Source organism: Nannospalax galili, unplaced genomic scaffold, assembly GCF_000622305.1.
Source record: "Nannospalax galili isolate Female #2095 unplaced genomic scaffold, S.galili_v1.0 scaffold901, whole genome shotgun sequence".
NCBI lineage: Eukaryota > Metazoa > Chordata > Mammalia > Rodentia > Spalacidae > Nannospalax > Nannospalax galili.
In genome coordinates, this window is record NW_008344555.1 from 356,000 (window position 1) to 428,088 (window position 72,089).

The 72,089-nt window shown below is 41.2% G+C and overlaps 1 protein-coding gene and 1 non-coding gene across 2 annotated transcripts; one reads left to right on the forward strand and one right to left on the reverse strand.

Annotated features, from left to right (window-relative positions):
* Window positions 1-34,090: 34,090 nt before the first annotated feature.
* Window positions 34,091-36,894, reverse strand: LOC103740137 (ATP-dependent RNA helicase DDX24-like). Its single transcript, XM_008840688.3, is given in 4 exon segments — window positions 34,091-34,790; window positions 34,862-35,236; window positions 35,238-35,806; window positions 35,809-36,894. Coding segments are annotated over 4 exon segments (2,520 nt in total). The 5' UTR covers window positions 36,878-36,894; the 3' UTR covers window positions 34,091-34,283.
* Window positions 36,895-42,248: 5,354 nt separating this feature from the next.
* On the forward strand, window positions 42,249-42,353 carry LOC115071654. Its single transcript, XR_003850763.1, has one exon. It is a non-coding gene; the product is annotated as a U6 spliceosomal RNA (small nuclear RNA).
* Window positions 42,354-72,089: the final 29,736 nt, after the last annotated feature.

The window sequence follows — 72,089 nt, forward strand, 5'->3', positions numbered from 1 at the left end:
ATCTTACCCCATAAGCTTTGCATTCTTTTTTGCAATTTTGCGGTGGTTAACTTTTGTCCTTTTGTGGAATAAATATGTTGATACTTTCTAGGCAAAGATGACTGATTAAAAAAAAAATGAAGAGATTTTTTATCAGCCCTGAAAAGGAAGAGAACCCTACTAAAGAAGGCATGGGACCTACATCACCTAAAAAGAAGCACATTATGGCCATGATGTCAGTGAAACAGAGAAGAGAGGGAGAATCCCATCCTGAGGCCTCAATCATTTCCAGGGAAGAAGGTAATTAGGCCTTCAGTGGCTGGACAGATGCGAGCATGTTTGTAAGTGGAAGGGAATATACGTGAAAATTTAAAGGTGGTGGTGAATTCTACAGGAAGCGCTGCAGGTCTGAAGCAGCTTCCTGCAGGTGGGACAGGATGAGCTCTAACAGAGGACAGAGGTGTGTGCGGGCCTGTACTCACCACCAGTTTATGGACCTGGGCTTTGCTTAGGTTGTCTGCTTCCTCCCTTTGAAAATAAGACAGTACTTGTTTTAGATTTTACAGGAGCCCGCAGTTAAGATATTTTTTAAAAAGACTGTGGACTTTTTTTTTCATTACAACAGCACTGACATATTCAATAACAATTTTCTGAGCTAAGATGCATCTCTTTCAAAATTGGCAGTAAATTTTTAGGTTTACAGTTGAATTATTACAGCTATACAATATTGTACTTAGTGTAAACCCTATAAGACATAACATTAAATGAGGTTTTAACCTTTTAAGAAGATCTCCATTTCATTACTAAAATACACAGCTTCATACAGAAAAATTCATTTTAATGCAATTGACATTAAGATGTTTGCACATGCATTTCTAATCTCTATATATCTGATTATTACTAGTCATAGTCGGTTACTTTCTGAGCTCCTTGGCATCTGAGCTTGGATATAAAGTCATCAGGTAGATTTCAATGGTAATGTTTTTCAAGGCTGTGAACTTTTAAGTGCTTGGATTTTTTTAAGGACTGTGGGGTTTTTAAGGTTGTGCTATCTTATGTTGTGATATTAATGTTAACGTCGTGTCTTGGGGACAAGAAATGGAAAAGTTATGGTTTAATAGTGATGTATTTGTGTGTCATGTTGATAAGGGGTCAATTGTGCTGTATAGCTTTAGTGTCATCTTGACACACATAGGTTGTGGGGGCCTCAATTGGGGAATTGCCTCCATTGGACTGGCCTGTGGCCATGTCTGTGGGGCATCTTCTTGATTACTGAGTGACATGGGAGGGCCCAGCTCACTGTGGGTGGTGCCAGTCCTGGACAGGTGGGTCTATGCTGTGTAAGACTGCAGGCTGAGCATGGGCCAGAGGAACAAGCCAGTAAGTAACATTCCTCCATGGCCTGTGCTCCAGATCCTGCCTCCAAGGTCCTGCCCTGAGTTCCTACCTTGGGCTCCCTGATGAACTGTGACCTGGGAGATGTGAACCAATAAACCCTTTCCTCCCCAAGTTGGTATTGGCCAGAGTATTTTGTCACAGCAATGGAGAAATAAACTAGAACAGCTATGGAAAAAGCATTTATACGTACTGGCTACTAAGAGGAAATACTGCCACCTTTTAAGATTATTTCAATCCAGACCCCAAGGTACTACCAAAAAGGTAGAACTGTAACAAGCTTCAAAGGACAATTCCACTGTTTCAGTGATGTGTTTCAAGATGTTGGTAAGAAGACTAGTGACATCTGGTATCATGAGTCCTTTACTGTACTGCACTTTCTGTGAGTTCTATGTTAAGAAGTGATGTAATGTAGATCATCTTAATGATCAATATAACCTTTCTAAGACCACAAATGGTTTTCTTAAAATGCAGTGGGTGGGAATGAAAGTTCATGTACAGAGACAGGAGAGATGACTCAGTGGTTAAGAGAACTTGCTGCTCTTCTGGAGGACCTGAGTTTGGTTCTCAGCACCCATTTTGGGTGGTTCACAATTTCCTGTAATTCCAACTCCAGGGGATCCAATGCCTTCTTCTGGCTTCCTCAGGTACCCACACACATGTGGTACCCCCCCTACACACATACACAGAAATTTTTAAAAAGAGAAAGTTCAGCTGTGCATGGTGGCACACACTAATTCCAAATCACAGCCAGACTGGTCTACACAGCAAGTTCCAGTGGGTTCCACAGCTGCGGCTACAGGGAGACCCTGGCTCAAAATTAAATAAATAAATAAATAAAAATTCATATCCAGAATAAGTGTCTATTCTAGTATGAAGAAGCACTTTTCCCATGATGTTAGCAGATCAAAATAATCACCTGCCACTCAAAAGCTGACTAATCACCCTGGGATATTTAATACTTTAGGAAATGAGACTACTTTTACCCCAATGAACTTAAAAGCAGCTGTTTTGTATGTGTTAATCATTTTTCTTTAGAAACAGAACAAAAATGTTATACAGGGAGATATGTGAAAAAAAGTTTTACTAAGAGAATTGGCTCACTTGATCAGAGGCTGAAAAGTCCCACAATAGGCCATCTCCATGGTGGACAGCACAGAATCCTGAGAACAGGGCTCATCCCAAGTCTGGAGGCCTTAGAATTACAGAAGCTGGTTGGATAACTCTTAGTCTGGTATCAAGGGCCTAACTTGACATTCTGATTTCCAAGGGCAGGTAAAGAAGGTTGTCCTACCTCCAAAAGACAAATTATTCATCCTCTGCTTTTTCCTTTTCTTTCGTTCTTTCTTTCTTTCGTTCTTTCTTTCTTTCTTTCTTTCTTTCTTTCTTTCTATTTATGTGTGTGTGTGTGTGTGTGTGTGTGTGTATAGATCAAAGGAGCTGGTCTTCACCTTTCACCTTGTAGGACCCAGGGATCAAACTCAGGTCATCAGGCTTAGCAGAAAATGCCTTTACCTACTGAGCCATTTCATGGTCATCCTTTTCTTTTCTCTGTGATTTCAGCCATTTGGATGGAGCTTGACCACAATGAGGGCAGATCATCTCTTCTCAGTCTACTGACAGACATGAAAACCTCATCCAGAAACACCCTCATTGGCACACCTAGAGCTGCTTGATTATTCAAATAGCATGTCAAACCACCTGGGTTTCCCTTTTAGTAAGGAAGGAGCTGGTTCACAGCTTATTGAAGAGCTGAAAATAGTTAATGATTTACTATCTTGAGTGTCCTTTAATCCAGTCAAGTCAACACTCCAAATCACCATATTGAGTATCCAGTTAGTCACCACCCTGGTTAATAGTTTGATATTGATTTTATGAAACTCTAGACAGAAAAAATATTTCAACTTGTCATATTTGACTTGCAGAACTGCTCAACAACACATTTATGTTCTGGTAAGCTGTTGAATTTGGGAATATTTGTTGTGAAGCAGTATTAGAAATGTGGCCAGGCTAGGTGGCTCAGACCTATCATCCCAGATACTTGGAAGGGTGAGCAGGAGGATTGAAAGTTCAAGGACTGCCTGAGCAACTCAATGGGACCCTGTCCCAAAGTTAGAAAGCAAAAAGATTGCTAGGGATATAGCTCAGTGATACAATGTTTGCCTATAATGCTCATGGCCTTGGATTCAAATCCTAATACCACAAAAGAAGAATGTTTCTACTTTAATTAAAATCCTGAAAAGGAGACAGATAGTAAGTAGTACAGAAGATAATGTTTATGTTGCCAACAGTGTTTAGTAGGTCAATATATTGCTATGCCCCCTCCCACCTTTTGTTAGCAGTAAGATGATTGTGCTACAGTCGGGCTTTGTGGTGCAGGCCTTTATTCCCAGCTCTTGGGAGGCAGAGGCAGGTAGACCTCTGTGAGATTGAGGCTAGCCTGGTCTATGTAGTGACTTCCAGGCCAGCTGGGGCTACAGGGAGACCCTGTTTCAAAAAGACCAAAAAGAAGGAAGGAGGGAAGGAGGGAAGGAAGGAGGAAAGGAAGGAGGGAGGGAGGGAAGGAGGGAGGGAAGGAGAGATGGGAAAAGAAAGTTGTGCTCTACCAGTTTGCACTGTATGCTAGATTTTAAAGCACAGAGAACAGGAGCAAGAGACAATGAAAGAGACCAAGTCTGCTCTCAACAGACAAGACTGTATTTATTATCACGGCCAGGGGCAACAACCTTCCTGTGGGATGGAAGTTGTGCACAGCATGAAGGGAGGGTTAGGGTTTTATAGGGTCTCTGGGAAGGCAGTTGCAAATGGAAGTTGGGAAGCAGCTGCAGGGGGTGGTCTGGAGATGGCTACTGGAGGAAGTTTGTTCCTGCCAAGGGAAGTTTGCCCCCAATATAGAACCAGATGCTCTTATGGTAGGGGTTGGGGGACAAGATGCTCTGTTGTCAGGGATCACATGTCATGCCAGTTTCCTTCACTGCATGCCTCAGACAACTTGATCATGAAAAACTTCACTATTTTGTAAGGCTCTGATTTCATGTAGGATAGACGGCCCACATAATGACTTACAGATGTCACCAATGTGTTGGATTACTTTCTACCTCTTTCTCAATTAGAATCATGTTGTCAGTGCCACAGAATGGTGTCATGTGTGGTAAAAGGAAAAGGTGAACAAAGTCTATAAAGACTCATTCATGATAAAGTGTGAAGAGTTGATACAACCCTAAAATAGTGATGCTGTATTGCAACCTTTTCCAGGTGACACCAAAGCATTCCAAATTGTGATAAGTACTAAAGAGTAAAAAGCACTCATCCAGTCAGTGCTATAAATCAGACAATCAGGGTGGTATTGATCACCAAAGCAAAAGTCTACAAATAGACTAGCAGGTGCAATTGGAACAATCATCCGACAGAGGATATAGTTCCCTAGCATTCTCGAAAATTCAGTTTTTTATGCACAGGACAAATAGCTAAGGTAAGATGGATGGTACAATAATCACCTACATCTTTGAAGTACTTGATGGTGCCATAGATCATCACAGAGTAGATTTCAATGAAACCTGAGCCCACAGTGAAGTAGAACTGAGGAAACATTCTTGACTACCTGACTGTCATAAGGTGCTACTTTGACTAAAAGGACACAAGTGACATTTTTAGTACCCTTGTAGTTAATGTCATTTATAATGTAATATTATAACATCCCTGAGAATTCTGATTACTTAGCTTTCCACCATATAATGATACACAGTACTGTGTGACCCTATTCCTGGGGAGACATGAACAAAAATAAATCTACTCCTACCAGATAGGGAACTGACGACAGACTGAAGTAAGGATACTACCCAAATCCAACTTGGTGAATCAATGGGTTGTATTGTAGTTGCAATATTCTGAGTGAGGGATTTCTTACAGGAGCAGAAATGACTCAAAGGCAGCTGCTTCACCAAAAGCCCACCGCAGCATGGCTGATAGCTCACAAAAGCAGGAAACCTGGAGTGCACTGCACGACCTATAGGCAGCTCAATTGGTCTAAGCCTCTTTTAGATAGCTTGGCTGGTCTCTGCTTCTTCCAGGCAACTCAGCTGGTCTGACAGTGTCTAGCAGCAGTCCTCCTTATATATGCTAGGGAGAGAGAGAAGGGACTGACATATCTGGTCAGTTTTGTGGCCTTCCTGAAGCTTTTGAGTTGTTTATCTTCTGAGTTTAACAAGCTGACCTATGGGATGGAATGTTTACCTCCACTTAGAACATCCTGTGCTTTAAGGAGCTTCACTATAATATGGAGTGAAGATTTATCTCTGAAATTGTTACACCACAAGTGTATGGCCACAGATCCATCTGAGGAAAGTTGGGACAAGAAAAGCACAAATATTTGTCCATGTAGCATGGTGTATTAGTCAGGTTCACATTGCTATAAGGTAATTCCTGAGATATTTAACTCATAAAGAGAAAAAAGAACTTGGGAGAAGATGAATCAGTCAATAAAGCTCTTGACACACAAGTATGAGGATGTGAGTTCCAATCCCCAGCACCATGTAAAAGCCATGGGTAATACTATACACCTGTAACCCCAGAACTAGGCAGATTGAGACAGGAGAATCCCTAGAGCTTACTGGCCACCAAGTCCAGCCAAATCTATAAGCTATAGGTTCAGTGAGAGACCTTGCCTCAAAAACTAAGGTATAGATTCATTGATACTCACTCTCAACCTCTGGCAGCCACATGTACATCCACACATTCATGTGCACATATCCATATGAACATGTACGTATACACACACTTTCACACACAATAGAAAATATTATTTTGTTTCACAGTTCCTTAAGTTCCTGTCAAAGGTCAGGTTATTGATCCCTTTGCTTTGGCCTCTTATGAGGGTGACACGTGATATGTGTGCATGGTGGTATAAATCCACTGATATCATGAACCAGGAAACAGAGAAAAATAGAATGGCTTGGGGTTTCATCCCCCTCAGGGGTATATCCTTAACCACCTAAGTACCTTCCTCAGGTCCCACTTCCTGTAAGGTTCCATTACTTCCTGTGAGAATTACTTTGGGTACCAAGCTTTTCACATACAGACCTTTGGGGGAGGACTCTTCCAAACCGTATCACACGATCCTCCTTAAGAGCAAGGCAACTGGAATTTCTAACCAACAGAGCAGCTCCCACACCCCTCTTCAGGAATATCTGGGTTCTTCTTACAAGGCAATTCACTGCAGTTTTGCTTACAGTCATATTTTTATCATGGGGCTATGGGAGATGGCTTTTGTTGTTTTTATGGAAACCAGAGAATATTTTTTTTTAATTTTTGATTATTTATTTAATAGCCACATAATTAGAAGAAGCATTTCATTACAACAACATTGACATATTCAATAACAATTTCCAGAGCTAAGATGCATCTCTTTCAAAGTTGGCTGTAAAATTTTAGGTTTACAGTTGAATTAATACAGTTACACAACATTGTACTCAGTATAAACCCTATAAGACATAAAACTGAATGAGGTTTTAACCTTTAAAAAATATCTCCATTTCATTATTAAAATATACTGTTTCATACAGAAAAGCTCTTTTTATTTTTATTTATTTTTTTGTCTTTTTGAGACATGGTCTCCCTGTAGCCCCAGCTGTCCAGGAACTCACTATGTAGACCAGGCTGGCCTTGAACTCACAGAGATCCGCCTGCCTCTGCCTCCCAAGTGCTGGGATTAAAGGTGTGTGTCACCATGCCCAGCATAGAAAAACTCATTTTTATGCAACTAACATTTAGGTGTTTGCACATGCATCTCTAATCTCTATATATCTGATTATTACTAGTCACATTGGGTTACTTTCTGAGATTCTTGGCACCTTAGCATGGATATAAAGTCATCAGGTAGATTTCAATGGTAATGTTTTTCACATCTACTAATTAACATGAAGCAAATTTATATGCTTCTTCCTCAAATATAACTCATTTTTTTAGTTACTGATTTTGTGTGTGTATATTTCATATAGAACACCCCAAACAATCTTATTCATCTATATACCCATATCCCAAGTGACACCCTTCCATGCCCCCCCGCTGGAGCCTATATGCTCTGTCATCCCTGTTGCTGTCCACTGTGTTGTCAGCACCCCCAGCTGTTCCCCAGTGCTTGTCCATCCACTGAATCTAGTCAGCCTATCTAGAGGTCCTTGTTTTAGGAAGATCAGCTCTTCCTCATCTAGCAGCAAGCTATTGCCAATATTCTTTTAAATAAGATTGGGGTCTGTTGTTCATTTTCCCAGTTCTATGCTGGGTTACTGTCTGGGAATCTCTTGGGCCACCCTGGCCAACAACTCAAACGAAGGTATCTCCTGTCTGGTGTTTTCTTGTTATGTAGCCTTTAGATGGACTCTTCAAGAAATATACTGATCACTTTAATCTTTGGTTATACTTTCCTTTTGGGTGTTTAAGACCATACAGTTAGCTGAAATGAACCAATTTATTATCTGTTCCTCAGGGGTCACATGGGCTTGGGAGGAGCCCCTGGCTCCTTTCCTCTGCCAGTTCCATCTGTATAAAGATAAGTCAAAGGTCCTACTCAACTGTGGATGGCTTCACTTGGAAGCATGGAGGAAATGCTTCCTCTGTGGGAAACCAGAGAATATTTCAATTCAGGGCGTAAGTATTCATGTGTGTGTGCATAGATGCATGTGGGGGATGGGCACACATAGGTGTGTATAGAGGCCAGAGGACAAGCTCAGATCTTGTTCCTCAAGTGTTATCCATATTTATTTATTTATTTATTTATTTATGAATGAATGAATCTCTCACTGTACTGGAGCTTGCCAAGTAAGGGAGACTAACTGGCCAGTGAACCCAGGGATCCCCCTGTCTCTGACTCCCCAGCACTGGGGTTACAAGAGCACACACCAACCAAGCCCATCTTTTTTGTATATATTTTTGTTGATCTTTTATAATTTCAGACAACAGTTCTTAATCAAATTTAGACCCCCCTCCTCCATCCATGCCGCCCCCATTCCCCCGCCAGATCTCATATATTCCCCCATAGATGCTAAGTCCTATCCAGTCAAGAATTTGTACCCAGATCTCCATCAGTGCAATTTTGTCCACTGGAGTGTCTAGTCAGCCCATCTAGGGAATGTATGTAGCGCATACACTCCCTTACCCAGTAGCAGTCAGTCTCCAATAATTCTCAGTCTAGAGCTGGCCCACTACTCATTTCTCTCCTCCCCTCTGGGCCCTTGTTTAATTGAGTTGGCATGGGTCGTGTGCTTGATGCCACCATTGCCACAAGTTCATATGTGCAAGCTTCCAGTGGCCATGAAAGCCTCTGCTTCCCTGTGTTCATGAACCTGCCCCGGCTCTTACAATCTTTCCGCCTCCTCATCCACAGTGGTCCCTGAGCCCTGGGTGGGTGAAGTTCCACATAAGAGTCCTATCCAAGGATATACACGCTGTACTCACTTGTTCTTGGCCAGTTGTGGCCTTCTGTGTGGTTCACACTCTGTTGTACAAGGAAGCTTTACTGGTGAGGGTTGACGGATACATTAGTTTTCTCTCTACCACTTTTTCCGTTATGTTCCATGAGCATTAGTTGTAGAGGTTCAACTGCAGATGTGTCATCTAGGACTGGGCATCTCTCAAATGTATATTTTCTGTGTCTGACCAGTTGTGCAATTCTGGAGTAGCCTCCATCTCTTGCAAAAATAAGCTTCTTTGATGAATTGTGTATGGTATGCTTGTCTGTAAACATAAAAATAAGTATTTAGCATATAGTAGGAAATTTCACTTGTCTAGAAATATGAAAGAGGGTTTTGTCTAGGGTCTATGTCCTCTTCTACCATGTGTATTTGGCTGAGCTTACAGTGCTACCCATGAGTTCACTCCCATTGAGAGGGCATTAAGTCCAACCACATAGCTCTTGATTGACCCCTAGATAATAGTGCCACTACTGCACCAGTAGAGGTAGTTTGCCATGATACTCCAAGGTATACATATGCATTAATGTTCAGACACTGTATGTGCATTTCTCATGAATAGTAGAGGGCATCACATTTCCCCTTGGGTTTCCTAGCCCCCCAAGATTCATTCATCTCAACTCTTTTACCTCCCATCTGGTCTCCCTCCTCCATCCCCAGACCAAGTGACCCCATTATCCCCACCTTCTACCAATAACACCCAATCCCACCATCCCCCCTCTTCTGACTCCTCCCCCCACACCTTGGTCCCTTGCATGTCCCTCCCTCCTCTCTTCCTTGCTGAATACTCCCACTTTCCCCACTCCCCCCCATAACATCTGCTCCCTTCTATCCCCCCTTTCAGGTTCTTTCTTTTCCTTTACCTCTGTGTATCCTTTCCATTTTCCTGGCTCTTGGTGTTACATCAGAATTTATATGCTCACATATAAGGGATTAGTGTTACAATCTGCAAATGAAGGAGAACATACATCGCTTGCTTTTCTGCGTTTGTGTTAATTCACTTAGTATAACACTCTCTAGCTCCCTCCATTTACCTACAAATTTTATAACTTCATCTTTTCTTACTGCTGAGCAGAACTCCATTGTGTAGATGTACATTTTAATTAACCCTTTGTCAGTTGAGGGACATTTAGGTTGTTTCTATTTCTTAGCTATTGTGAAGAGAGCAGCAACAAACATGGTTGTACAGGTATCTCTACAGTATGATGAGTCCTTGGGAAATATGCCAAGGAGTAGTATAACTGGGTCATATGGTAGGTTCATTGTTAGTTTTTTGAGAGTTCTGCACACTGCTTTCCACAGTGGTTGCACAAGTTTGCGTTCCCACCAGCAGTGAATGAGAATTCCTCTTTCTCCACATCCTCTCCAGCATTTGGAGTCTTTCATGCTCTTGATCTTTGCCAATTTGACTAGGGTAAAATGGAATCTTAAGGTGGATTTTTATCTGCATTTCTCTAATTACTAAGGATGTTGAACAATTTTTAAGGTGTTTCTTTGCCAGTTTTATTTCTTAGTTTGCAAACTCTCTGTTCAGGTCTATCACCCATCTTTTTATTGGGTCATTTATTATATGTCTTTGTTTTTTGAGTTCTTTCTATATTCTGGATATTAATCCTCTGTTGGATGTGTAACTGGTAAAGATTTTCTCCCACTCAGTGGATTTCCTCTTCCCTTCCTTGGTTGTTTCTTTTGCTGTACAGAAGCTTTGTAATTTAATGAGGTCCCACTTATTGATTGTGGACCTTAGTGCCTGGGCAGCTGTTGTCCAATTTAGAAAGTCCTTTCCTATGCCTAAATCTTGGAGGGTACTGCCTATGTTTTCTTCTAGCAGTTTCTGTGTTTCAGGTTTCATATTGATGTCTTTGATCCATTTGGAGTTGACTTTTTTAAATTTTACTTCTTTTAAATTTGATGTGTATGCATGTATTGCCTGCATGTAGGTAAGTGCACCCATGTAGTGCAATGCCCACAGAGGTCAGAAGAGGCTTTTGGATCTCCTGGGACTAGAAGTATTGACAATTGTTAGCTGCCATGTGGGTACTGGGATTCAAACCCGGGTCTTCTGCAAGAACAACCAGTGTTCTTAACTGCTGAGCCATCTCTCCAGCCCCTGGAGTGGGTGGAAAGATAAGGGTCCAATTTGATTCTTCTGAAGGTAGAGATCCAGTTTTGTTAGCACTGTTTGTTGAAGATGCTGTCATTCCTCCATTGTGTGTTCTTGAATATCAAGTGGCTGAAATTGCATGTACTTGTGTTTGGGTCTTCTATTGTATTCCATTGATCTATATGCCTGTTTTTGTGCCAGTATCACGCAGTTTTTATGAGTATAGCTCTGTAATATAATCTGAGATCTAGTATGGTAATCTCCCCAGCATTGTTACTTGTGCCCAAGATTTCCCTGACTATCCGGTGTCTTTTTTGAATCCATATGAATTTTAAGATGATTTTTTAAAGCTCCATGAAGAATGTCCTCAGTATTTAGATTGGCATTGCATTGAATCTATAAATTGCTTTTGGTAAGATGATAATTTTCAAAATATTGATTCTACCAATCCATGAGCATGCTAGGTCTTTCCATTTCCTAGTGTCTTTCTCTATCTCTTTCTTTAGAGATTTGAAATTTTCATTATAAAGATCCTTAATGTCTTTGGTTAGGTTTATTCCTAAATATTTTTTGAAGCTATTGTGAATGGAAGGGTTTCCCTGAATTTTTTTTTCTGATTGCTTCTTATTGATATAGAGAAAGGCTATTGATTTTTTTGTAAGTTGATTTTGTATCCTGCCACTTCGCTAAAAGTATTAATCAATTCTAACAGTTTTCTAGTGGAATTTTTAGGCATATCTTATGTATAATAGCATATCATCTGCAAACAGGGATAATTTGACTAGTTGGTATACTTTTAATTTCCTTCTCTTGTCTTATTGCTCTTTCAAGAGTTTCAAGCACTTATACTGAAAAGGAGTGGAGAGAGCAGACAACCCTGTCTGGTTCCTGATTTTAGTGGGAATGCTTCCAGTTTTTCTCCATTTAAGATAAAGTTGGCTATGGGTTTGTTATATATAGCTTTAATTATGTTGAGGTATGTTCCCTCCAGTCCAATTCCCTCTAGCACTTTGAACATAAATGCATGTTGAGTTTTGTCAAAGGCCTTCTCTGCATCTACTGAGATGACGATGTAGTTCTTGTCTTTGAGTCCATTTATATGATTTACAGCATTTATTGGGTTACATCTGTTGTGATGTTTCCCCTTTCATCTCTAATTTTGTGGATTTGGATTTGCTCTTTCTTTCTTTTGGTTAACTGGGCTAAGGGCCTGTCTATCTTGTTTAACCTTTAAAGAACCAGATCTTAGATTCATTGATATTTTTGTATTATTTTCTTTCTATTTCATTAAATTCTAGGTTTGGGGTTGGTTTGTTCTTGCCTTTCGAGAGTCTTGAGTTGTGCTGTTAAGTCATTTACATGAGAGCTTTCTGATTTTTTTTATTGTAGGCACTAAGATCCATACACTTCCCTCTCAGGGCTGCTTTTATGGTGTCCCAGAGGTTTTGCTGAGTTGTATTTGCATTTTTGTTTAGTTCCAGGAATACTTTTATTTCTTTCTTAATTTCTTTTTTGACCCATTCATCATTCAGAAGTGTGTTGTTTTAATCTCCATGAGTTCCTGTAGTTACTAGAGCTTCTTTTGATGTGATTATAAGCTTTATTGCTCTGTGGTCTGATACAATGCATGGAATTATTTCTTTTTCTTTTTGTATTTGTTGAGATTTGTTTTGCGTTCCAGAATGCGGTCAATTTTAGAATAACTTGCATGAGCTGCTGAGTAGAAAGTGTATTTGTTGGTGCTTGGGTGGAATATTCTGTATGTGTCTGTTAGGTCCATTTCATGTACTATGTCATTTAATTCAGATGTCTCTTTTTATTCTTTGTCCAGTTGACCTATCTATTGAAGATAGTGGGGGTGTTAAAGTCACCTACTATTACTGAGTTGGGGGTCAATCTCTGTTTTATAGTCCTGGAGTACTGTTTTTATGAAATTGGGTGCTCCAGAGTTTAGTGCATATATGTTTATAATTGTAATATCATCTTGATCAATTTTTCCTTTGATTAGAATGAAGTAACCTTTCTTATCTCTTCTGATTAGTTTTAATTTGAAGTCTATTTTGTCAGGTATTAGAATGTCAACACTTGCTTGCTTCTTAGAGTCATTTGCTTGGCATATTTTTTTCCATCCTTTTACCCTAAGGTAGTGTCTATCCTTGAAGATAAGTTTCTTGAAGACAACAAAAAGTTGCATTTTCTTTCTTGATCCATTCTATTAGCCTGTGCCTTTTGAAAGGGGTGTTGAGGCCATTGATATTTGGTGTTATTATTGAAAGATATGCATTGGATATTGTCATTTTAATTTGTTTGTGGCCCTATTTTGTATTTCCATTATTTTTTTCTTTCTGTAGTCTCTTGGGTATACTCTTTTCTTTCTTCAGTCCTTTGTATTGTTTTGAGTGTTCTCTGTAGGGCTGGTTTGGTGGACATGAATTCTTTCAGCCTATTCATGTCATGAAAATTTTTCCATTCCCCTTTGTTGGCTAAAGTATTCTGGGTTGGCATCTCTTGTCATTTAGGACTGGAAATACTTTGTTCCAGGTTCTTCTAGCTTTCATAGTTTGTACTGAAAAGTCTACTGTTATTCTGATGGGTTTTCCTTTATATGTAACTTGTTGTTTTTCTCTAGCAGCTTTCAGTACCCTCTCTTTGTTCTGTAAATTCAATGTTTTTTACTATGATATGCTGTGGGGAGTTTCTGTTCTGGTCATGTGTAATCAGTGTTTTATGTGCTTCTTGAATCTCTATAGTTTTATCTTTCCTTAATTTAAAGATGTTTTCTTCTATAACCCTGTTGAAGATCTGTTCAATGCCATTGGCCTGAGTTTCTTCTCCTTCCTGCATGCCTATAATTCACAGATTTGGTTGTTTCATGTTGTCCCACATTTCCTAAGTATTCCATTCCTGTGGGTTTTTTTAATTTCACACAGTCTTTACTTAAGTCCAGATCTTCAATTTTATCATCCAATCTTGATACTGTTTTCCATTTCATTCATTTTGCTTGTGTGACTTTCTCCTATTGTTTCTAATTGGTTTATTGAGTTCTTCAATCCCATGTTCATGTCTGTTTGGGTTTTCTTCACTATTTCTATCTCTTTGTGAATTCACTTTTAAAGTCATGAATTGTTTTTGGATATTTCATTAAGCCACATATTTGTAGATTCTTGGGCTTCCATCATGAATTTATATCTTTCCTTTTTGAGTTCTTTGTGTCTTCTTGAAGTTCTTTGGTCATGTTTGTGATTGTTCTTTTAAACTCTGCATCCTGGGGGTTCCTCAGGGTGGTTCTCAATGTAGTGCACTTCTGTAGGACTAGTGGGTTTTGTTGGGGGACATATTTTCTTGGTTTTTCATATTTGTGCTTTTGTGTTGCTGTTTGGGCATATGGATATTCTTTTTTTGGTTATGTGTCCAATAGGAACTTCTATTCTGCTTTTTAAAAAAATCAATTTTGCTTCTATTAATTTTGTTTATGTAGCTTGGTTGCTTTTTGTTCAGGTATGGAAAATAAATTGGTGCATGTTTCAGGTTCTTGTAGGGTAGTAGACTGGTTTGAGTGGATGGTGGGACAGGGTAGTAGGTAGGCTGGTCAGGTTAATAGGAGGGTTGGTCTGTGTCAGACAGATCAGGGGCCAGTGGAGTCTATACTAGGGAGTTTAGCTAATTTGGATTAGGAAGATAGTACAGGGATCTGAGGTGAAGGAATTAGAGGCTCCAATCCCTAGAGCTTTTATTTTTGAGCCACAATTTCATTTGTTATAAAGTACTATGGTCACACTTTATGAAGAGCATATAGATTTTTTCCCACTACATTTCTATAAGATTTAAATTTACTTAATTTTATTCAAGATTTTGTTTCTATTTTTGTATGTGTGCCACATGTGTACAGGACAGAAAACAGTAGCTGGAGGGGCTGGAGAGATGGCTCAGGAGTTAAGAGCACTGACTGCTCTTGCAGAGGACCCAGGTTCAATTCCCATCACCCACATAGCAGCTAACAACCGTCTGTAATTCCAGTTCCAGGAGGATCCGATGCCTTCTTCTAACCCACAGGCATTGAACAACATGAGTGCACTTACATACATGTAGGCAATATACTCATACACATAAAATAAAAATAATAAAGAAAATTAAAAAGAAAATGGTAGCTGGAGAGACAAGTGTGGGTGCTGGGAACCAAATTCATCTTTATGGTTGTGAGCCTGAGCCTTTAATGGCTGAAATATCTCTCCAGCCCTTTTAATGTCATAATTGCTATTACATTTACTGCACCCTCTCATTCCCTTCCCACTCCTGCTCACTCCCTTATGCTCAGCTAGTCCCCCTCCTACCTTCATGTTCCTTTTTTCCTTTCTTCCATTCCTTTTTTTGTTTTCAGGCCCCAGGCAGGCAATCACAGCTGCTGTGTGTTCATGACTGCACTGGCCTTGTCATATGCAGAACAGTGTCCCACCATACTCTGTTTCTCACAGTCCTTCCACACCTCCAGGTCCTCTCTGCTTCCTGGGCCTCAGAGGAGGTGACAAAGCTGTCCCATTTGGGTCCAAGCACTCAGCAGTCACTTATTCTTACCAGTTATGAATTTCCATGGCCATCACTCACTGCTCAATGAGTCTTTTCTGACCAAGACTACACTAGTCAAAGTATATAAACATAAACATTTAGAATGCAGCTTGGGGCCATGTCCATTTAGCAAAATATCAGTAGTAGATTCCCCCACAGGGACTGTGACCTCTCTAGCCACAGGCTTTTGACCAATTCTACAGTGCCAGGCATGTATTGCTTCTCATGGAACAGGCCTCAGATCTAATCAGGAAGCAGTTGTTTACCCTAAGAACATTCTTGCCACTATTGCATCAGTAAGTGCCAGGCCGGGCGGGTCTCTCCAAGGTCGCAGGTCTCTGCTGCAGGGCGGGGTCTTTCTCTCTCCACGGCTGCGGCGAGTGCAGGTGGGCTCTGCGCCAAGCTGCGGGAGGCTCAGGCTAGCTGTGGGATGCTCCCCCTGTGCCCGCGGGGGGCAGGGAGAGCAAAGCGGGGAGCGCAGAAGCGGTGCGTGAGTGCTGACAGAAGGCAGCTTCTTCCGGGAAGACTGATCACAGGCTGGTCCCAGGCACAGTGAAACACAGCTCAGCTCCAGACAAATTCAGTGATACAGCTCCGGTTTATTAAGGGGAAACTAGAGAATTTATAGTGTGGAGGCAGTAGCAAAAGCCTCAGTTGATAGGTGCTCCATAGTATGCTTTATTTACATGTGGTGGTGGGCTTCTTTCAGGCTGTCAGACAGTGCCTGATTATCACATAGAAAAAACCTGGTAGTTTCTATGCCAGAGGTCATGTTTTAGATAAGGCATCTGTGGCGGGCTCTTCAAGGTGAGCCAGGAAGAGAGCAGGAGGCCCCCTGTTGAAAAGGGGAGTCTTTCCATCAGGCGCTGAGCCCCTTAGGCTATCTGGACATGGAGAAACTGCAACCCTATCAGCAGAGTTCCCCAACAAGTAAGCATATCTTGCCAGGGATTTCAGCACTGAAACACTCAGAGTCTGCAACTACATGTGATCACTGATGACCTTTTTCCATCAATAGCCTGAATAAATTTTTTAATTCAATTATTTCAATTTTCATACAATATAGTTTGATGGTACTTAGATCCCCTCCCCTCTCTGCACCTCCTCCCACTGCTCTTACTGAACACAATGTACTCTCTTACATAAGATATAGCCTATAGAGTCTAGTTTGTATCCTCAAATGTCCTTCAGTATGAATCAATCCACTGGGCCCGCCAAAACTTCCATCCATGTAAGACACTGTCTTTCTCCCTCCCAGGAGTTATAAATTGCTGAAAAGCTCCATAGATTGGTTTGAAATAGACTCCCATCCATGTAAGACATTGTCTTTCCCCCTCCCAGCAGCCATCAATTGCCAAAAGTTCCTTAGGTTGGGTTGGGATTTCTTACCCACTTTCCTATGCCTTTGCTGGAATTTTTTCTGTGTGGTTTGAGCTTGCACAGGACTTGTACATGTTGTCACCATTGCTGTGAGTTCATATGAGTACCTGACCAGCTGTCTGGAAGACTCTGCTTCCTTATGGTGATGTACCCCCTACGGCTCTTACAATCTTTCCTCCTTCTCTTCCAAAATGATCTCTGAGCCCTGGGAGATAGAGATTTGAAATAGTTCTGTTCAAGGATAAACACTCTGAAGGCCTCCTGTTCTCTGCACATTTATTCTGAATAAATTTTGGTTTAATCTTTATGTCTATGCTTGGAGAGTGAATGAAAACCATTCACACTTTATTTATTTATTTATTTATTTACTTACTTACTTAGGGGCTGGTGAGATGGCTCAACTGGTAAAAGCACTTGACACCAAGCTTGATGGCTTGAGTTTAATCCCTGGGACCCAAATGATGACAGAACAGACTCTTTTCTGACCTCTGCATATGTGTCCTAGCACATGCATGTCCACATGCATACACACACAATAAATAAACATAATAAGATGTTTTTAAAAACATTCATTTATTTGGGAGTCTGGGGTGTATACCACAGTGTATGTGAGGAAGTCAGAGGACAACTTGAGGGAGTCAGTTCTCTCTTTTCACCATGTAAGTTCCATGAATTAAACTTGGGCTTAGCAGTTAGCACTTGTACCCCTGAGCCATCTTGCTGACCCTTGATTCCCTTTCTAGCAGTAATTAACATGAGGCAAATGATCTCCGGTATCTGAGGCTTAAATAATGATTTGGTTGTTACGTGTGTTATGAGATAAAGATGAAGATTCTTTTTAAATATTTTATTTTTATTCTATGTATATGAGTGTATTGCCTGCATGTGTGTAAGTGCACTGGTGTTGTGCAGTGCAATGCCCTTAGAGGTCAGAAGAGGCTATCAGATCCCCTGGAACTGGAGTTACAGTTGTTAGCTGCCATGTGGGTACTGGGACTCGAACCGGGGTCCCCTGCAAGTGCAGTCAGTGCTCTTAACTGCTGAGCCATCGATCTCCAATCCTTAGATGAAGATTCTTACGTGGTGGTATAATGGTGAACACCTGCAATCTCAGCACTCAGCAGGTGAAGGTTGAAAGTTCAGGAGTTCAAGGTTATCCTGGTATACATGAGAATCTTACACACACACAATCTTGTTGTATTATGACTATAGATATCTTTCCCAGGAATACACATATGTACTATTGATAAATATGAGTGTTGTAGAATGCTATCTTCTGAGTATGGCAGCCAATATAGTTAATTCTTTTATTTATTTATTTATTTATTTATTTATTTATTATTTTTGGTCTTTTTTTTTTTTAGACACAGTCTCCCTGTAGCCCCAGACTGGCCTTGAACTCACATGTATCTGCCTGCCTCTGCCTTCCCAGTGCTGGGATTAAAGGTGTGTGCCACCACACCCAGCTAATTAATTCTTACAGAATGGTTCTGAAAACTTAAACTGGTGGTTTAAAACAACAGCTCTTGGTAGGTACTCCTAGTAAGGAAATGACAGCTGTTACTTTGTTCAAGTAATATGCACCTAAGTCAAAAGACCCCCACAATCCATCCATATAAGATCTGTGGTTTCATATTTCATGTTTTGTCTCTTAGGATGGATGGAGTTTGGTTATATCATCAGGATTTTGGAATGGGAGCAAGGTGTGGTGGTGCAGCACTTAGTAGGTAAAGGCAGAAGAACAACTGGGAATTTAAGGCCATCCTTCGCTACATATCGAGTCTGAGGCTATCCAGAGCTACATTATACCCTATCTTAAAAACTGAAAACAGCCAAAAAAAACAAAAACAAAAACAGAAGGATCATTATTTGGGAAATCCTAGACCCTCTCTCCCCCGACAGAGATGTGGAATTAACAACAATCTAAGGAACAATTACCATTCTGAAAAGTGCAGAAACCAATTAGGGTTCTACACCTGAGGTAAGCATGAAACCAACCACAATGAAGACTACTAGGTACGTTCCTGGCATTCTTTCTCATAAGAGACACCCAGTTCACCATCCCCTTCCAGGGAGAAGGGGGGCATTATGGCACAATTGGGAGAAAAGCTTCAATTCCCAACTTCCTGAGAAAGTAAAGGAATATATTCTAGATCCAAAATTCTGATTCTTAGGGACTGATGACCAAGGGACCAGTTTTCCCCTTGTCTGAATCTTAGCACGGACTGAGAATAGTGCTCTAGATTGGGGGTCTCCAAACAAAATCCTGACATGCATCAGCCACTGCAGTACCTCATTTGGCCAGTAGGTGGGGGACGAAGATCACGGGTCAGTGAGGCACCTTGAGCAGCTGCAGTACCCCAGGCAGACGCCGGGGGGCTCTACAGTAGAAATCAGCAAAAGAGATGTTCCTCACGTCCCAAAAAGAATGTAAAAGAAGGTTTGAGAGGTGTTGAGAAACTCTGTCCAGAATGAGTATGTAAAATCTTCCCAGACTGGTACAACACCAGACTGCAAAGTCTTGGAGAGGTGGCTAATATTTAAAATGATGAAATCTAACAGAAGCTAATTAGACATGTAAACAGGGAAATAAGGTGCACTTAAAACATTAACTTAACGTTTTCTCTCTCCCTCACTCCCTCTTCTTCTCTTTCCTCCCTCTCCCCAATTCTGTGAGTCAAACCCAAGACCTGGCTCATACTAAGCATGCACACTACACTGAACTATAGCCTCAGTCCTAAAGTAGTAACATTTTAAAAATATTTTATTTGTTATTTCTATTTTATCTGTACGAATGTCTTGCCTGCATGTATGTAAGTGCACCCATGTTGTACAATGCCCTCGGAGGTCAGAAGAAGGAGTCAGATCCCCTGGAACTGGAGTTACAAACAGTTGTTAGCTGCCATGTGGGTGCTGGAAACTAAACCTGGGTCTTCTGAGCTATCCCTCCAGCCCCCTAAAGCAGTAAATTCATTCTCTAAAAAGTAGATATTAAATGTGTATGTGTGTGTGTTCCTATATGTATTGCTTGACAGAGAAAAATAACCATCATAAGGATGCTCAACGAATTAAAAGAGAGAACAAAAAACAGACAAATGCAATCCAGGAAATGATGCACGAACAAGATTATCAAAGAAATGGAAACTAAGAAGATAAACCACATCGGAAGAAATTCATTCCTGGTGCTATGATCCTAGTCAGAAGCCCATGATTGGGAAGGTCATAGACCTTAGGGGGGAACATACTTTTGTTGTTTTGTTAAATGGTCATGTAGTTAGCCTGCCTTGTAGATGTTTATGTTTATACTCATAGATTTGTGCTTCTCCCAACATTAGTCAGAAAAGTGTCATTTTGCAGTGGGCAGTGTTTAACGCAGAGACCCATAACTGGTCAAAGTGCTGAGAGTAAGTGACTGTGAGTACTCAGCTCTAAATGGGAAATCTACACCCACTGCCCTCCCCCAAGGCTCCAGGGCCTTTGCAGAAAAGGAGACTGAATGAGTATAAGAGCTGGAGGGAGAGGGAGTGCTGTGAAACGCTGTCTTCAGGACATGACATGGCTGCTGCACCCATGAATTCACAACAGCTGTGCTGACCTGCACACGATCAAGCCAGTCAAGATTCCAGCATGAATAGGGAAGGGGCTCTGTGGCCCCACCCTTAGCTGAGGAGCTATGAGCTCTTGAAGGCTATTTGGGAAGGGAGAGTCATTTTTCTGGAGGAATGTGGCCACTGGTAGGTTGGCCATGCTTTGGTGGATGGCCCCAAACCATGCTCATACAGGCAGTACTAACTAGACTCTGGTTATTAATAACAATTAAAACAACAGAGGGCATGAACTTTGGAGCGGGTGTGTGAGGAAGGAATTTGGGGGCAGTTGAAAGGGAGGAGTGGGGGGGTTGGATATGATGAAAATATATTGTTTATATGAATGAAATTCTCAAAAACTAAACTTAAATGTATGCATACACAGGTTTATACACACACATATATATGTATATATATGTATATATGTATATATATGTATATATATATAGAGGGAGGGAGGAGGAGAGAGAGGAGAGAGAGAGAGAGAGAGAGAGAGAGAGAGAGACACTCTGGATATGAAGCAAATAATAGCTGAATTGACAATTTCACCACAACCAAGAGTCATCCCAGCCCTTTAGAGGTATAGCCAAGAGGATCAGGGGGTCAAGGTTCGTTACACAATCAGTTCTAAGACAAACGGAGCTGTAGGAGAGCTTGTCATAAAAACCATGAAAGAAAAAATGGGGAAAGAGAGAGAGGAGGAGAGGAGGGGGAAGGGAGGGAGGGAAGGGAAAAGAAGGAAGGAAGAAAAAGAAAAGAAAAAAGGGAGGGAGGGAAGAGGGAAGGAAGGAAGAAAAGAAAGAAAGAAAAGAAGAGGAAAAGAAAAGAAAAAGGGAGGGAGGGAATGAGGCAGGGAGGAAGGAAGGAAGGAGGGGGAGAAGGAAGGAAGGAAAGAAAGAAAGGCAAAAAGAAACTCAACAGACTTTTCTAGATGAAAGGATATGAACTTAAAGAAAAGAAAAAAGGGAGGGAGGGAAGAGGGAAGGAAGGAAGAAAAGAAAGAAAGAAAAGAAGAGGAAAAGAAAAGAAAAAGGGAGGGAGGGAATGAGGCAGGGAGGAAGGAAGGAAGGAGGGGGAGAAGGAAGGAAGGAAAGAAAGAAAGGCAAAAAGAAACTCAACAGACTTTTCTAGATGAAAGGATATGAACTTAAACACAAGATTTTTAAATCATCAATGTAGAATAGCAAAAAGATGAAAAGGGTACAAGAAAACGGGGAGAGCCCTAAGGGTTTTTGAGATACCAACAAGAACAAATTTGGAAGTCTCAGCTTGTGAGCAAAGTGAAGGAGCCAGAGACACCATCTAAAGGCAAAACAGCTAAAAATGTTCCCAAATATGAGAAGAGACAGGTTTATACAAATAAAGGCTTAAGTAATTACACCTGAAAAATAGGCATAGAGAGATCTACACCAAGACACATAATCAAATTGTCTACACAATACATTGAAAGCAAGGAAAAAATCAACTTTGTCATATACAGGAACAAATACTATGCTAGGAAAACCTAAATTGTAATGAATGAATGAGGGAAGGATTGGTCTATAGTCAAGTATAACACATAGAAAATTCAGGGAGACCCAGTAATCAAGGAGATTCCAAATATTTCTAAGTTTTACTTCCATGTGAAAAACTGTTTTCATAGTGAATATCAAAGAATTTTCTTGTGTTTCTATTAGGAGGGGGAGAGAAAGCTATTTATTTATTTATTTATTTATTTATTTATTTATTTATACAAGGTTTCCAGTGTCCTAGGCTGGCCTCTAACTTACTATGTAGCCTGTAATGACCTTGAACTTCTGGTCCTCCTACATACACCTTCTAAGTGGTAAGATTACAGGCGGGTGCCACGATGCCAGGTTTTATGTGGTGCTGAGGATTAAACCCAGGGATTTGTTCCTCCTATGCAAATTCTACCAACTGAGTCACATCACTAGCCTGGAAACAACCATTTTGAACTACATAGTGTATCCTGTTCTTCTCAGCTAGATCTACCCCCAGGAGAAACTATTTGTACCAAAATGCAACCTTCTGGAATCTGTTCAGGTTTTATTAAAGTCTAACTAACTGATATGGGAGAAGAGAAATTCCCAACTACAGATGACTCTAGCCTTTCTAGGAGACAATGCATAACTTCAGCTCACTTTAGCTTTCTTGACCCACCTATGGGAGGCTGGAAGAAGAGATGATGACAATCAGAAGCAAAGTTCACAGTCCATGGACATTGGCTAGAAGATCGTGACTTAGTCCAATGTGTGGCTCACACCAATAATTCCAGGATGTGGGGTGCAGAAACAGGAAAACAGAATTTAGAGCCAGTCAAGACTACATATTACATAGTAAGTTCAAGGCCATCCTGTGCTACATAACAAGACCCTATCTTAAAACAGAAAAAGGACCATGACCTAATTATTGGACTAGGGAACATACTTGTAGAAACCAAGCAAGCACCAGAATGAAGCAAAAATATGGACGGATATTAGACTTACCATATCAGGGTTTAAAACAACCGTGATTAATATGCTGAGTTAAGGGCTTCAGTAAATAAAGCAGACAATCTATAAGAATAGATGGGCAATGTAAGTGGAGAAATGAAAATTCTAAGAATAAAGGAAAAATGAAATAATGCAGATCAAAACCAGAAATGAATAATCACTGTGATGGCTTTATCAGCACACTAATGACCTCTAACACAGAAAAAGCAAAACTAGGACTGGTAAAAACATCCCCGACAAACACACAACCTGATATCCCCAATGTGAACAACTACAAGAGGTGTCATATGCACATGAGAATTCGAGAGAAAGAAGTATGAAAGGATAGAAGAACAAGTTCAGACAACAGTGACAGAATTAATACACTGTAAAAGCTGGAGGGATGTCTCAGCAGTTAAGAACACTGTCTGCTCTTGCAGAGGACCCAGGTTTGGTTCCCAGCACCCACAAGGTGGCTAACAGGTGTCTGTAACTCCAGTTGCAGGGGATCTGACACCTTCATGTGGCCTCCACCAGCATTAGACATGAATATGGTGCACATACATACATGTAAGCAAACATATACATAAAAAAGCAATTTTTAGAAACTCTAAACTCAGCCACACATATAAAGAAGGTATGAAAGCAGGAAGAGACGTCGTTGAGAAGAAGGGTTCCAGTGGCAGAGGGGAGGGGATGAAAACTGGAAATGGGTATGTATGTGAAAATGGGTGAAATTCATTTCATAAATAAAGAAAACTGCCAAACAATAAAAAATTTAAAAATAAAATATTTAGCCAATAAATATATCACAGGTCTAGAATAAACATCAAAAGAATGACAACAAAATAAAAACAAAGAGTTATACATAGGCATATCATTTCCAAATTATAGAAAATCAAGGAAAGAACTTCTAAAAGATGCTAGAGCAAAACCCCATATACATTGTGTGCGTGTGTGTGTGTGTGTGTGACCAATTTGTGAGCAAAGATCAGCATTTATATTCAACTTCTCTTCCAAAATTGTGCTATAAGGAGCAGAATAGCATTTTAAAATATTAAGAGAACTAGTGACATGGTTCAGCAGATAGACACTTGCCACCAAGAGTGATCGATGATTTAAGTTCAATCCCCGAAACCCCCAGGTGGGAAGAGAAGGAACTCCTCCTAGTTGCTCTCTAACATCCACATAAATGTAATAAAATGTTAAGAGAAAAATATCACTAATCTGAATCTAGTATGCTGTGAAATTGTCCTTCAGATTGGTGAAATAAAGACCATAGGCAAAACAAAACTGGAGGAATTTGTTGTCAATAGACCTGCCTCACAAATGCCAAGAGCAGTTATTTAGAGCGAAGGCAAATGATGAGGGTCGGAAGCCCAGCTGAGTCAGAAAGCACCTGATTCAGTGAGAGACCCTGTCTCAAAGAATAAGCTGGGAGCAACTGAGGAACACATACATGCACATGCATATTAACATATACATACACATACAACACACACATACAGAAACACATGAAATGATGGCACATGTTGGCTCTTTGAACTGAAGCAAGACTCTTTTTTGTTGCAGTTAGGTGCCAGGAACACACTGATGATAAAATACAAGGAAACATCATGTAGAGCAACACTGGTACTTGGAATAATCATCTGATTAAGATTGTTATAATCAACCACTATCATTTCGAGATTCAGGTCTTTCTATACATGTGGTAAGGATCAACAACCTGAATCTTTCAAATCCTAATGATGTCACAAATCACCATAATCCCTCTCAGAATAGACTATCATATTTGGTTTGCTATTAGAATAGGTGTGCATTTCCAGTGGCTTCCATTTGGCCTTTCATACCACAATATCCCTTTCCAATAGGTCACCTCAGTAGGCCCCGAGGACATGATTTCCAGCAAGGCAAGTCACATCCTAAGGATAGCCCAGGCACTTTTGAGAAATTCCGTAATGACTGTTCTGTTTTCCAGAAATTGCTGTGGTTTTGCCTTTGCGAAAGAACCGTGTATGTTACACTAATCATCCTAATCTTTGCCAAATAGACCTGTTATCAGTTCTTAGAGAAATGATGGTGAGTGTATTATTCAAGGTTCTTGAGACAAACAGAATCAAGAAGGCATACAAACATTTAAGAGAAAATGTGGCAGAGTTTTAGAATTGAAGAACTGGTTTTTACAGTTATGTGTGGAGGGTTAAAAGGAAGGAGGAACAAATGAAAGTAAAACAAAAAACTCCCCCTCAGCACTGGGACTGTTGGTACAAGCCACCATGCCTGGCTATTTTTGTCATTGCTGTTTTGTTCTATTTTGTTTGTTTGTTTTGAGATAAAGTCTCACTATGTGGACCAGGCTGGCCTACGGACTCACAGAGATCTGCTTCCTCTGCCTCCCAGGTTCTTGGATTAAAGGTATGTGCCACCATAGCCAGCAAAATGCCTGGCTTTCTATGTAGGTTCTGGGGATCTGAACTCAGGTCTTCATGTTTGTACAGCAAGCAGAGCTGTCTCTCCTGCCTGACCATTCACTTCTTACCTCAGGCTTAAATAACCTTTCCAGACTTTTATCCTAAAGTAGTCCTTAGGAATGTTGATTAGCAACACATAACCACTCCTTTGCACTGGTTCCATTATTCTTATTGAAAACTGACAAAAATAATCAAAGAGAGGGGTAGATTTGCTCTTATTTTACCAGACATTTATTTAAGGCATGGATTTTCCTTCTCAGCCATGCTTGGGAGAAAACCAGCATTCATGGACGTAGAAAATGACTTGTCAATCATCATGATATTCCACACAGCAGCATCTTTAAATTGGAAAGTTAGATCCAATGCACATGCTCTTGATGTTCACTGCCTGTGTCTCCTATAACCTGAGTTGGCTGTTTCAAGGGAGCAGTGAAATAATTTGTACAGGGTCTTCTGTAGTCTAGACTGGCCTTGAACTTACTAAATAGCCTAGTTGAACTTGAACACCTAATCCTTCTGTGCCTACCTTCCAACTTCTAGGATTACAGCTGTGTGCCACCAGATATTGCTAAAATGACTATTTTGAAGGGCTGTGTATAGTTCTAGTCCAGTAGCACTACCTGTGCAGTTGGATCAATGTGACCTAGGAGGTGGCAACACTCTCTTTCAATATCAAGTATATGGAGTACTTTCTACCTTAGTCACATTATGTCTTCATCAGTGAATGAAAGAACATGAGTATATTCTCTATTACTCCTAAGAAAGTAATACTAAAATGGTATTTCCCACACTGACAGTTAGAGATGCTACTAGATCTTTGCAATGGGGATTAAAGAAACAATACAGCGAACTAGAAACAGATAAAAACCTAATCGCTATGAACATTTCATCTTTCTCAATCAACAATTACATGGGAATTGTTCCTTAATTTGTAGCATATAACATGTCTGGAAGGTATGGAGCCTTTCTTAGTTACTCCTGTGCTTTGTGATTAGAGATCAGGGAAAGTTACAAAAACCTGACTTACACAGGAGATGTAATAGTCAAGATTGTTCGGTAAAGAGGGTTTGAGAAATCTCACTCAGTCAGGCACCATGATCTTTTGAGGGGTTGTCTCTGGGCAATAAGAACAAGAAATGGTTAGGGAAGAAAACAGTTTCATTGTATTTTTTTTTTTTGGTCTTTTTGAGGCAGGGTCTCCCTGTAGCCCCAGCTATCCTAGAACTCACTATGTAGACCAGGCTGGCCTTGAACTCACAGAGATCCGCTTGCCTCTGCCTCCTGAGTGCTGGGATCAAAGGCATGTGCCACCACACCCGGCTCGTTGTATTTTTTAATATTTTTATTGAGTTTTTGTGCATTTAATGCAATAGTTCTTAATCAAATTTAGACCTCCCTCCCCCATCCATGTTCCCACGTACTCCCCCAAAGGACCTCATACATTGTGTCATATATTTTGAGTCCTATCCAGTCAAGCATTTGTACCCAGATGTCATTCAGTGCAAGTTCATCCCCTGGACACTGATTACTGCTGGGTGAGGGAGAATAGATCTTCCTTAAGAAGACAGTTTTAAATAGGAGAGATGACACCGATGACCTGCTGCAGAAACCAGGGCTGTCATAATATTTACCTGAAGAGATAACAACACCCACTGGCACAGATGAGAGGGGGAAAAAATCAACAAAGCAGCCAGACGTTCTGCTTTCAAACAAAAGGCACAGTGAAAAACACCACCTTTTATTAACAGGAATTTATGACACTTCTCCAAACCTAGAGGAAATTCTCTTAACTGACACAAGCTAGAAAGCTTCAGTAGCATCTCACTATGTTCTGGAATACAGTAAACTATTTGCTGCATCTTCTTGCTTGTTGTAATCACAGGATTACCTGTAATAACAGGATTACATGTTTAGAGATGGCTCATAGATGTTGACAGACCTCTTAATCAATTTTTCCAGTTTCTTCTCAAGGTAATGAATTAAATGACGTCTTTTAAGCCTGAAAATAAAGAGATATGCCATTAAAAACAAAAGATGCACAAAGAGTTTGGGCTGTGGGAAGCACTGTGTCAGTCAAAGCAAGGGGCTCCCCATCTGTGTGGAAATACTGCATTCATCCCAGGCACCAAATGCTCTAGCCGAAGTATGTCAGGCTCAGAGTGAGGATCAGTGGGCAGCTCAGAATACAGTGACAGGGAGGTTGAGGGAGCCTGGAAGGATATGTCAGAGATGACATCAGCCTAAACATCAGTGCCGTCAGCATTAACCATGGGCGAGGGCCAGGGACTGAGAGACACCAGGCAGGCGCTGTTCTCCACCCCTCACCCAACCACTGCGATGACCCAATAGCTTGGAAAAGATGTGCAGTTCCCCTGTGCACCCACTTGGCTGCCTCCTTGATGGTAAATTCAACAAACTGTATCTTGACATCCAGAGAGCCTTGCACTTCTTCAAGCAACTTGAATATCCTTCCATATTCTGAAGACAATACAAGAATATGTCAGTATTTCTCAGATGTGAAGAAACAGAACTGAACCCTGGTGAACCTGTACCTTACTAATATGCTTCATGGACAAGAATGTTAAATGATGGCTACTATGTATTTAAATTCTTAAATGGAGATGCCTATACATAGATGCTAATAAAATTCTTATAAACAATAACCAGAAATCATTAGAAAGGAAAGATGAGGCCTATTGAGGCATTTTAGTCAAAAGAAAGAGCAACTGTGCCAAATTGTATAGGAAAGGAAAACCTCAGTTCCAGAAAGACTCACACTCTCCTGAGATAGTTTAAAGTCATTCTAATGAACTGAGAGATTCTCGCCTTGCTTTGTTACTAGCCATTCCCTCTATACTTACGTCGTCCACGTCGTTGAATTTCTCTCATTAGATGACATTTTATTTCATAATTAATTTCCTCTGGGTTTACTGGGAACAAATGGGGCAAACCTTCCAATGTAGCTTTCTCTGGAGCATTGGGGTCACCTGCAGAGATGTCACTGTTAACATTTTCCCCAGCAAGTGTGACATCACCATCTTTGGGACTCTTGCTAAGATCAGCAGGACTGGAGTTGTCAGACAGAGATTCCAGTGGATTGTAGAGCCCACTGCCTTCTGCCACAGGCTTGGGCTTTTTCCGAACATCTTTTGACTTGTAGCCTTTGGGTGGACTAGAAGCACGCTTCCTCGTCCTCTCCGCAGTGTTATGGAAGACAGCAGCACCTGGAAAGCAAAGTGAAAAGGCTAAGCTGTGGGATAGGTAAACTCCATCACCTCACTCGAGCATCCATGTGCTTCTCCGGGCCTAAAATTATTTCAGAGGTGGAGGGTACACCAGAGAAATCTCACCCATGACAAATTGACCCCCGGATACAGCACAGAAGAAAAACACCTCATACCTTCTGGCTCTATGAGCAGATACCCAAGCTAATTGGCAGCACAACGAAGAAACAAACATTCACAGAACCTTGGCACTCAGAGCTTAGTTTCACATTGATGTGCTTTACAAGTTAAAAAGCTGAAAGTGTCAGATGTCAAAGTGTGAGGTGTTCGCACGCCTTCACTAAAAATCTGAATCTGTAGGTGATTCTACTCATCTTTCACTTTTGTGTGAAAGTGAATTCTCTTCCCTCCGTTTGACCCTTCTATGTCATCTACTCTTGTTCTGTTTTGCACCAGTCAGGAGCTGGAGATCAATAGTGGTCTCCTGTTGAGGAAGAAGCAAAAAAAGATGTGAGAGAGAACAGTACAGAGAGCTCATGGGATCACCAGGGCAAGGCCATCTGGGTGGGGTCCTCTGTGCAAATTGTGAGGAGGAGACAAAGGTGGCCTTTGTAGATGCAGAGGAAGAGTGAGAACCAGGGTAGGAGACAAGAGGGACAGCCGAAGGGCTGTGTGTGTGTGAAGGTGACTACTGGGACCCAGGTGATGTTAGAATGGTGGGATCAGGCAATGCAGGACCGTAAGGATCACAGACAGGAGTCAGAGTGTGCCCTGCACACTTAAGAATACAGTATAGGTTTTAGCATGTATGTGGCCTGGTATATCCACTTGCTGACATCCTTACTCTGGCTGCAGGGAAATTGTTAGGAAGTGGGACAAGATGAGAAGGAGATGGAACAGAAAAGACTTATTTGTCTTTGGTAGCAACTAATCATGGCAGAGCAGACTAGAATTGAAGATTAAAATGGCCTGATCTAAAAAGTATTACATGATCAAAAAAGAGAAGAAAAGAAAAGGGAGGAAAAACAATGACAGAGAATCACCCAAAAGAAGAACGTCAAAGCAGATTGTGGAGAAGAGAAATCCCAGAAAGTTGACAAAAACAAGGGAGTGACTGCATCCAAAGTTGAGAAATGAACATCAGTGTCATCTCAGACCATCGATGTCCATGAACATTTCCGTGGTGCTGAAGCAGGAAGCCACGCAGCGTTATAACATGAAGGAGAGGGAGAGGGAGGTGGAGGTGCAGCTTGACCAGCTGGTGAGCACATCTGTTCTCTCTGAGCGCTTATCCTACTCCACCTGCAGAAAGCCGTTTTAATCCTGTGACCTCATGCAGGCACTCTCACCACTTTCATCATTTCACATGTGTTTTCGTCTACTCGCAAGTATTCCAGTAACTGCCCACCCAACCAAGACATCATTACCTTTTCCCTCTGCTTTGACAGAAGCCTCAAGACGTTTCTCTGACACTGTGGCCAGAGTGTTTCTTTGTTTTGGTGATGGACCCTTGCCTTTTCCAACAGGGTTCACATTATTTTTAAGCTTTTTAGAAAACACTTCTTCAGCAGCTTTCTTTGCCTAGAAACCAACAGTGAAAAAATATAATTTATGCAGTTGGAAAGATGCTCAGTGGTTAAGAGCACGGGTTGCTCTTGCAAAGGACTTGGGCCATGTTCATAGCACCTAACAAACATCTGAACTCCAGTTCCAGAGGATCTGAGGCCCTCCTCTGGCCTCTATGAGCATTGAACACATGGGTGCACTTAAATACACCAATGCAAAACACTCATAAATAAAATATAATTAGATGAATTTTTAAAGTTTTAAAGATACCAGTTATGACAAACTTCAACCACCACCACATTATTTTTTAGAAAGGATAGTAAGCTTCTAGTGTAAGACTGCAGTTTAGAAGTTTCCTCCATGTGCATTCACAATGAGAAGAGTCAGAAAAACATAGAAGTCCCCCAAATATGAAAAAACAAATGCAATAAAGCTTATGAATCCTTAATAATTGAATATAAATGTTTGAAATGACAATTTCAGGATACAGTTTTAAAAATTATCCCTTTCCTAGTGTGTTCCTTTGTTGTTGTGAAAAAATACCCTGACGAGTACCAACTTGGGGAACAAAGGGTTTATTTAGCTTATATCTCCTGGGCCACAGTTCATCAGGGAGCCCAAGGTAGGAACTCAGAGCAGGAACCTGGAGGCAGGAGCTGGAGCACAGGCCATGGAGGAATGCTGCTTACTGACTTGCTCCCCTGGCCCCTGCTCAGCCTGCTTTCTTATGCAACACAGGGCCACCTGCCCAGAGGTGGCACCACCCATAGTGCGCTGGGCCCTCCCACATCACTCAACAATCAAGAAGATGCCCCAGAGACATGGCCACAGGCCAGTTCAATGGAGGCAATTGAGACTTCCTCAACCAAAGTGTGTCAAGTTGACAGTAAAGCTATCCAGCACAATCAAAGATTACCAAAAATGGAATTATGAAGGAAAGGAGTAAATTCACAAAGTAGATGAGAAATTCAGCACTGAGAGAGATTCTAGGGAGGAAAAACCAAACAGATACCTTGAAAGAGCAAAGCTCAATAAATCAAAACATTTAATCGAAATGATCTAGACTAAGTATAGCAGAATTCTAGGAATTAAAGAAATGATTGAATAAATATATATTCACACAGCAAAACAACAATAACAGCAACAACAACAAAATAGCAATCATGACTACAACTTTCTGGAATGCTGGAACATGATTAAGAGACCAATCCTGTGAAACTTTGACTTAAAAGGAGCCAAGGGACTGGAGAGATGGCTTAGGGGTTAAGAGCATTGGCTGCCTTTGCAGAGGTCCTGGATTCAGTTCCCAACACCCAAATAGCAATTAACAACTGTAATTCCAGTTTCAGGGGATCCAATGCCATCTTCTTGCCTCTGTTGGCATTGCTCAACATGGGTGAATTTACATACATGCAGGCAAAACATCATACACATTAAATAAATAGATAAAATTTAAAAATGAAAATAAGAAGGAAGTCTAGCAGAAATTTTCTGAAATTTTGGGAGGGATGTGGATATACAAGTACAGGAGGAATTTGTAACCTCAAATACACATGACCAGAAAGTCACCTCTCCTTATCATCTTACATCTAATGCCAAGAGTGCAGAACAGGGGATGGAGAGATGGTTCAGCAGTTAAGAGTCCTGGCTGCTCTGTAGAGGACCCGAGTTCTGTTCCCAGCACCCACATGGTGACTAACAACTGTTAGTAATTCCAGTTCCAAGGGACCCAATGCCCTCTTCCTACCTCTGCAAACATAGGTGCGCTTACCTTCATGTAGGCATTGCACTCATACATACAAAATAAAAATTAAAAATGAAATATTTTTTAAAAGAGTGCAGAACAAAGAAAGAATATTAGAAGCTACAAAAGCAAAGTTACAAAGGCGAACCTATCAGAATATCAGGAGGCTTCTCGGCAGACACCCCAGTGGCCGGGAACCATAGACTGATACATTTCAAACCTTGAAAGTAAGCCAAGTAAGATTATTATGGCCAGAAGCTTTATTGTCTAAAATCAGAGGAGAAAGCAAGTCCTTCCATGATAAGGATACACTAGAGGAATTCATGGCCACTAAGCCAGCACTGAAGAATACACTCAACAGAACACTACACACAGAAGCCCAAGATGTACAGAACGTGAGAGCATGGGAAAGAAAACACTAGAAGAAAGGATAAATGCGGATTGGAAAGGGCCAAACATTTCCAACTCAATGAATCCACATAGCCTTATGATGAGTAAGGGAGAAACTAGCACATACCTTGTAATGATAACCCTAAATCTAAATGGGCCTAACTCTCCAAATAAAATATGCAGTCTGGATGAAGGGCTTAAAATAGGAGTCAACTATTGCCTGTCTCCAAGAAACTTCCCTGTCAAGGATAGACAAAAATAGAGTGAAAACATGGAATATTGCATTCCAAGACAAACAGAATTTAAGTGTACCACTTAACAGACATCTACTGAATGTTCCATTCAGCAGCTATGGAATGCACATTATTTCAGCAGCTCATGGAACTTTCTGCAAAACAGATCACTGTGTCATAAAGCAAGTCTTACTAAGTATAAAACCTTGCATCTTATTAGATAATAACAGTATAAAATCAGAAATGAACAGCAAAAGAAATTATACTAAACAATGGATATTGAATAATACACTTAAGACATTTTTATATCTTCTTTATTATTATTGTATGTGTATTATTGTATTGTATGAGTGTTGTGCCAGCATGTACGTAAGTGCACGCATGTCATGCAATGACTATAGAGGTCAGAAGAAGGCATCAGATCCCTGGAACTGGAGTTATGAATGATTGTTAGCCACTGTGTGGATGCTGGGAATTGAACCCAGGTGTTCTGCAACAGCAGCCAGTGTTCTTAACTGCTGAGCCATCTCTCTAGCCCCCTAAAACATGTTTTACTTATTTATTTTTGTTACATGTACGAGTGTTTTGCTTGCATATATGTAAATGGACCATGTGCATGCAATGCCTGTAAAAGCTAGAAGAGGGTGTCAGATGCCTTAGAATTGGACTTAGTGATGGTTGTTAACTGCCATGTGGGTGCTGGGAGCTGAAACCAGGTCTTCTGCAAGAGTAGACAGTGCTCTTAACCAGTGAGCCATCTCTCCAGCCCCTGAACAATGCACTTATTTAAAAAATTTTTTTTTGTGTGAATGTTTTGATCTCATGCACGTCATGTGCACATCATGTGTATAGTGCCTGCTGAGGACACAAGAGGGCATTGAATCCCCTAGGACTGGATTTCCAAACGGTTGTTAGCCTTGATATGTCAGTCTTGGGTGCTGGGAATTGAACTCAGATCTTCTGAAAAAAACAGTAAGTGCTCTTAAGCACTGAGCCGTTTCTTCAGTACCAGCATGAATGTCTAGTAGGTCACTGAACAAACCGGGGAGGAAATTTTTTAATTTCTGGCATCAAATGAAAGTGAAAGTATAACCTTTGGAATGCAGTGAAGGTAGCTCCAAGGAGAAAGGATTATAGGTGTGAGTACCTACACACCAAAAATCAAAGTGATTTCTAATAAACTTAATGATGCTACTCAAGGTCTTAGAAAAGCTATAGTAAGCCAAACTCGAAAGGTTAAGGAAAGAAATAAAGGCAAGGCAGAGATGAATGACTAAAAGAAGAATACAATGATGAATGAAATAGTTAGTTCCATAAAAAGACAGGCAAGATTGACAAACCATTAAGCAAAATAACCAAAGGAAAGAGAAGGCCCAAAAACTCAGGTTTTTTTTTTCAGAAGGATATTATTACAGATAGTACTGAAACTCAGAGCATTACTAGGAAATATTTTTTTCCCACCACTTTTTAATTCAGGAAGTCAAGGTGAACACACAAGAAGCCAGCGTGGTGTAGTGGACAAAAGAGATGTAGCAGCTAGGGAGAATTCTTACTCCACAACACAAGTCTGCAGGAGTTCTTTCTTGCTATGGGGTGGCAGAGTGGGAAATTCTCCTAGGTGGATGGTGGCGTGAAGCAGCAGGGTGGGGAGGTTTTCGCAGACATCTGAGGGCAGGCACTGAGCCGCCTCCATTCTGGGACCAAGGGCAGCTAACCCGAACTTGTACTTGGCTGTGCCGGTTCCTGATGTTCTTTTGGCTTCTTCTTCTTCCTTTTCTGTTTGGACAGGCAGCTCAGTGCAGACTCGCCATTCCTCGGGACCACCATTGGCAGGGGCAGCCTGCCAGATTGTGTGGGATACTTGGTCTTCAGGTTCTCTTGGAATAATGGCTGGGCGAGCAGCTGGCGCAGCTCCTTCTTCAGCACCTTCATCTGCTTTTGTCGCCGACGCTCCTCTTGCTGGTCAGCTTTTCCTCCTTTGTACATGTCTTCTTCTAGCTCAATCTCGAGGGCAGCCACCGCCTGCTCAACCCAAGAGTTGTGCAGACAAGCCTGGAAGTTCCGATACTCAGCTTTCTCAATCTGCCGAGCCACACGGATCCGCTCCTTGACGACATCCATGTACTTGGACTGAACCGGAAACAGCGGGATGTCCTCATCTTTCTTGAGAGTTTTGTAAATCTTCTTAAAGTTGATTACATCTTCAGGTCCAATGACCTGAATGAGAGTTTCGTAAATCTTCTTAAAGTTGATTACATCTTCAGGTCCAATGAGTGGCCTTTCTCAACCATCAAGCTGAGGCCTTCGCTAGTAGCACGGGCAGTTCGACCACTTCGATGGATATAAATCTCTGAGGTGCGGGGTACCTGGTAATGGATAACATGTTGAACTTTAGGAATATCCAGACCCTGAGCTGCCACATCCGTTGCCAAGAGAACACAGTCTTCCAGATGGGCAAACTGCTCCAGGTTTCGGAGCCTCTGCTTCTGGTGCATGCAGGCATGCAGGGTCAGTGGCATGATATCTAGGACCTTGAGGAGCCCAGAGAGGCGTTTTATGCAGGAGATGCTGTCAGCAAACACAAGGCTGCGGCCGGGATACTGCATCAGGAAGTAGTACAGCTCACAATGGATCTTGGTCTCTGTCAGCGTCTCCACCGTACCCCTCATTCCTTGTGAGATCGATGACTTTTGGTTTGCCCTTCAGGCCGATCTTTTGCACGAGAAGGTCAAGTTTGGCAGTTTTGTCCATTTTCTTCATGTGCTTCTTATGAAGGATTTGAGCAGGAGCTTGGTGTACTAGCGTCAGTGTGGCAGAAAAAACAAGGGTCTGTCGCTTTGGATTGTACTGGGGGTCATTTAGTATTTCTAGCAGCGGAGAGAGCTCAGCAAAGTGGCCTTTCTCAAACATCCGGTCAGCCTCATCCACCACCAGGCACCTGAGCTGCCGAAGATCTCTCAAATGAGGATGTTTTTCTTTAACTAGCTCCCAGAGCCGACCAGGAGTGGCGATCACAATCTCGGGGTGTCGGTTCAGCATCCTCTGTTGTTTCTGTATGGACATTCCACCAACCAAAATTGCCGTTTTAATTCCTGTAAACCTGGCCACAGCATCAATATGTTGTTTGACCTGGACAGCCAGCTCTCGAGTAGGAGTCAGAACCAGTCCCAGCAGAGGACGCCGTGGGTGTAATTTATTGGCAGCGATTTGGTCATACAACTGTTTTAACTTCTCGTCTGCTCTTCTTCAAACTTCTCTTCATCCTCATTCCTCTTGGAGGCAAGCTTTGCCTCCATCAAGGAAGAAGGCCCTTCACCAGCATCATCACAGAAGGGCAGTGCCAGCTCTGAAACAGAGGCACCAGCCTGACTAGGCAGGGCTTCCTTCTCAATTCTGGCCTCCTCAGGCAACACTCCAGACTCAGTTCCACCCTTGTGTGGTAATCCAGGATCAGCTTCAGCTTCAGTTCTGGTCTCCCCTGGTGGCACTCCAGTCTTACTCGGAATGGGCAATACCTTCCTCTTATGCCACTGCAAGACTGCATGAATCATTGGGATGGCAAAGGCAAGAGTTTTCCCACTTCCTGTCTCGGCAGCTCCAAGGATGTCCAGTTTGTCACGGATGGGAGGAGCCAGGGTCAGAGCTTGGGTTGGGGTGGGTGCAGAGAAGCCTATAAAGCTGAGTGCTCGGAGAGCAGCCTTGGGCACGAACAGGTCCTTCCAGGCTGACACGTCTGCCTTCTGGTCTTGTACTTCAGGCATCCACGTCTTGGCTTTTTTGGGCACCTTAGGAGCAGTGGTCTGGGAAGGGTCTAATCTTTTTTTCCCTTTGTTTTTCTTCTTTTTTGGAACAGTCTGCATGAGGCTTTCTGGTACCATTTCTCCTATCTTTTGATCAGAATGAATGACAGCAGCATCTCCCTGAGTCTTTGGCTCAGAATCTTTGACTTCAAATTCATTCTGGCCAGTACTTCCTTCAGCAACTAGCACTGCATCTTTATGTTTCTTCAACTTGATCTTCTTTGGAGAGCTAGACCCTCCTTCTTCCTCCTCTTCTGAAGCAGCTGGAGCCTTTCTCTTCTTGGGCTTCTCGTTTGAGGAGCGACTAGAAGGATTCTTAGCTGGGGAGACTAACCGGTAGTCTGTCAGTTCCTCAAAGCACACTAAGTCATCCATCTGCCCATCTGCAAATATATTTGGGTCGATCTTCACCTGCTTCCATTTTCCCACAACTCTGATGCCCTTTGTCTGAAATTTTCCGTGGCTTGCTGGCTTTGGCCTTGATTTTGTTTCCTTCAGCTTCATGGTTGCGACTCGCCAGCGGCTTGCAGAGCCTTGTTCTCACGGCGGCCGCATTCAGCGCAATAGGAAATATTTTTTAAAATTATATTTTAAGAAATTAAAAAACTTAAAAGGAATGAATAAATTTGTAGGTACATAAGAGGTACCCAAAGCAAACTAAACAGGTAAATAACCAGCCATGAGAGTGAAGCAATAATAAGAAGAAACAAAAGCCAAGGCTGGCTGGGTCCACTGCTGAATTCTAGCAAACCTTGAATGAAGAACTGGCACCAATACGCCTCAAACTGTCACATGAAATAGAAAGTGAAGATGCCAATGCATTCTAGAAGCCAGCATCACTCTAATACCAAAGAACAATAAGGACATGGCAGGGAAACTCAATTCCTCAATAAAAATATTTGCAAACCTAATTCAACAACACATTAAAACAATGGCTCAACAAGTAGAAATTAACAGTCATAACACATCACATAAATCCAATCAAGGGCAAAATCACATGATCAGACTGGGTAAAAGTCTCCACAGAGAAAGGTGCTTGCCTTCAAGCCTGATGAACTGAGTTTGATCTTTGTAATCCACATGGTAGGAGAGAACCAACTCCTCCAAGTTGTCCTCACACATGCACTATGGCATATGGTCTCTGTCTCTCTGTCTCTCTCTGTCTCTGTCTCTCTCTCTCTCCTCTTCCTTTCTCAAACACACATGGAAACACACTAAAACGTAAAATGATAATACAAATAAATATGAAAAAAATCACATGATTATCTCAATAAATGCAGAAAAGGCCTTGACGAGCTCGAAGTATTAGCACAACTCTATAATCCCAGGACTTGGGAGATGGAGGCAGCAGGGTCAAGAATTCAAAGTCATCCTTAGCATGTTTGAGACCAGTCAACCCAACAGGAGACTGTTGCAAAAGCGAAAAAACAAAATAACAAAGAAAAATCTTGGCAAAATTTTGGCATCTCTTCAGGAGAAAAGCCCTGTAGAAAGTAGAAATAGGGTTGTACTTCAACATAATGAAGGAACTAGGATTGTGGCTCCCAGGGTGTGGCACGTTACCAACTCAGCCATGTTCCTAGTTCTCTGAGTATATTCTTTTTTTAAAATTTCTTTTTATTTATTATTTTTATTTTATGTGTATGAGTGTAGGTAAGTGCACCTATGTTGTGCAATGCCCACAGAGAACAGAAGAGACTGTTGGATCCCCTGGAACTGGAGTTATAGATAGTTGTTAGCTGTCATGCGGGTGCTGGGATTCAAACCCGGGTCTTCTGAAAGAACAACCAGTGTTCTTAACCACTGAGCCGCCTCTCCAGTCCCCTGACTATATTCTTAAAACAACTTAAAAACCACACTAGAAATTCTTTCATCTGAACACCGTTTTCAGTAACATAGCGGCATAGAAAGGCCAAATTCAGAAATCAGTAGCTTTGCTACATGCCAATGACAAACATAGTGGCAATGAGATCAGGCCAATAGTCCCATTTTCAGTAGCCTCCAAAATATCTTGGAATAATCCCAGCCAAGTAAATCACAGAGCTCTGCCATTAAAACTATAGATTGACAAAGTTGAAGAAAATGCTGGAAGACCAAAAGACTGCTCATGTCCATGGGTCAGTTGGTAGAAATGGTGTTGGCAAAGTTGCCATATTACCTAAAATGAAGTATAGCGTCAATGCAAAATTCAAATCAAATTCTTTACAAAAGAATTTGGACATTCTTTACAAAAACTAGAAAAAAATTATAAAACCAAGATGGAAGCACAGAAGACAATGAACAGTGAAAACAATCCTGAGTAAACAAGAGCAATGCTAGAGGCCCCACAATCCCTAGCTTCAAAATAGACTACAGAGTCATAGGAACAAAAAACCCTTGTGCTGGCAGAGAGAGAGAGAGAGAGAGAGAGAGAGAGAGAGAGAGAGAGAGAGAGAGAGAGAGAGAGGAGAGTTCAACAGAGACAGAGAAAGGCAGAAAGAGACAGAGGAAGCGAAAAGTGAGTCAGAGAGACAAAGGGAGACAGATATCAATGAAACAGAGCTGAGAAACATAAGGCATATAAATACAACTATTATTCAACCAAGGTACAAAAAAACCCTATAAACTAGAGAAAAGGCAGCTTCTTCAACAGTGGTGCTTTACATGCTGAGTATCTATGTATAGAAGATAGAAACTAGATTGAAAGATTGAAAGTCAAATGAATCAAAGTCAAATGGAGCAAAGACCTGAAATTCTGCAATTACTATAGTAAACAGAGATAATAGCTCGAGTAATGGGTATAGGCAAGAATTTTTGAAAACGATTCCATTAATACAGAAAAAGTAATACAAAAACAGATGGCATTGCATCAAGCTGAAAGGTGTGCAGCAAAGGAGACAATTACCATTGTGAAGAAAATGCTCACAAGCTGTCAAGGTGGGTCCGGCTTTTCACCTGGCACAGGGAGACTGAGAAGAGGTCCGCTGCAATCTTGAGGCCAGGCTGGGAATGAGATGCAGGCTCAAAAGCAAAACCAAATAAAACAAAAGAATAGGGAACTATGGATAGAGAAGTCAGTGAAAAGGGAGGAGCAGAATATTATGAAAAAAAAGTCACTTCATGTTTAAAAACAGATAAAATAGACAAACTTCTAGAAAAATAAAACCCCCATGGAACAAAACCTCTGAGTGTCTTTGTATTCAGTAAAAACTGTCAGAACAAAAATTGAAATCTTTGTATCCAAAAAGCTTCTGGTAAGGAGTCCTCTAAACATTCAGGAGAAAAAAATGTGATAACACAAATTCTTTCATAAAATGGAAAAAAAAACCCAACCAGTTCCTAACTCATTTTATGAAGCCAATAGAAATCTGATACCAACATTAGAACTGATCAAAACTAGAGGGCACAATTTCTCCTGAAAATAGAGGCAAACATCTTCTTTAAACATTTATTTACTTATTTACTTTATTTATTTATTGTGCATGTGTACGCACACGTGTGTCATGCTGGGAGTGTAAAGATCGGAGGACAACTTGTGGGTTCCATCATGTGGGTTCCAGGAATTGAACTCAGATTATCAGACTTGGTAGCAAGCAACTTTCCCCCACTGAGCCATCTCTCTGGCCCCAAGACAAGCCACTTAAGTAAAAGATTAGCAAATAAAAAGCAAATGTAAGTGGAAGCCATACAAAATGCAAAGGTGCAGTTCAGTGCAGAAAGGTAAGGCTGCTTTCACTTCAATCACCACTAAACACAGCGATAGAAAAAGGCAGAGGGGATACCAGGATCATTTTCAAGGTAACTTCAAGTTCAACTCCTATTCATGATTTGCAAGGAACAGCAACTTAGAATAAAAGGCCACTGACATAACCTTTTAAAGTGTTTCTATGAAAGACAAAATAGCACATGCTTGCTCTCATAGGACAATCTGCATTTAACAGTATCTATGTAAGATAGGAAGGTAGCAGGAGGACCATTGTGTGAAGGAAGGGCACTAGCAGGATGGGAGAGGGTCAGGGAAGAGAAGGGTAAAGAGAGAAAGTGCAAAGTGCAACGATAGACGCCAGAGGCTACCTAATAGGTTCCACTACGATGGCATAGGCCGACCAACAAACGGAGTCTACAGAAACAAAAACAAATCTATGACAATGTCAAAGTTACTTTAAAATACCAAGCATTTTTCTCCCTTGGTGGCCCGCAGTCTTTACTGATACCATGAGAGCTAATCTTCAGGGAGGAGGCTTCTAGGTTAGTTCCAGCTCCATTGTTCCAAGACCTGTATCTGAAGTATGCTCTGTCTTCAGCAATAGGGTCTTAACTTCAAGTTCTGGGAGGCAAGCAAGGGCTGTGGCAATAGCTTATGTTATTTTGGGGAGTCTCTTCGACTACCCTGACCAACAGTTGAAAGGGTGATTTCTCCTGCTGACACTGTGTTTCTTGTTATATAGCCTTCAATTATATACATGCATTCATATATAGTATATATATTTTTTTCAATAGGCTTTTGAATTAGTACATTTACCCCTGTTTTTTTACACCACCTAGGCATTTTATTTCTCCCCCCCACAACCCCGCTGTAAAACCTAATAACAACAACAATGACTGGCACATTAAATTGTCTCTATTGGTGCAGTAGTGAAACTTTTATCTTGGAAATAATCAACAGCTATCATATTGGACTTAAAACCAACTCAATGGAAGGGAAATAATGTGTGGTACTGTAAACAGCTAAATTTGCATGACCGCAGAGGTCATAGATCCTAGGGAAAAACCTGTGTCTGTCATATCTGTAGACAATTTCTTGCTGTGTGTTAAAATGGTTCCTTATATTTATAGGCAAATATAAATGCATCACTTATCAAAAAAGCTTCGTTTTACAGTAATTGGAGACTATTACAGAGTTCCTCAACTGGTCAAACACGGAGAATAAATGTAAGATGCCCAGCCCTAAGTGACACATTGCAACCTCTACGCCTAAGGCTCACAGAACATAGTGTAACAGGGGTTAGAGAGAGGATACTAATTCATCTCAACTCCCACCAGTGAAGCTTCCTCATGCAACAGAGGATAATCAATACAGAAATCCACAACTGGTCAAAATATAGAGAATAAGAGACTGCAGAGTGCATGTCCCTGGATAGGACGCATATTAAACCTCTGCCACCCAGGGCTCAGGGACCATTGCACAAGAGGGTGGGGGATAAAAACAAGAAGAGCCAGGCTGGAGGGATGGCTCAGCAGTTAAGAACACTGGCTGTTCTTGCAGAAGACCCTGGTTTGAATCTCAGCACCCAAATAGCAGCTAACAACTGTCCGTAACTCCAGTTCCAGGGGAACCGACAGCCTCTTCTGTCCCTCCGCATACATTGCACGACATGGGTACACTTACCTACATGCAGGCAATACACACATACATACAAAATAAAAATAATAAATCAGATATTAAAAAACAACAGGAAGAGCCAGGGGCAGTGGATGACCACAAGGAAACAGAGTTTTCCAGGCCTCAGGGAAGTTGCTCATATGAACTTATGGCAATGGTATCAGCATGAACAAGACCCATGCGAACTCAAACCGGACAAAAACCCAGCGTAAAAGTGGGGAAATGGGTAAGAAGCCCAAACAATAGCTGTGGAACTATTAGCAACTAATCACTGCTCAGTGAGGGAGACTTGGCTGTGTAAGGGACAGGCTGACCAGGCTCCAGTTGGATGAAATCACACTGAGGGACATCTGGGGACACAAACTTGTCTTGATAGGCCTTTACATGAATGAGAAAATGCATGAAATCCAGTGGAGGGAATATAGGGTTGCAGATAAGAGAGGACCCCTAAATATGACTAAGATGTATGAAATGCACAAAAATTCAATAAAAATATTGTAAAAAATATACCAAGTGCTCTCTTCGGCAGCACACATACTAAAATTGAAATGATACAGAGAAGATTAGCATGACCCGTGTGCAAGAGTGACACACAAATTCATGAAGTTCCATATTTTAAAATGGGCCTTAGCATATACAACAGAATGTATGAAATCTGGTGTATTAGGGATTCTAGGGGAATGTGGATAGGGAGTAAAGATGATTAAAATGTTTTGTATGAAATGCACAAAATTCAATTAAAAATATGCTTAAAAAAACACCAAGCATTTTCTCCCCAACCTACCAGCAACAATCCAGGAGTCCTAGAAGTATGGCAGAGCCAGGGAAATATGTAGAGGTTAGGAAGGAAGAAGTAAGACTGTCATTCACAGGTGACATTTCTACATGTATAAAACCCTCAGAATGAAAGGAAACTGGAACTGGAGACATAGCTCAGTGGTTAAGAGCACTGGCTGCCCTTGCAGAGGACCCAGGTTTGGTTCCCAGCACCCACATGGCAGCTAACAATAGTCTGTAACTCCAGTTCCAGGGCACCCAATGCCTTCTTCTGCTTTCTAAGGGTACCTGCAGACATGTGGCATGCGTGTGCGCGCGCACACACACAGACACATACACATAAAAATTTTTAAATCCTTAATTTAATTTTAGAAAGATATAAACCCTTGTAGTTACTAAATGACAATAGCCAAGTTTCTCAATCTGGGAACAAAAATCATAATCGCAAATAATTAGGATATAAAGCTCAAAATACCAATGAAAGTAAGCCCCAAACCTTGAACATCTAGGAATAGAATGTGAGATGTGCTAACACATTCCATAGAAAATATAAACCATCATTTAGAGCAAATGAAGACCAAGGTAAATTGAAAGGAACAGTCTTTCTGTGGATTGACGTTTTGTTATTAAAACTCATTAGCATCAATACCTCCCACAACAATAATAACCATCTCATTCAATATCCCACTGTGCTACTTGATTTTGAAAGTTGGGAACCTCATAATGAGTACGGCTATTAAATTGCTTGGACTAGACAGTCTTTAAGTAAAGCTAAGTTAGAATACACACTTATCAGGATTGTTGTATAAAAGGCGAAGTAATTAAAACAATAGGGCATCAGAGCAAGGATAGGCAAAGACAGCAGTAGAAAAGAACAGACAACTGGATACAAGCAAGGAAAGAAAATAGATTCATGGCACGGGGTCAGTAAATCATTATGGAAAAAGATAGTCTATTTCACAGACACAAGGAAAAATTATACTTTCACCCCTACTTCATGGAAGACATAGAATGCTTGGGATATTATCTTTGCCCATTTAGGGCAAGCAAAGATTACTTTATGTTTTTGTTTCTGTGTTTTGTTTTGTTTTTGAGACAGGGTCTCTCTGTGGCCTCAGCTGACCTGGAATTTGCTATGTACACCAGGCTGGCCTCTGTCTCACAGAGATCTGTCTCCCTCTGCTTCCCCAGTACTACTTGGATTAAAGGTGTACGCCGCCATGCCCAGTCATTCATATATTATATATAATTTAATTATTATTTATGCTAGGTGTGGTGGCACTTGCCTTTAATCTCAGCACTTGGAGACAGAGGCAAGCAGCCTGATCCACATAGTGACTTCCAGGAGGGCTAGGAACAGGGAGACCCTGTCAACAAAAAGCAAAAAGAAGTAAAAGATGAAAAATATTATTCATGCATGTATGTGTCATTATCAGTGCATGTGGGCCATGGTGTGCTTGTGGAGGGTAGACAACAACATCCTGGTCTTGGTTCTCTCCTTGTACCTTGGATTTGGGTTACCGAATTTAGATTGTCAGGCTGCTGCCGTAAGGGCCTTTACTAGCTGGCCCATCTCCCCAGCCATTTATTTGTATAGTACTGAGGTTTGAACCCTTATCCTTAAATTAGCCAAACTGTCTACCCTGAGCCACATGGCCAGCACTTTTTGAATTTCTTGGTGGTGGTGGTACAGGCTGGCATGAAATGGCTATATAAGCCCCAGGTAGGCCTTGAATTTATAATCCAACAGCCACAATCTCCCTCAGGAAATTATTTAATTAATTTATTTATGTATTAGTTATGTATTTATTAAGTGGTTACTTAGTTATGTGTATGTGTGCTATATGTCTGTATATATTTGCCTACGCAGCATAATTAGAGACCAGACGAAAACTTGAGACATTTTTTGTTGGGATAAGTCAGGAGTGCCTGGAATGTAGAGCATGGCCAGGGCAGAGACCTCCTAGTGAAGATGGCAGGAAACTGGCCTGCTCCATTCTAGATACACTGTCTCTTACCCAACAACCCCCAAGCAAAACTATTAGGTCTCTAATCCTTTAATACTAACCAGGTCTCATGTAGATCATGTGACTGGAGGACAGGACAAAGGCCACATAGCCTTAGAAGGCTTAATAGGCTTTCCCCTACCTGCTGGCCTGCTAGAAAACCAACCCCGCCTCTTTTCCCGGGAAACTTTCCTATATAAACCCCTGCTTCCGCCATAATAAATGAGCTGTCAGTCTCCCGGGTGTTTCTTCCCGCTGTACTCACTGCTGCCAAGGCCCTTCTCACACCATCAGTCTCTCTCCTCACCCTGACTTGACTTTCCATGACAGGGACCGGTGCGCAATGGTCTCCCGGTATCAGTGGAGTTTGGGCTAAGGGGAGGCCAACAATCTTTTCCTTCCTTCCCTTCCCCCCTCCTTTCTAGCCACCTTCTCCCCTCACCCAACCACAGCAAGTACTCCCTCTTGCTCCCCTCCTTTCTCACAACACCTCTCCCTTTACAATCTTCTCCTCCTGTCTTCGCCCTTCCTCCTCCTGCACTACTCCCATTCCCCTCCTTGTAGCTTTGAGGTTACAGGTGCCTCTACCTGTGCTAGAGATTTGAACTCAGCTCTACTCTCCTCTTCCCCCTTCTATCATCCTTCCTTTTCTACAGTGCCTGTTCCTGTAGCACACAAGTGGAGCCAGAGGAGAGCTCAGACCTCCTCCTCTATTTCCCCCTCTCTCTGATCCCCTCCCCAAGCCCAAGACTGGTTGAGTTCAAAGACCCAAGCTAAACCTCCACCACAAGATAGCTGAGGAGTCATCCTAATTTGGGGCTGAGAAGACATAATTAAGAAAGAACTCCACTTTTGTACTCAGATTCACATCTGAAGGAGCCCTCCCAATCTTCGAAGATGGCACAGGAGGTACAGGAAAGCTGGCTGAAAGGAAGCTCCTTGGTGAGGAAAAGGATGAAGGAAGAATCCTCATTGCACCATTCCTTCAGTTACCAGGAAACTCTGCCCACCTCAGGATACAGTGAGTATGCACCAAAGGTGCCTCCATAGTACTGAAGTTGCTGGCTGCAGGGAAGTCTGAGAGATCCTGTAGAGCCCCACCTACTACATCCATTCCCAAACATTCATTCAAGATTGTTAATGACTATGAATGAAGGTTTGGGTCAGCCCACCAGGAAAAGGACCATCACTGGACAGTCACTTTGCTGAGTTTAAAATTACCACTGAAATAATGACCACAAGAATGTATGCAGATGCAAGGACTTATCATTGGGACTGGTGAAATGACTCCCAAGTAAGGGTGCTTGCCGTCAAGCCCAAAGACCTGAGTTCAATCCCCACATGGTGGAAGAAGAGAACCGACTCCCACAAGTTGTCTTTTGACATCCATAAACAAAACAAAACACATATGTGTGCAAATATATCATCTCAGAATCAACTGATGGTTGTTAGTCACTGTGTGGGTGCTGGGACCCAAACCTGGATCTTCTGCAAGAGCAGCCAGTGCTCTTAACCATTGAGACATCTCTCCAGTCCGCTATGTAGTATATCTTAATCATATTTAGACTCCCTCCCTCATCCATAACCCCCCATGTTCCCATCCACCAGATTTCATGCATTCTGTCATATGTTAAGGCCTATCGAGTCAAGTTTGTGTATCCAGATGTCCCTCCATGAAAGTTCATCCACTGGAGTCTAGTCAACCTACCTAGAGTCTATCCCTTAAAGAAGATCAACTCTCCTTCACACAGCAATAATCAGCTGCCAATAGTCCCTAGGCTAAGGTGGGGGCCTCCTGCCCATTTCCTCAGGTCTATCTGGGTTTTTATCTGATTGAGTCTGCAAGGGTCTTGTGCATGCTGACACCATTGCTATAAGTTCATATGAGCAGGTTCCCAGAGGCGTGGAGGACTGTTTCCTTATGGTCTTGCACCAACCCTGGCTCTTACAATCTTTTCACCCCCTCTTCTACAATGGTTCTGGAGTCTGGGAGTGGTTCTTTTTTTTTTAAGGGAGAAAATGTTTATTTGACTCACAATTCCAGATTACAATAAAGATGATGCCAAAGCTTGATTTGAGTAGGTTTTCCAAAATCCTTGTTCCTAAGCCCTCCTTGAATAATGTACAAATGCAAGCCTAGCAGTCAAAACATTATAGAAATGGTCCATTATTTCAGGGAAATCGAGGCAGCAGGAACTTGAGTAACAGGTTACATCACATCTCCAGCCAAGAGCAGAGAGAAATGTGTGGATGCATACACTACATGCTGTATTCAGCTTGCTTTCTCCACTCTTATGCAGTTCAAGATCATGCTTAGGGAATAGTGCCACCCACAGTGGGTAGTTTGTCTGGCCTCAGTGAACATAATCAAGATAATTCCCCACAGACATGGTAACAGACCAATCTGATCTAGACAACCTCTCACTGAGATTCTCTTTCCAGGTGATTCTAGATTGTATCAAGTTCACAGTTAAAACTAACCATCACAAGCTCTTTCCATTCTCGGGAGTTCTTTCTCACTTTTCCTTAATAAGCCTTAATAAATCTGTGTGCTCTGCTTAAAAAAAATACATGAATTCTATCTTCATATAACTTATGGGAAAATGAATAACAAACCCAAAGAGAAATTATATCAAAGAGGATAGATACATAGGTTTACTTGCTGTATGGAGGGTATCAATCCAGCTGCCCAAGGTCTCTCTCTTTTTAAACTATTTAATGACCACATGATTAGAAGAAGCATTTCATTACAGAATTTAACATATTCAATAACAATTTCCAGAGCAAAGATGCATCTCTTTCAAAATTGGCTGTAAACTTTTAGGTTCACAGTTGAATTAATACAGTTAGACAATATTGAATTCAGTATAAACCTTGTAAGACATAAAATTGAATGAGGTTTTTAACCTTTAGAAAAGATCTCCATTTCATTTTAAAATATACTGTTTCATACAGAAAAACTCATTTTTAATGCTACTAACACTTAGATGTTTACACAAGCATCTCTAATCTCTATGTATCTAATTATTGCTAGTCACAGTCGGTTACTTTCTGAGATCCACCTGAGCATGGATATAAACTCATTGGGTAGATTTCAATGGTAATGTGTTTCACCTCAACTACTTAACATTGAGCAATTTTTTATACTTCTTCCTCAAATATAACTCTTTTTTTTAATATGTTGAATATAACTCACTTTTTTTAGTTCTTGATTTTTTTCTGTGTATTTCATACAGAATATCCCAAACAATCTTATTCATCTATATACTCACATCCCAAATGGCTCCCTCCCATAGTCTCCTCCCCCCCGACTGGAGCCCATATACTTTGTAATCCCTGTTACTGTCCACTGTGTCTATGGTCATACCACCCTGAATGCACCCGATCTCATCTGATCTCGGAAGCTAAGCAGGGTTGGGCCTGGTTAGTACTTGGATGGGAATGGTTCTTTGTTTAATTTTTTTCTTTGGTGTTTTTGAGACAGGGTCTCCTTGTAGCACCAGCTGGCCTGGAGCTCACTATGTAGACCAGGCTGGCCTTGAACTCACAGAGATCCGGCTGCCTCTGCCTCCCGAGTGCTGGGACTAAAGGCATGTGCCACCATGCCTGGCGGGAATAGTTCTTAAAGCTAGGGTGTGAGGGGGTCAACAAGATGACTCAGTGGATAAAGGTGTTTGTCTCACAAGCTTAATGACCTAAGTTTGAACCCAGGAACCCAGGGTAGAAGGAGAGAATCAATTCCAGAATGTTGTCCTCTGACTTTCACATACATGCCACGGCATATATATAAGTCTCCTGCATGGTTCTGGTGTTGAAAGCGTGAAGAGGTCAGAGAGCAGCTGAGACAGTTGCTTCTGAGAGGCCAGGAAAGGCCATAGGTGAAAGTATAGATTCAGTTGTAGCGAAGACCCCAGAATTGAAGGGGTCATGGAGAGAATCTGAGGCTTTGCACCCCAAGACGCAAGAAGAGGCCATTGGTGAAGGTGTAGCCTCAGTTTCAGTGGAGACCCCAGCTTTTTGGAGATGCCAGGACCATGGGATGACCACCAAGGACAGCAGTAAGTGTGGAATGGAGTTGGCCTGGGTCTACGAGACGAGCTGAGTGTGCTGTGGACTGCAGAGTCAGAGCAGTGGAGCTGCCAGTACCCTTTGGCGCCCAGAAGATCGTGAGTGAATCCCAGATGTCCAGCCTCGAGCTACTTTGCGACTTTGGTTTTGCTTAGATGTGCCCAATTCTTCCCCCTTTGAAATGAGAGTACTTGTTTTGGATTTTACAGAAGCCCACCCACAGTTGAGACTTTTAAAAGAGACTATGGACTTTAAAGTGTTTGGATTTTTTTTAAGGACTGTGGGCTTTTAAAAGTTGTACTGTCTTATGTTGTGATATTAACATCGTATCTTGGGGACAGAAATTGGGAAAAAAAAGTTGCTTCTGCAAAACTATTTTATTTTAATTTTTTTTACATTTGTTTGGGTGGGCATGACACAGCACACATGTAGAGGTTAGATGACAATTTGTGGGAGTTGATTCTCTCCTTTTGTTATATGGTTCCTGGTATCAAACTCAGGTCGTAGGTCCTAACAGCAAGCTCCCTTACCCATTAATCCATCTCGGTGGCCCCTAGCTCTGCCAGGTTGTGTGAAAATCTTTGTGTAGACTAATTTTTCTCTTTCTCTTGAGCATTGTTGGATCATGTGATAACTTAAGGTTTACTTTTCTTGAAACGTCACTCTTTTCTGATAGTGCTATGCCACTTTGCATTCCGACCAGCAGTGCTTGACTGTTCTAGTTCTCTATGTCATCTGTTAACTGCAGCACTGTGAAATGGTAGCTCCTTGTGGCTTTGATTTCTGTTTCCCTAATGGTTATGATGTCAAGACCTATTGACATCTGAAGGTCATAGAAATATGAAAATTTCACATAGTAATGTGAAACAGTAGCTCCTTGTGGCTTTAATTTCCATTGCCCCAATGGTTCTGATGTCAAGACCTATTGACAGCTGAAGGTCATAGAAATGAGGGCCTCATTTCCTTTCTGGGTGTCAGCTAGAAGCAGTCTGAACTCCTAAGGCCTCTGGAATTCCTCTTCACTGAGACCCCTATCTCTGTAGAACAGTAATTCAACGTAGAAATCTTCTTCTTGGAATAGTCTCTTCTAATCTTGGATGGAGAAAATTGCTTGTAAAGGACTCACTTGAGTGTGACAGGGATAACTGCTATTGAGATATTTTACCACCTTCAAGAGCCTGTCTCAGAGGCAAATGTGACTGGTTGGAACTTGTTAGTTCTCTATCAGTGGGCAGAAGCTTGAAAGTGCAAAGGAGGTGGGCCATGGAGGTGCAGGTAGTAAGACTGGGCTGTGGTAGGTTTCCAGTATAGGCTCCTGGAGGCCAGAAGCTGAATAAGCAACAGAGACTCCAAAGCAACAGGGCTGCTGCAAGGCACATCAGTCAAATTAAGATGTGCCCCAGTAAAGCCGGCCATCTGAGCACCCCGACAATACCCTTGGTTTCACAGTTTCCTTGTTACTGGAATTTAAAGTTCCTACTGCTCATTGCGCTAGTGAAAGTCAGGGAGACAGAAATTAGTGGCATGAAATAGATTCATTCAAGGGCAGCCCTGAAGAGAATAGAGTTTTCTTACTCAAGTTTCCATCTTGGGAGTGGGGAGCAGAAGGTTACAAAGAGGTTACAGCGAGACAATGGGCAGGAAATCCCTGAGCTGGGAGAGGTCTATTTCCACAGCACTCTTTTCGCTCTCCTCATCTTCAAAAGTCCATTGAGACCTGGACTGTGACCTCTTGGGGGCAAGCACCTGCATTTTCTTTATATGCAAACACATGACTTGTCTGAAAGTCTAATATATGAGCTGAGGAGAGGAGGGCCTGTGGCAGCGGCCTCTCTTTAGAATTCCATGTCAAAAGGGTGCATTGTTAAAAGATTAGGGAAAGGAAGATTAAGGAAGGAAAGCAAAAGTAAATGCCCAGTCTGAGAGCAATGACCCCAGAGATTGCCCTAGAGACTCGGGGAAGAATGTAGCTTTGCAGATGAAGTATCTTAAAGCAGAGAACCCTGCACTTTCAGCCATTGAAGTGGCCAACTTACAGCAATCAAACAACATGACTGTTGCATTTTGTATGGGAAAGGATCAAAGAACTTCAGGAGAGGGCTGGATTTAGATTTTTGTTAAAGGAGGGTCTCTACCTAGCCCAAAAATTTTGCTGTGGGTTATGTGACTTTCCCAGGGAGATGTAAAAGAATTACCTGCTTCCAAATTGGAATGGGGCTGAGACCAAAGAATGCCCCCAGGAAGTCCAGCTTGACACGTAAATATGTTTATTAGAGGTTATTTTCAGGGTTGATCAGATTCTGGGCAACAGCACTCACTAAAGCTGCCATTCCCACCCACTCCCCACCACATCCCACCCACGGACCCCAGCTTGCCAGCTCCAGTTTTATAGAGCTCTAAGTTTATGGAGTACCAGCAAAGGGCAACTGCAAACCAGACTTAGATAAGAGTGGACTCCATCCTTATCAGAAAACTGGAAAGTCTCAGTCAACACTGTCAGACCAGGAAAAGAATGATTTTGCTTAGCAGCAATCTCAGTGCATGGAACAACTAAATGATCACCTCAAAAATAGTGCTATTTTGGCTAGAATTTGGACTAGTCTCTCCATACTTCACCCCTGCTTCTTTGTATGGTTGGTTGGTTTTTTTATTTTCTTTTTGGCTCTTCTTTTTTTTGATTTATTTATTTTTGTTTTTATTTTTTATGTATGTGTGTTATGCCTGCATGTAGTAAGCGCGCTTGTGCCATGCTGTGCCCGCAGAGGACAGAAGAGGGTGTCAGATCCCCTGGAACTGGAATTGGGGATGGTTATTACCCACAAGAGCAGTCAGTTCTCTTAACTGCTGAGCCATTTCTCTAGCCCCTGGGTCTTGCATTTTTGACCTCATATTTGGAGCCTAGGAGGGGAGACATATATGATTCCTTTTGTTGTGTGCATCAAGGGCTGAGCACCAGGCCACTATGCCACAGCAACAGTATTGACTGCAACAACAGAAGCTTGTTCCTGGAACAACACAAACACCAATGAAGAGTACATGATGCATGGGGCTGGAGAGATGGCTCAGCAGTTAAGAGAGCTCTGGCTTCTTAACTTTAGTTCCAGAGGACCTGATGCCCTCTTCTGGCATCCACAGGCATCAGGCATGCACATGATACAGTTCCATGCATGCAAGCGAAACACTCATACACATAAAATAAAAAAAAATTTTAAAAACCAAAAATTTTAAATATTATTTATTTTTATTTTATGTGTATGAGTATATTTCCTGCATGTAGGTATGTGTACCCATGTTGTGCAATGCCCGTGGAGGTCAGAAAAGGGCGTCAGATCCTCTGGAACTGGAGTCACTGGCTGTTCTTAGTCACCATGTGGGTGCTGGGACTTGAAACAGGTCCTCTGCAAGAGCAGACAGTGCTCTTAACTGCTGAGCCATCTCTCCAGTCCCTAAAATTTTGTTTTTAATTTAAAAAAAGAGTACATGACACAGGTTAGCAGGTAGAAAACTGAGCCAATCTGCAAAAACATCATAGACATCTAAAGGATCTATATCATCAGTTCCTGTCTATAGTCATTTATAGCCTCTCAAGACAAAAGAGAGCAGGCCCGGCTATCATTCAGGTTAGTTTGTCCTATACTTAGGTATGTATGTTTCTCCTGGGTTTTGTTTTGTTTTCTTTCTGTACTGGGGCTTGAACCCAGAGCCTCACACATGCTAGGCAAGCATTATACCACAGAGCTATATCTGCAGCCATATTTTTTTTTATTTTGATTCAAGATCTTACTAAATTGACCATGGTGGTCTTGAACTCATTCTGTAGCTCAGGTAGACTTTGAACTTGTAATCCTCTTGCTTCATCTTAGGTATGGATTAAAATTTATTTATGCTGTCTCACTACCACTAAGACCTCATCCTGGAACCAATACTTTCAGATTGCATGCCCTTCCCCTCTCTTGTTACTTAAGAGATGGCCCCATCTTGATGCTGTGATCCCAAGAAAGCTGCTTGTATTTAAGAGTGGTAGACAATTCCGCAATAGAGTTTGCCTGTTTGACTACATAGGGGCAATTCATCATGTATCCAACAATTGGATTTGTTGTGGAGTGCCACTATGGTCACAACTCATTCTAAGAAGAGCTCTCCCTTAACTGTGGCTAGAAGCAATGATAATCTATAGGCACAAACAGAAATGATTAGACTGCAGGTTCAATGGCATATCAATATCCACTTGACAAAACATAAGTGTTTTCTCTGCTAGTGCCTATGACTTCCTCCAGTACAGGTTTCTGTCCTGGCTAACAGTACCAGCCATAGGTCCCCTCTCATGAAGTGCACCTAAGATCCAATCACAGTGTAGTTGGTAGCAGTAATGCTAGTTGTTCCATTATCACACCAGTGGCCATATTTTACATGGCATGTGAATGGTGCATCACATGAGGTCTGTAGTCCAGCAAGGCCATTATTGACAATCTTCCCCTCTTCCCCACAGCATGTATAGCCCCCTTTGGCACTATAGATGTTGGCCAATGAGGAGGAAGCTTTCTGTTCACTGTCAGCTTTGTTTTGTCACGTCCTAGATCCAAGGCATGTTCTGTCTTTAATGCTAGTAACTAATTTTCCATTTTGAGATCACAACCAACTAAAGTAAAAGTATGAGGGAGGGAGTCTTGTCTGCTTTCCTCACCAAAAGCTCATCGACAGGCTACTTTGAGCATGTGTTTTTATTTAATAACTATGACTTTTGGAAGCATCTTTACCCACATAAGGCTGCCTTTATTTAAATTCTTCAGCTGTTATTTTATTTTTAATATTTTATTTATTTTATTTTGCGTATATGAATGAATGTCTTGTCTACATGTATGTAAGTACAACATGTGCCTGCCTCTGCCTCCCAAGTGCTGGGATTAAAGGTGTGCACCACCTTGCTCAGGAACCAGACCCATGTCTTCTGCAAGAGCAGTCCATGCTCTTAACCACTGAGCCAGCTCTCCAGCAGGGCTAACTTTTTAAAATTATTTTACATCTCTTTTCCACTTAGTAGATTCTAGAGGGAGAAGGGATAGGAAAACAATCATTCTGGAGTTTAGTCTCTCTTCTTCGGTCAAGTGGACAGCTACAGTTCTGAGACTTGTAATGTCTGTGCTTCTTTCTGTCATCATCCCCTGTGCTCTGCCCTCATTCTCTGGATGTCAGGCCCTTCTTGAAACAGTGAATGTAGTTAGTGTCTGCTACTGTCTATCTTACCCTCCTCAGGGCCTCTGGACTAAGGGGTGAGGTTAACTCAGAACAAATAAACAGTGTGTACATGCTAAGCTATTAATGGCGTGTATGTGTAGATTCCTTTCTAAAATATGGAATACAAATGTCTTTATAATACAGAATATCAAAGTGCCTCTAACTTTCTCTCCAGTCCTATATCAAAAACAACACTTCACTCAGTTGTCCTCAGTCCAAATTTGTACATCAGTGTTTGTGAAATGGGTGGCCTTGTTACTGCTAATCTTTTGGGGACATTTGTATATAACACTGAGCTGGGTGAAGCCTGTAATAGTACCTTTACCAGTTGCCTATTTATAGGGGACTATTTATAGTGTATTTGCATTCCTTGTCCATGGGCTTGAGCCCTACATAATCCACCTATCAATCACCTACTGGCATGTTGATTTACGCACTGTTAAGCTAGTATATCCATCCTTCAAGGCTGTAGCCAAGGATAAGACTCAGTTATATACACTGCATGCAAAGTATCAGAATACGTGAAGGGACAGCCTTCAACCTTTGCTCTTTTCCAGTCTGTGCTGTCCCCCAACCACCTTGTGACCTGATTCCACATGTACCAAATGGACAACTTCTTCACATTTTGAGGAGTGGACAGTAGCAGGGATATCAGAGTATAAGGGCTCTAGTGGGAGCCCTAGAGGGAGGCTATGGGAGGGTGCCATCTGGGAAGTGGGTGTATAGTTGAATAACATGGTTTGGGATGTTCTGTGTGACATACACACACAAACACACAAAATCAACAAATTTTTAAAAATGTATTATATTTGAGGAGGAAGCATGGAAATTTACGCCATGCTAATTAGTAGAGGTGATAAACAGTACCACTGAAATCTACCCGATGACTTTATAGACATACACAGGCACCAAGGATCCAAGTGCAACCGATTATGACTAGTAATAATCAGATACATACAGATTAGAGACACATGCGCCAACATCTCAGTGTTAGTAGCAAAAACAATGAGTCTTTCTTCAAGGAACAGTATATTCTAAAATGAAATGGAGATCTTTTTTAAAGTTTAAAAACTCATTCAATTTTATATGTTACAGGGCTTATACTGAGTTCAATATTGGATAACTGTATTATTTCAACTGTGAATGTAGAAACTTACAGCCACTTGTGAAAGAGATGTACTCTTGCTCTGGAGTGTGTTACTGAATATGTTAAAGCTGTAATGAAATGTTTCTTCTAATCATGTAGTTATTAAAAATTTAAAAAGAATTCCTTGTTTATAGTGTTTATAGTGTGTGAAAGAAAAGACTAATAGTTGTTTTTTCTTACAAATCTTAAACATTTTCTTATCTCTTCAACATTCTTTTCTTCAAAAACATTAAGAAAGCATGCTCTTTTTCCTGTTACATCTTGGAGTAAAAAACTACTATAGGGAAGGAGCACTTGCTTTGTAATAGCTGATTCAATAATCCTCTGAATTGTCCCCTAGTACGTGGGATGATACAGCAGTTAAACAGAATCAGGACACTCACTGTGATCACCAAGGGAAGTTAGTATAGAGAACATAAGAGTCTTTCATTTTCCAAGCCATCCTTCAAGGAGATCAGAGAATGGGTCGCTTATTCCTGAGTTCTGTTTCAGTTTTTTAGAAAGGGCTTTATGATCTTGGAGGGCCCTAGTAATCATTCCATTTTGGGAGCTGTATTGTTGGGGATGAATGTACAGAATTGTTCTCACAGCATTACACAAACACCTCTTTTTTTCAGCTAATATCATGTCTAACAATAATCTGTTTTCCCAGACCATTTTGTTTGTTGGCCCTAATTGTTCAACTGCATCTCTAGTGTAGTTAACAAATCTCTGCTATTATAGTATATGTAATTAATCCAATCTACAGTTTTGTTAATAGTGACCCACAAGAAGAAAAGGGACTCAAAATCTACCAAAATTTGGTTTCTAGCTTTAAATTCATTTCGCACTCCCTGAGGAACACCAATTTCATCTATATAGACATGTGGATCAAAAGAACCTCTGGGTTTATTTGGATCATATGAAATATCAGGCATTAGGGGTTATTTTCTTTTTAGTCAGTCCTTGAGGCAGGCTAGAGTGTCTAAATGCCAGGGTGAAAGGGATGGTCATTTGGACCAAAGAGCACGTTCCACTCCAGTTGACCGGTAAGGTCTCAAACAGGGATCCTCCAAATATCACCAAACTTCTGCTCGAATGACCATCAGGACTGACTGTTTCATCATCTCTTCAAAAGATAAGCCTTCACTGTTGCCCACTAGAGTTAACTGCCCCTTCACCAAGAAAGGCAAGAGGTGTAATCACTGCAGGGTTATGGAGGCCTTATGGCCCTGGGAGGTGGAGGCGATCAATGCCTTGTATCCTTTATTGGGGGAAACAGTAGTGACAAGGACTGCCAAGACTCATTGCCCGAGGCCTCTTAATCCTGGAAAAGGGAAATCATGCAACACATGCCACCTGAGTCAGAGGACTATCCCAACAGGAAGGCGACTATTTGAGATTGTGGTTGACCCATCACACAAGCATAATAGTCACTTTAATGAGTGGATGGAATATTTAAACCATTTCTACCAGGCATTGACCTCATCATAACCTGTCTCAACAGAAAAGGTCTGTTTTAAAAACTTGACTTCTATAACAGTCACTTTAATGGGATATATATTCACTCTTTGGAAGGAGAAATTTAGGTTTAAGAGATGAGGAAGGAGTGAGTCTTCATCTCCTGATGTCTAATAAAAGTCTCTATTACTTTAGGGGAGAATGAACTTAATGAGCCCCTTCTCGAAACACCTGCCCCAAGTCCATAGGTTCTTTTGAGGCAGGAGGCCTGCTCCATCTTAGTTGGATCATCTATCACCAGGAGGAGAGGATTGCACTGAAATTTTTGACAATTAAGGGACAGAATACCCCTGGGCAAATTGTAGTTTTTCCCCTAAGCCCTTTGTGTTTGCCCCTGTATTCTGATTAGGATAACAATAGGGCTCAAGTGGTCTGTCATACTGGCCTCAGGTCCAACCATTATACTGGGTAGTCCACCAGACATCCTTCCAAGTACTGCAGGAAGATGAGAAGGGAAAGGGGGTATTGGGTAGGGGGCAGAGATATTTTTCAGCCATGGGAAATTGACACTGTTGGTATAGATCCCCACAAGGCAGAACAAATTTGACTTCCACTATCTGAGTAAATATTTTCAATTAGGCCAAATCTGGGTATTATATTCTCCAAGAGTACCTTGATTACATTATTAGCAGTAGTCCCAGGTAGGGACACAGCTTCGACCCAGTGAGTTACGTGGTCAGTTATTACAAGTAGGTATTTTAAAGAGCCAACATTTGGCATTTCTGTGTAATCTATTTGTATATTTTGAAAAAGTCTCAACCCTGGATTCCTCTAGAGGGCTGTTGCCTCAAGACTTGTCTGTTAAACTTGGAGCAAGTCAGACATCCTTGAGTGACCTGTTTGGCTATACTATAAATCTCTAGACTATAAGTCTACCCTGAGTATAGTATCACACATGGCTTGGGGGCCCCAATTACTGCCTCATGCCCATCTGGGAGAACCCATTTTCCATTTTCCCTCTGGGATGTCCCTACTTTTACCAGTTCTTTTTTTCTTCTTCTGAAGTAAATGGGGGGGGCTCAAGATAGTGTGGAGGGTAGGTATGAGATAGAGAATGGGCTGGAGAGATGGCTCGTGGTTAAGAGTACTGACTGCTGCTCTGGGACCTGGGTTCGATTCCCACTACCCACATAGTGCCTATGAACCATCCTTAATTCTGGTTCCAGGGGAATCTTATGCCGTCTTCTGACCTCCACAGCATTGCATGACATGGTGCACTCATATACATGCAGGCAATACACACATACACATAAAATAAAAATAATAAATAAAATATAAAAAATGAGATAGAGAAGAAAAACCTCTTCCCTTAGGGCCACCCTCTTCACTGCTTCATCTGCCAAACTGTTACCTCTAACTTCAAAGTCATAACCCTCTGATGTCTAGGGACTTGTAATATTGAATTTCCTCAGGCAATATCAATTGTCTAGAATTTGGGTGATGAGTTCCTTGTGGGTAAGATATTGCCCCCTTACTGTTAATTATACCCTATTCATCCCAGATACTACCAAAGGTATGCACTACACCAAAGGCATATTTAGAGTCAGTGTAAACAGTTCCCCCGTGGCCTTTCAGGTATTTTAATGCTTGAATCAATACAAATGGTTTACAAGTTTGGGCTGACCAATTATTGGGTAATGTTCCTAATTCAATAACTTTAAAACATGCTCCATCCACCAGGGCATACTCATTGTGTCTTTTACCTTCAATCATTCTCGAAGATCTATGAAAAGTTTAAGTACAATCTCAAAGAGAGTTTCTTTTAAATCAGGTCGTGCATTGCCAATGGAGGCCAGAAGAGGTGTCAGATTCACCTGGAACTTGAGTAACAGACAGTTGTTAGCCACCATGTGGGTGTTGAGAATTGAACCCTGGTCTTCTGCAAAAGCAGTCAGCACTCTTAACCTCTGAGCCATCTCTCCAGCGCCCCCCCCCCAGTTTATTTATTTTTATTTTATGTGTATGAGTGTTGTATCTGCATGTGTGTAAGTGGACTCATGTCGTGCAGTGCCTGCAGAGGACAGAAGAGGGCATTGGATCCCCTGGAACTGGAGTGAGGATGGGTGTTAGCCGCCATGTGGGTGCTGGGATTCAAACCTAGGTCTTTTGCAAAAACAGCCAGTGCTCTTAACCACTGAGCCATCTCCCCAGTCTCAGCTTCATTCTTTAGAATTTGAGAATCTATGAGCCATCTTCCTATTTTTGGGTGTAGGATGCTTTGTACTTGGTGAGGAGTGCTAACTACAAGTTTTCCTCCAAATGTCAATTTTCTACTTTCTTTAGTCAAAATAGCGGTAGCAGCCACTGACTGTACACATTCTGCTCAACCCTGCCTCACTGGATCAAGTAGCTTGGGTAAGTATCCCACTGGTTGTCGGTTCCCTCCATGTTCCTGAGTTAGGACCCAAGTGCCGTCTCCTTACTAACATTAACAAACAAATGAAAGAATATATTTAGGGAGGGTAGAGCCAGTACTGTGGCAGTGGTGAGAACCTTTTGGAGTACTTCAATTAATTTATCCTGCTTCCAGACTAAGGGGTTTGGCTCTTCTTCTTGTAGTTTAAAGTACAATTCTTTTGTTTTTAAAGCATAGGAATTGATCTATAACCAACAGTATACCCTGTTAGCCCCAGAAATTTCCCGAGTTCCTTTTTTGTTTTGGTAAGGGAAAGCCTGTAATGCCTTCTATTCTTTCTGGCCCTTACCTTCGTTGGCCATGACTAACTACATGCCTCAAATATCTTATCTCATTTTCTACAAATGGTAATTTTTTGAGACTTGTAATTCTTGACTGCAAAGGAAGTTAAGGAAGCTAATAGTGGTTTTGATGATCTCACTCTGGTGGTACCCAAATTGGAGCAGATCGTTCACATATTAGAATAGGGACATAAAGGTAGGGGGGACTGAATTTTCCCAAAATTTATTCTAGTACCTGGCCAAAAAGGTTCAGAGAATCAGTAAAACTCTGAGGCAAAACAGTCCACCTGTATTGCTGTTTTCTCCTGGAATGGGGGTCTTCCCAGTCAAAAGCAAAAAGATCCTTGCTTTCAAGGACCAGAGGCAAGTCCAAAAGGCATCCTTCAAATCTATAATGCTGAACCATTGATGACAAGGGGGGGATCTTACTAAGGAGAGTATACAGTTTGGGGGCTATGGGATGCTTGCTTTTAACAGTCTGATTAATTGCTCTAAGGTCCTGGACCAATTGGTATGAACCATTGGGCTTCTTGACTGGTGGAATTGGGGTGTTGAAGGAGGACCTACAAGGTTCAAGAAGTCCATCCTTCATGAGCTCCTCAGTAATAGGTTTAAGTCCTAATCTTCCTTCTAAGGGGATAAGATATTGCCTCCTTCTGGCTACTTCTTCAGGGAGTTTTAACTCAGTTTGAGTAAGAGAGACCTGCAAGTCATCTTGATTTCCCTCTTGGGCCCAAACATCAGATTTAATTTCTTTTTCAGCCCAGGATGTCATCAAGTTGATGGAGTCTTTGACTTCATTCTGGATTATACTAAATCCAACCCTTAATTTGGATATTAAATATTTCCCCATTAGGTTGGTCCTGGCTTCTGGATTGAGGAGAAGCCTTGCCATTGTTTTCTTATCCTGAAATTTGATTAGCATCTTTTTAAAAAGTGGAGAGGAGAATCCCTCTCTCTTTTCCCTGGTTATTACCAACTTCTCTGGGGAATGGTGCATCCCTGAAATCTATACACAGAGGAAGGGACAGGATGCCCCTGAGTCAACAAGAAATGTGATTTCTGGGCCTGGAGAAATAGCTCAGCTCTTAAGAGCACTGGCTGTTCTTGCAGAAGACCCAGATTTGAATCCCAGCACAGACATGGAGGCTAACAATCATCATTAACTCCAGTTCTAGGGGATCCAACATCCTCTTCTGTCCTCCGTGAGCACTGTATGACACAGATACACTTACATACATGCAGGCATAGCACTCATACACATAAAGATAAACTTAAAAAAATTTAAACTGTAATTTGTTTCTCACTAGGATCTACCTTTAAGTTTACTAAGGGCACTTGGTAGGTCTCAGTGGAAAAATAGAGCCTTTGACCCCTCCCCCAATCTTCATTCCACGTAAGGGGAATCACCTTTTCTTCCTTTCTCAATGCTCCCTTACAAAATGTGCCCCCCTTACACATTTAAAACATTTGGTTTCTCCCCTCTCTCTTACCAGCTCTCCTCCATTCCTGATCCTGTGTGAGCCTGTTCAGAGTCTTACCCCTGGAAAGGCATGGGGTCACTGAGATTCCAAATGTTATCTTCTTTGAGGGGTATCTTGCTCATGGTAGAAAGCATGATCTTAGATTTTTGCTTTTGTTTTTAGTATGGTTGTTCTCTGCCCAATGCTTAAGCATTAGCCCAAGTGGGCCGTATGGGGGAAATTTATTATTGTTGTTACCATTATTGTTTTCGTTTTCCTTAGAGCTCTTTTTACCTAGGTTATTTTCCATCCTGGCCTGTAGCGGTTCACGTTGGTTGACCGTCCTAGTTTCTGGAGGTTTCTTGCCCTCAAATTCAATCTCTTTCCCTCGGGTTCAATGTCCCCTTTCTGGACATTTCTTGCACTCCAAATCCCCAAGACGACCTGACCACCAAAGGAATATTTTGCTGGTCCTCCACAGCATTTCCTAACTTTGGCCTATGTACAGACTTGCAAGGTACCCAAGGTGCTTGCTCATTTGGGGCTTTCTGTTTCTGGGTTTCTTTGTCACCCCAGAATGCACTAGAGACCAATGCCCAGGGGCCACCGCAAAAAGGGTTGTGGGGATGCATCTCCCCTGGGAGGAGTTCTGAGGCACCACCTCAGATGGGCTAGAATCTCAGACAAGCTGCCAAATTGTTAGAAATACTTCAGGGTCACAAAGGAAGAGGCCACCACCACTTCAATTAAAGCATCTCGACAAAGCAAACCTTTACTTCTGACAAAAGGGTGCACTACTCACAACAGAGAGATGGAGAAGCACACAGAACAGTGTGCTTTTTATCCTAACACCTGGCGCAGTAGCACTGTGTCTTCTTCCCCACTGGCTGAGGTCTGACCTCACAGTCTTTCCGGGTTGGCTAAGATCTTTGCACAGGAAGAAAAAGATAAGGGGGTGTGCCCAGAGACCAGAGAGAGCTCAATCTTTCCCCCACTCCCAGGCCATCAATTCCTGAAATGCAATAGGACCCTTTTCCTTCTTTCACACCCAAAAGTTTTATAGGGTGGGTGTTAAGGGTAATCAGAAGATTAGAATTTCTTGTCATAAATGAAGAACTGTAGGGTGGAGAGGCGCCAATTCAAAGATTAGAATTCCTCATCATAAACCAAAGGTTTTCGTAGGGGAGGGGGTGACTGGCACATTAGAATTCCTTATAAAATGTTTTATAGGGTTTGGAAGAACAGACTAATATTTGATGTTTCTTACACATTTTAAAAAGAACTACAGGGTTTGCCCACACCCCTTGTCTCCTCCTAGTGTGGGCATTGGCCCATTTCTGCTCTTAGCACCCCAGACCACTGGACTGCCCTCTTGGCCCAGACTCCCCACTGCTTCCTGATCGTTTGCACACAGACTAACCCAATTCCTCCGTCTAGCCCCCAGGGAGCCTTCCCCACCCGTTCCCTCTCCCACCTCACCTTTGCATCCCGGGCCCCCAGCTTCCTGGAGCCAGCATCTTTCCTGGGTAAGTTCAGTGCCCACTGCCCCTTGACTTCCGCAACCTAGTTCACCTTCCTGGTCTCTCCTCTTGGCTGAAGGCACTAGCCCATTTCTTCTCTTGGTACCCCAGACCTCTGGACTGCCCTCTTGGCCCAGACTCCCCACTGCTTCCTGATCCTTTGCACCCAGACCAACAGAATTCCTCTGTCTAGTCCCCTGGAGCCCTCGGGCCTGTTCCCTCCCACGCTTTGCCTTCATCCCTGGCTGTCCCACCCCCAACCTGGATTTCTGAGACATCCTCCTTCCCTGCTTGCTCTGGAGTCCTGAGACCAGCCTCCTTCCCTCACTGCCTGAGTCCTAAATCCTACCTCTACCTAGCAATCCTCCCAAATTGTACTTTGCCTGTTGACTAGAGAGATCCAGACCTTAGGAGAAACCCTGAGAGCAGTGATCTCATCCCACTTGGGCCTCTGTGGGAACGCCTGAGCTGCAGGACAAAAGCCATCTGGTTTTCATGGACTTCGAAGAATGTATCTCAGGTAATATCAACCAAAATAACTGGCCAATGTAAGTGAGGGCCACCGGTTTGACCAACATATGGCTGTCTGTATTTCTTAGCCCTCATCATGTAAAGAGCAACAGTGTTTTAAACATTGTTTTTATACTTACTTTGGTGCTTTCTTAGTAGTAAAAGCAACATTCTTTTTATGTTCATAGATCCTTGCACTTCTTGAAGAAAAACAGAGATTCTTCTATATTTTGAATATTTTAAAATTTTAATTTCAGTATTTCTAAGATAGAAAGAGGATACAGAAGTCAATCAATACATCCAGTACTTCTGTAACCATCCTTTATAGATTAGAAGATTATATACAGCTTGTATTTTAACACTTAAATCAAGATTTTTTCACATAAGGAAACTATCATAAACAGTAACCAAGGAAGACAATGGAAAATACATGTCCTTTTAGTCAAAGTAAAGAGAAGCCATAATAAATCATGCAAAAATGCACTTCTTTCCAAGATAAACCTTATAACTGCTCTTGACACATATGCAAAAGCAAAGAGCAGCTACGGGACATGATGGATGCTAATTTGCTTCACTTTTATAAGCATTTTACTGTTTGTTTCTTATAATATCATGTTATATGCCTTCAATATTGATAAAATTTATTTTTTAAAAGATTTACCACTTAGCACTATCTTGTACCTTAAGACAGAACAAGAGATTTCCCCTAGTTTTACCAATAAATGTTCTTTTACAATCTGTGTTACCTAAACCTTTAAATTATTTTCATTAATTGATATCAGAATCCAGTTTCTCTAAACTCATTGGAATATATTTGGCATAGTTCCCAAAGTTCCATCTCTTTGTCTATTTGTCAGCTGTAGAGTTTCATCTTCTAGCCCATCACTACCAGGCTTTTAAATCATCCTATCTTTAATGACACTAGTTATGGCATCAGACAGAGAATCCACCCGGGTGGGTGGAATAAAATTTCCTGCCATATTCACAATGGATAGTGGAGAAGATTTTGATGAAGAGTCATCAGGTGCATTTGATCACTTTCCTGTGTCTCTTCACAGGCATCATGAGTGACAGAAGCATCTGGAAATCAAATTAAATAGTTGAACAAGGTAGTTAATTATCATAACTCCCACAGAGATATCATTGCACTCTGTACTTTCTAAGAAATTAATATGTCATAAAGCAAAAGGATGAACCAGATAGAAATCTCAGAGGTGAAAAATTGACCTCGGGGAAAACAATATAACCACCTCTTACCTTCTTGACACTATCTATTAATAGAGAAAGCAGAAAGACTATACAAGTAATGAAACTTCATTGCCTGGACCTCTTCATACTGTGTTGCCTTTTATCTTTTTACTTGGCAATGAGCTGAAAGTCTCACGTGGTGTCACGATACCTGAAATTTGTGTAGAATTCATCATGATTTTTTGGCTGAAAGCCAGACAGCATGGATCCATCTCAACCCCCTTGACTCTACCTCAGAATTTCAAAAAAATAGAGGCAGTCACATGGGTTAAAAACCATTCACAGAATCACTAAAAATTTGTGTATGGATCTTTTTCCTCCATCTCTTCTGCCTCAGAAAAATGAATTCTCTTCCTCCTTGCCTAACTGCTCTATGTCATGTATCCATCTGCTGTGCCAGGCACTAGACATGAGCTGGTGATCAGCAGTGAACAAGAAATACAGGAACCACCCCTGCCCTTAGGGAATATAGGGCACAGTGAGTAACAATATGCAGTTGCTCTTGTGTTGGGGATGAATTGAGCAAGGATGTGAGAGGGAGAACCGGATGGAACTTCTAGGGTCACTGGGTGATGGCAGGGCCTTCTTGGAGATGTCTCCTGAGCAGATCCTATGAAAGAGACAAAGATGCCCTATGTAGATGTAGAAGGAGAGTTCTAGGCTGTGGTAAAGGCCAGGGCAGAGATGCAGGGTGTTGAACCAGGGACCTCTGAAAGATAGAGGCAGAGAGAGTGACAAGTAGACCATCATGAGTGAGTAGAGGAGAGAATGATGATGTGAGGCTATAAAGAATCCTGTAAATTTCAGTCAGGATGCAGGTTGTGTCCTTGATGCTAAAGAACAAGGAGGATGGGTTTTCAGCATGGGCATGGCATGGTCTCATTTACCTGTGGACATCCTCACCTTAACTCCAGCGTGAGAAAGAGGATGGGTAAGAAGTGAGCAAGAATGAGAAGCAGATTAATTAGAAAAGACCGAGACTTGGGCTTGCTGGTGATCCATTGTGTCAAAGCAGGATAGAATATTAGAGAAAAACCATCCAATTCAGAAAGTAATGTGTGATTAAATGAGAGAAGAAAAGGAAAGTGAGGGGGAAAAGAATGCCAGGGACTCATATGCAAGAAGAAATACAGAGTTAATTGTGGGGAATGGAAAAGTCTAGACAGTTGGTAGATAGACCATTTAAGAAGCTATTGCGGTAACTTGGTGAGAAATCCTGGTACATGGGCTAGAGTAGAAAGACAGTTATTGACACTCAGATATTATACTAGAGATAAATCTGTCTGTAGTTACTAAGAGACTGGGTGTGTGAGGGGAATAAAAGTGATATTACAGAGACTGAAAAATTCTAGGTATGTGGCAGTGTCAAAGTTATACAGGAGCTGGGACATAATTTGTGAAATCAGATTGTGCTCAACTCTTCCTGATTCATTGTATTGTTTTTAAAAAAGATATATTAATTTTTAATTTTTTAAATTTATGTGTGTGGGGCTGGAGAGATGGCTCAGCAGTTAAGAGCACTGACTGCTCTTGCAGAGGACCCAGGTTCGATTCCCAGCACCCACATGGTGGCTAACAACCATTTGTCCCTCTAGTTCCAGGGGATCCAAGGCCCTTTTCTTTCTTTTTTTTAAAAAAATATTTTATTTATATTTTTATTTTATGTGTATGAGTGTATTCTGGAACTGGAGTTAAGGATGGTTCATAGTTACCATGTGGGTGCTGGGAACCAAACCTGGATCCTCTGCAAGAGCAGTCAGTATTCTTAACCACTGAGCCATTTCTCCAGCCCCCCAAGGCCCTTTTCAGACTTCTGTGAGCACTGCATGAAATGGGTGCACCTACCTACACGAATACACATTAATTAAAAATATTAAATAATTTTTTTGTCTTTTTGAGACAGGGTCTCTCTATCACCCCAGCAGGCCTGGAACTCACCACATAAACCAGGCTGGCGTCAAACTCATGCCTGCCTCTGCCACCCAAATGCTGTGATTAAAAGAGTGCACCACCACATCCAGCATAATAAATAAAATATTTTTTTTAATTATGTGTGCATATGTACTGATTGTCTGTTGAACAACCTTATGCTGATGGTTTCAAATTAGCCATGTTGGGATTATTTATACTATGTACTAATTTGCAAATGCTGAAAACCAGTTCTTCTCTTCCTTCCACCCTGACTCATGTATAGACATCTGATTGTTACAGTTTTTCCAACATATCACCAAATGGTGTCATTAACTGAGTTGACACATGCTGTACATGGAAAAATTTTTTCTGGAGATGGAATTCAAGAATTCGGGCTAAACACATGGAAAAAGATGAGTTTTATAACTGTTGTGGATGGTCCCACAAAATAGCTTAGTAGGAACGGTGCTTGTTGTCAGTCCTGATGACATGACTTTGATCCCTGGGACCTACATAGTAGGAGACAATCAGCTCCCACAAGGTGTTCCCTGACCTCTATGCACATGCACATCTCTCTCACCCCCACACAATAAATAAACAATAATACAAATAAAAAACTTTAAAAACATAATCCTATAATTCATTATTTTATTATATAGAAAGAAAAAACAATAATCCCAACACATGCCAAAAAGGCATTTGAGACATAGTAAAACCCTACTTTAACCCCTCAAAAAGCACATTTAACAAAATTCAAGGTCTATTCTTAAATTTTCATGATAATTTTCATAAATTATGTTATTACATGATCACAAATTGGAAATTTCAACATTATGATGATATTCGTCCTTCCTAATCTGTAGGTTCATAGAAATCCTAATAAAAAATCCTGAAAGTTATTTCGCAGACGTCAACAAACTAATTATAAAGTTTACAGGGAAAGATTAAAGATCCTAAATAACCAACAATACTAAAAAAGGACTCACATCACCCAATTGTAAGACAAAGTATAAAATTCCAGTAATTAAGATAGTGTGAAATTGGCAAAAGAACAGACCTATTGATCAGTGAAACACCATAGAAAGTCCAGAAATGCACACACACACACACACACACACACACACACACACACACACCTGTTTTGTTCTTATTGTTGTCTTTTTTTTACAAAGAGTAATGCCAATTAAAGTAAAACAGATTTTTCTTTTTTGTGGGGATCAAGGATGAAGGAGTGGGTATTTATGACAGGATTTCATGCTTTTCTTGAACTTGCTGTGTAGCTGAGGCTGGGTTTGAATTCCTGATTCCCCTAACTCTACTTTTTAAGTGCTGGGCTTACAAGCATGTACCACAACTCACAAATGGTCTGGAGCAAATGGAAGTTCATATGAAAAACATGAAACTAGACACAGATATTAAGTTAGTCACATAATAATCTTAAAATGTATAATAGAGAAAATTTAAAACTAGGGCATGTAAGATGGTTCAACAGGTAAAGACACTTGGTGCAAAGCCAAGCCTGACAAACTGATCTTGATCCCTGGGTCCCACATAGTGGGAGAGAAATGGTTCCTGAAATTTGTCCTTTGATCTCCACAGACACACACTGGTACACATATGTCCCCTATGTCCAAATACACATACACACTAAATAAATAAGCAAATAAATAAATAAATGTTAATTTTTTAAAAACAATGAAACTTTGGACCAGCCAGATGGCTTGGCAGGTAAAGGTGCTTACCATGAAAGCACCTGAGTTTGATTCCCAGATCCGATGGTGGGAGGAGAGAATCAACTCCTGAAAGTTTTCTTCTGTCCTGTGCATGGGTGCAGTGGCATACATATATGTGCACATACACAACACATAAATAAGGTAAAATAAAAACTATTGAACTATCATTTTCTTTCATATATGGAATGAAGGGTGTGTGTGTGTGTGTGTGTGTGTGTGTGTGTGTGTGTAAGTAGAAGGAAGACTATTTGGGAAGGAGATTATTTGGGAAAGGGAAAGAGAGGGTAATGGAGGGGTGGCTATGAACTGAATACATGACTTATCAATATGAAAATATTAATGAAATGCATAATTTCATGAAATTGATATGCACTAATAAAAAGTGAAAATTTTTTAAAAACATGAGAAAATCTGGATAAACTCAGGTTTGTGAATGAGCTCTAAAATTATTATTACTTCCAAGTGTGGTAGTGCACACCTTTAATCCCAGCAGAGGCAGAGGCAGGCAGGCAGATCTCTGTGAGTTTGAGGCTAGCCTGGTTTATATAACAAGTTCCAGGCCATCTTGGGATACAGGGAGGCACTGTCTCAAAAAAATGAAGGAAGGAAGGAAGGAATTCATTACCACAAGCCTGACCCATGAAAGAGAAACTTGGTAATTTAGACTTTGCCAAAATTAAAAGCTGCTCTGTGAGAGATACTATTAGGAGAATGAAAAGACAGGCCACTGCATATGAAAACAATGCTTGCAAAATACACATCTGTAAAGGACATTCAAAATATACAAAGAAGCCTTAAAACTGATGAATAAGGAAACAATCACATTTGAAAATGGGCAAAAGAATTGAGCAGATATCTAATCAAAGGAAAAACAGAGAGGGCAAATAGGCATATGAAAAGATGCTCAACAGCATGCCATGAAGAAACTGTAAATTACAGTAACAGCGAGACAGCACTACACACTTATTATAGTAGCTAAATTCAAAAGCAGACAATAGCAGTAGTAGACAAGGGGGCCAAGCAACAGGAACTTATTCACTGTTGCAGAAATTGAAAAATAGTGCAGCCAGTTTGAAATACAATTTGGCAGTATATTATGCAGCAGAACATAATCCTTACATATGATCTAGCAACTGTGCTCCTTGGTATTTAATCAACTAATTTGAAATTTTATGTCCACACAAAAAAACTACATGTGAATGCTTACAGCAACTTTATTCAAGACCAGCCAAACTTGGAAGCAACCAAGATGTCCTTTAATACTTTACTAAATAAACAAGTGGGGACATCCAGAGAATATGCTATTACTAAGAGTTAAAAAAAGAAATGTTATGACCACACAGAGGAATGCGGAATGCATATTCATGAACGAAATCAGTCAAAAAAGGCTACATAGTGTATGATTCCAACTATATGGCAGTGAAAAAAATCAGAAAAGGGGGAAGGGGCTTATGGAAAGCAAAGGGAAAGTGAACAAGCCAAGCACAGGAATTTCCAGGGCTGTGTCGAATGATTCTGTATGATAATGCAACTGTGGTTATACAGCATTATGCATCTGTCAAAACTCGTAAAACTTTAGAACACAAAAAATGAACCCTTTTGGGCTTGGTGGCACATACTTCTAATCTCAATTATACTTGGAAGCTGAGACAGAATGATTCCATGTTCAAGGCCTCTCTGGGGTATTTAGTGACATACTATCTCAAAATGAAAGAGGTTGAGGGCTTGCCTAACCTGAGCTGAGGCTCAGATTCCATCTGTAGTAGTGAAAGCAAAACCAAACAAAAGAAACACACACAAAAAGGGAAAAGATTGAACCTTAATACCTTAATATATACAACTGAATCATTTAGGAGGTTAGGGGACCAAAAATAGAATGTCTAATGTGATAAAACAATCTAACTGTGTTATGGGTTTATGAAATAAATGTATTGAAGATGTTAATTGTGGAGGCCCACATCCGTAATTCCAGTAGCCAAATGGCCAAAACAGGGAGATTGCTTTGATTTTGAATATAGCCTGGACTATACAGTGAGTTTCAGGCCATCCTGGGCCTACAAAGTGAGATTCTGTCTCAAGGAAAAAAATTTCCAAGAAACTAAAACTAAATAAATAAATGCACCAAAGAGAGGGGAAGTAACCTAAATCACTTTGGAAATTAGCAGCATCTATAAAACAAATGGCAAATGACCAACCTATAATCACTATGCTCCAGTTGATAAAGGGATTTACCATGGAACTATGAGTTAGCAATTCTGAAATCACTTTATATATATTATGGAAATCAAACAATTCAGTTATAGTCACCCGACTTGAAGATGGTGGGAGTTAGTTTTCTTAGAATAGGAGTTTACAGATAAACAAGGAGAGGAGGTTAGAATGGTCTCTATAGTAATGGACTAAATATCAGCATGAACCCATGTTTCATTAAACATAAATACAGATGTTCTATGCAGAAATTTTTCCACTTACATGTTAGCATGCAGGTATGCACACAAACATTTCCTTGATAGATCTATTAAAAGGATATAGAAGTAGCGATGTGTGAGTCACAATCAGCTAATTCAGTATCCAGGTCTTGGTTTATAATCCCATTCTTCAGTCAAAGATACTAGGATATTTTGGAGAATTGGCTGATTGTAGGACTGGAAAAGTAAATGGACAATATGAACTTGGAATATCTTGTAGTGCCAGAGTAAGGAAGTGCACAAACTAAAAATCCACAATGATGGGGCTATGTCAAATGGACACAGGAGCCCACAGAAAGAGCTCTCAATGTTTACACTGGGAACAATTTCAGCAACAACACAAAGTGGTGTTATGTTAGACCAAACTATAAATATTTGTGAATCCAAACACATAAATGAATGAATTCATAAATAAGTAAGTGGGGTAGGACATATTTCAGAAGCTTATATCTATAGAAGAAATCTTAGTGAGTTATGTAAATGCTCTATCCTCAAAGAAGGAGAGCATAATTCTTCACTCCCTAGGCATGGGCTATACATAGGCACTACCTTCTAAAAAGTACCAAATGCAAGTGGGTACGGTAACTTTACAGTGGAGAAACCTAACAAATCTTACCTTTGCCAGGTGATTAAGATTAACATCAACACTGATAAATGAATACATGGCCTTGGTATAATGGATGAGGATAGCAGTTTATGTCTAGTGGTCTTTCTCTCCCCAGAACATACAATCATAATCTAATAACATAACACAAACCCCAGCAGTCAAAAAAAAAATCAAAGAAAGTCTATGAAATTGTCGCAGCCATGAGGAAATTAGGACATGGTGTCAGAATGTATTAAGGTACTGTGGATGGAATCCAGAAACAAAAAGGATAGTACACAAAAACCAAGAAATCTTTATAAAGTTTGTACCTTAGTTAATAATAGTGCATTAATATTGGTTCATTGATTGTATCAAATGTCTTAAGTTAACATGTTACTAATAAAAGAAACTGATTATGGGGCACATGAGAACTCTGTACCTAACATCTTCCTAAGTTTTCTGAAAGACTAAAATAGTGCTAAGAATCAGTCTACCACATCCTGTCCTACAGAAAATCGGATTCACCTAAAGTCATACTCAGAAATTAGCTACCTAGCTAGGTGGAATAACTATTCCCTCAATGAAATAATGCACTTTTCCTTCCCAGGAGTCCTTGCCTACATACAGTCTCTTGCAGAGCTTTTCTTGCCAGCTTTTCTAAACTACTTAGAAAACTGCACTTTTTCCTTTTGCCTCTTTCTCTTTCTTTTGGATACTGGTCAAAGCCTAGGTATGTTTTCCAGACACTCTAGGCTTTCTCAATCTTTGTCTCTGCAGCCACCTCCCCTTCTGTCATGCAGTTGGCTTGCCATGTGACTGCCTGCTGACCTCTGCTACTGCACCTGCCTGTTTTCTTAAAGGCATAACTTATTTTTGGTCTTTTTGAGACAGGGTCTCCCTGTAGCCCCAGCTGGCCTGGAACTCACTATGTAGACCAGGCTGGCCTTGAACTCACAGAGATCTGCCTGCCTCTGCCTCCCGAGTGCTGGGATTAAAGGTGTGTGCCACCACGCTGGCAAAAGTTATGCTGGCAAAAGGCATAACTTTTTCTCTTCCTCTTTTCCATCTCCCTCCTCCTGGCAACAGCTTGTCTGCAGTGCTAGTTAGTTTCAGCTGCCAACTTGCTATACCTGGGTAGAGACTGTGTAATCTGAAGTTCCTCCAAAAGACTAGAATTGATTGAGGGGGTCTAGAGACCCACACTGAGTACACTGGGAAAAAGGGCGGCGCCATCACCATAGTGAACACAGGGAACAGAGCTGCAAATGGCAGGTGAGTGGGCAAGTGGCCACGAGCAAAAAGCTGGCAGAGACCGTGGGTGGGATACAGATGGCACATGCGATCCAAATATGGAAAAGGAAAAGCCCATGGGAATTTGTGCCTTTGTAAGTCACTACCTCCCAGATGTCATAAACTATGCAATACCCAAATAAAATGTGTTATGTTGGTTTTGTAAATCTGTGTGAGCACCGTGAGGCCCTGAGT